At 41.8% G+C, this 57,582-nt stretch overlaps 1 non-coding gene and 4 pseudogenes across 1 annotated transcript; 3 read left to right on the plus strand and 2 right to left on the minus strand.

Moving 5' to 3' along the window:
- Window positions 1–743: 743 nt before the first annotated feature.
- LOC134484199 (presenilin-associated rhomboid-like protein, mitochondrial) lies at window positions 744–6,673 on the minus strand (annotated as a pseudogene).
- An 84-nt stretch (window positions 6,674–6,757) lies between these two features.
- Window positions 6,758–7,818, plus strand: Parl-ps6 (presenilin associated, rhomboid-like, pseudogene 6; annotated as a pseudogene).
- An 18,103-nt stretch (window positions 7,819–25,921) lies between these two features.
- On the plus strand, window positions 25,922–27,452 carry Parl-ps3 (presenilin associated, rhomboid-like, pseudogene 3; annotated as a pseudogene).
- On the minus strand, window positions 26,074–26,142 carry Trnaa-ugc1 (transfer RNA alanine (anticodon UGC) 1). Its single transcript has one exon. It is a non-coding gene; the product is annotated as a tRNA-Val (tRNA).
- Window positions 27,453–40,403: 12,951 nt separating the features above from the next.
- Window positions 40,404–53,593, plus strand: LOC120099159 (uncharacterized; annotated as a pseudogene).
- Window positions 53,594–57,582: the final 3,989 nt, after the last annotated feature.

A 57,582-nucleotide genomic window follows, 5' to 3' on the forward strand; every position in this document is an offset into this window, starting at 1 on the left:
AGGCAGATTGTTGGGTAGATCTGTATTTCAGGGAGGGTTGGAAATGGGTGCCAATGTAACGTTATAAGCACTTGTATATTACATAGGGTTCTTCCATTACTGAAACTTACCATATTTGCTAAATCTTGGTATGCAAAGAAGGTTCAGATAAATGCTAATTCTTTTGCAGTAGTTCTGTTGGCCTTCTTGCTCATATGGGAAGGCGCCCTGGAACACGGAAGCCCAGGAGCCACACAGCCCAGTTGAAGGGCATCCTGAGACACTACTGTTCTGGAGCAACATAGCTCTGAGAGGAAGCCTCTTCACCACAAGCATGGCAACTCTCAGGGCAGGGCATTCTGAGCGGAGCTAAGGTGTCCAGGAGTGTTGGGAGCGGCTAAAGATGGCGCTGACATCTAGTGGTCGTTTGTGGTATTACAACCATTATAGCCATGTCTTTGGCCTTCCTCTGGCATTTACAAGGCCAGGGTGATATTCATGCTAATAAGTTATTTCATACTCCACCAATCCCCAGAGGACAAGTTTACAGCCACTGTCTGTCTTGTATTTAAGGCGAGTGCCTTTGTTCCCCGGTCCCCCGTATCAAGAATGAGGTGTTCCTGCAATAAAGGCTGTTAGGAAGAGCCCAACGGTGTCGCGTATTCCTTGCTGGTCGATGTGGGTGCTTCACAGGAGCCTCAGCCATTTCCTTCATTGTTGCAGCTTCCAAGGGAGGATAATATCCCCGGCTAAGCATGAGGAGCTCAGTAGGCTCGTGCCAGGTTCTTCTCTTCACTCCTTCCCTTCCCTTCATTGCTTCCTGGCTTCGGAGGAAGAGTCACATTAAGCAGGGTTCAGGGTGAGGAGAATGGACTTCAGCAATGTCGGCCTATTCTCCTGGAAGGGAGCTCACAGCCTGGAACTGAGCAGATGCAGTGTTTACATATGGTTTCTTAGTGGCATACATCTTATAAGGTGGAGATTTCCAGGGTGATGATTGGTGAGATTTCAAGTCCTGACCTTGGGGAAGCTCAGCAATTGGTAGGTTTTCTTGTTCATGGATAGTTGAGTTCTCATGCTTGGGGACTGGTCGCTTTTATTTCAGATTTTTCACCAAAAATTAGCAAAATCTGGGATAGGTCCTGTTGAGAGGCTGCAGATAATTGTGACATTTACAGAGGCTCGAAAAGCTGTTATGATAGTTAGGGAGGCCGCCTGATGCTCCTCAAGCAGGAACCTGGCGCTTTCCTGTCTTGAGGGTTTACAACGTTTATAAAGTAAACAAAGTTTACAATTCGAGACCAGGACAGGGTAGCCTTTCCTGCTCCATGAGTAGAGTAAATAACCAACAGTTCCCCTTTACATAAAACGTTGGTTATAGTAGTACGCTGAGAAATTGAGCATAAATCTTATTTTTTTCTTTGCTTGTAAGTTCTTTGAAGTTTGAACACTGAATACACAAACACTTGAAATAGGATGAGTAGGAAAGGGAAGTGAAATTTGAATTTCATATGAATTTAATCTTAAATTTGAATGGCTGCCTGTAGCTATGCAGTGCCACAGGACTACATAGCATCTGGTCTACAGGTTTTTTTTTAATATCTTAATCACTTCACTTATCAATAAACTGAAGATCACATAAAAACAAAGTATAAACTGTAGTGAACAGAATGATTCTAGTTTTGCCGTGAAAGAATAATTGTAAAAACATTCACACACACACACACACACACACACACACACACTCAGAAGGCTATGTGCACATGCACACACAGGTGAACACACATAAAAACAAAGTATAAACTGTCCTGAACAGAATGATTCTAGTTTTTGCCGTGAAAGAATAATTGTAAAACAGTTCACACACACACACACACACACACACACACACACACACACACACACACACACACACACACACACGGTTGCTCTGCAGAGCCACAGGGGAGCATAATACAGCACAACGCAAATGATGGACAGAGAATGATGTTGTCTGACAGGGAGGGATAAGGGTAGCCCTACCATAGCCTTCTGGAGAGGGGTTGGAATGTTTCAAAAAGCAACTAAAAGCGACAGAACAAAATCCAAGCATGAATACTATATTCTATACAAATCACCCCTGTATATATACATTTTGACCTGCACATTTACACTAAGCAGAGGTGAAATGAGTTGTTGAGCACTAGCTTTGCGGTCATTCATAAAGGGAACTTTACTAGGACACCTGTGAAACTCACAAAGGCAGGAGAAGTCCATTCACTGGGGGATATTTGCTACTCTGTAAAACATCAGACTTGTCATGAATATTTAAGAATATAGATTTGCTTCCACCCCGTGGCTGTAATGGGAACTGCATCTGTGCGAGTCTGGCCAGATGGAGGGGGAGAACACAGGCTGGGAATCTGAGATTGGAACCCAATCCTGGTCTGAGCTGAATATAAAGAATAGACACGAGGGAGCGACAGAAGCTTGTATGAGTCTAAATATGAACGCACACATGCATGCACACACAGAGCTCCTAGGGGTAAGCCCACGTTTCCATGTAATTAATTTGCTCCATGGAAGTGACCACAATCTACACAGTCAGTGTGTATAGAAGATAAATACACGAACATCCTCTATCAAGTGTGTGTGTGTGTGTGTGTGTGTGTGTGTGTGTGCCACACATCCTGCCACAAATCCCTATATAAGTTGATTCACATTGATCCTTTACAGCACATCCATCCTTTATCTGTGTGATAAAGTCACTGTCTCACATAGGAAATACCGAACAGTAATGTGTCTGATATCCCAAGATGCTTCATCCCATGGCACCACAGCTCCACAGAAGGAAGGGAAGAGAGAAGGAACTGACTTACCTATCATGTCCCAATTGCTCTGGTAACATGCTGTCAGGACTGATTCCACGTGACTCTTGTTATGGTCTGGAGCTGGTGTGGATGGCGCGTCCACAGATTTCTCTCATGTCTACTCAATGATAACTTGATCAAGAAAGAAACAAAGAAACTCAAGATTTAAACTTTAATTAAAATGAAGGTACAACATGCCAAAATATATGGGACACAAGGAAAGTAGTGGAAAGAGGAAAATTCATGGCTCTGAGTGCCTCCAGAAAGAAACGGGAGAGTATACAATAGTGGTTTGACAGCACACCCAAAATCTCTAGAACAAAAAAAGCAAATACACCCAAGAGTAGTAGAGGGCAAGAAATAATCAAACTCAGGGCTGAAATCAACCATGTAGAAACAAAAAGAACAAGATAGAACAATCGTTAGCCAAACTAACCAGAGGGCACAGAAAGAGTATCCAAATTACCAAAATAAGAAATGAAAAGAAAGACTTAACAACTAAATCTGAGAAAAATTTTTAAAAAATCATCAGATCCTACTGCAAAAGCTTATACTCAACAAAACTAGAAAATCTGGAGGAAATGGACAATTATCTAGATAGATACCAGGTTCCAAAGTTAAATCCAGATTAGACAAACCACATAACCATTTCCATAACACCTCAAGAAATAGAAGAAGTTACTAAAAGTCTCCCAACCAAAGAGACCCCAGGACTAGATGGGTTTAGTGCAGAATTCTATCATAACTTCATAGAAGCAAATTTCCTGAACAAAACACCAATGGCTTATGCTCTAAGATCAAGAATCGACAAATGGGATCTCATAAAACTGCAAAGCATCTGTAAGGCAAAGGACACTGTGGTTAGGACAATATGGCAACCAACAGATTGGGAAAAGATCTTTACCAATCCTACATCCGATAGAGGGTTAATATGCATAACATATAAAGAATTGAAGAAGTTACACTCCAAAGAGCCAAATAACCATAATAAAAATGGGGTACAGAGCTAAACAAAGAATTCTCAGTTTACAAATATCAAATGACTGAGAAGCACCTAAAGAAATGTTTAAAATCCGTAGTCATCAGGGAAATGCAAATCAAAATAACCCTGAGATCCACCTCACTCCAATTAGAATCGCCAAGATCAAAAACTCAGGTAACAGCAGATGCTGGCAAGAATGTGGAGAAAAAGGAACACTCCTCCATTGTTGGTGGGATTGCAAACTGGTACAACCACTCTGGAAATCAGTCTGGAGGTTCCTCAGAAAATTGGACATTAAAGTACTTGAGGGCCCAGCTATAAATCTCTGGGGCATATACCCAAAAGATGCTCCAACATACAACAAAGACACATGCTCCACTATGTTCATAGCAGACGTATTTATAAAAGCCAGGAGCTGGAAAGAACCCAGATGCCCTTCAACAGAGGAATGGATACAGAAAATGTGTTACATCTACACAATGGAGTACTACTCAGCTATCAAAAACAATGACTTCATGAAATGCATAGGCAAATGATGGAACTAGACAGTATCATCCTGAGTGAGGTAATCCAATCACAGAAAAGCACACATGTTATGAAGTCACTGATAAGTGGATTTTAGCCCAAAACTCAAATTACCCAAAATACAATCCACAGACCACATGAAGCTCAAGAAGAAATATGACCAAAGTGCAGATGATTCACTCCTTCTTAAAAGGGGGAACAAAAATATTCATAGGAGGGGAGGTGGAGGCAAAGTTTATAGCAGAGATCGAAGAAATGGCCATTCACACCCGACCCCACATGTGGCCCATATATATGCAGTCACCAAAACTAGTTAAGATGGATGAACCAAAGACGTGCAGGCCGACAGGAACCGTAGAGAGATGTCTCTTGAGAGACACAACCAGAACATGTCAAATACAGAGGTGAATGCTAGCAGCAAACCATTGAACTGAGAAGAGAGATACCCGTGGGAGGAATTAGAGAAAGGATTGAAAGCGCTAAAGGGACTTGCAACCCCATAAGAACAACAATGCCAACAAACCAGAGCTACCAGGGACTAAACCACTACCCAAAGACTATACACAGACTGACCCAAGGCTCCAAATGCATATGTAGCAGAGAATAGACTTGTTGGGTCACCAGTGGAAGGGGAAGCCCTTGGTCCTGCGAAGGTTGGACCCCCAGTGCAGGGGAACATCGGAGGAGTGGTAAGCTGGCTGGAAGGGAGGGAAACACCTTTATGGGGAAGAGGAAGGGAAGGGGGACAAGGGAGGGCAGAGGGTGTTTAAGGACAGAACACCGGGCAAGGGGATAATTTGAAATGTAAATAAAGAAATATATCGTATAAAAAATTATCCAGCTCAGGAACATCACTGCTGGTTCCAAGACAATGATTACTTTTAAGGCATTGCCTGCCATGAAGGCAAAAACGCGGAGGAAGATGATAAGGAGCCTCCGGTCTGGAATCGTGGTGCAGATTGCAGCAAGAATTGCCATGACTGCTCCCAAGCACCAAGGAAAGGTTCTGATTTTAATGTAGCAACTTTACACACATAACTGACAAAATTGAAAATAACAACTGAACACATGAACATGGGTACAACTTGTTCTTGACCCAGAATGTTCTCGATGCTGGATGAGAAGCTGCACAAAACAGACATATTTGTGCCGTGAGGAATAAGGAGAAATTGTGGACAGAAACTTGGAGACCAAAGGACTTCTGAGGCTGGGTTGTGTGTACAGAATATGTGCATGGTCAGATGCAGGGAATGCAGGGTGTCCATAAGCAGAATGAGAGAGATGTGGTGATTAGGATGCCTGTCACCCGCTTCTGGCCACCACCTAGGCTATTACACCACTTGTGGATCTCCTTTCTGATGTCTACTTTCTTTTGTGGGCGTATGCTGTCCACCCATTAACTTTTATGTCATCAACATTACTCTGTACCCTGGATTTCAGTGATTCAAATAGCTAAATATAGCTGATTCAAATGCACAGCCTGTGACCTCTATAGTGGAATTAAAGCCTTCTGTCGAGTTGGTATAAGCTAGACCTAATGATAAAAAAAAAAAAAACTGTTTCCATCAGAGGCTGGATCAAGGTACTTCTCTTGTATGCTTCTTCACTTGACCCTGCGTTTGATCTTCAAGGTTCTTCCTTCCTCAGAACATTTGTAAATGTACAATGTTGCCTAAGATAAAATTTATACCCAGATTTGGGCAGGCGCAGAGCCTGGGTCTGAGAGAGTTCCTGGTAGGCTCCATAGAAGGGAGGCCCAGAAGACTAAAGGCAACCGTAGACTCGCTGTACCCAACCTCAGAATGCCATCTACCCAATCCCTGCTTCAATATTGCCTGATGTTCCTAATCCTTCAGAAGCACATTCTAATGAATTTAGCACAATGGTCTCAAGTGATGTAGGTCTGCCATGTTTTGCAGAGCACAAAATTTGTTGTGGTTCTTGATCTTGTTTTGTTTGCATTGGAAATCGATTCTTTTCCCATAGAAGTGATGACATAAAAATTGTCGATAATGATATACAAATATGTGATATAAATATCTTCAGGCACTATAAAAAGTAGCTTGAGTCTCTGTCACTTCATATAGGCTGGAAAGAGGTCTGGAGTGAGGCTTTGAGTTGTAGCTCAGTGGTAGAGCGCATACCTTGCAAGTATGTTGTCTCGGGTTCGATTCCCGGCCTCTCCAAGCTTTTTGTTTTTTTTCTCTTCAGGATCAGTTTCTAGACAGGATCTAGAAGACGTGTCGGTAAAGACCTCCGTAGTCTGGGGCGTATGGTCAAAGTGCTCATCTATAACCGTGACAACAATATTCCACTCTAACCTTGAAGACGTTCCCATGGAGACCTCTTAGTCTGGGGAGTACAGCGTGGTCATCGCTCTGGGATTATGTTTCCTCACAGCTTCTGCCTTCATGCTGCTGGCATGGGTATGCTTTCTCGGGTGAACGACGTCAAGGAAGAATGACTTCTGCTTTGAGAGAAATAAGGGAGGATACTGTGTAGGAGAAAAGTCTGTTTCAGGGACAGGATCAAGACACTTTCTTCTATATTGCCCCCCTTGACAGTTTTTTTTTTGTTTTGTTTTGTTTTGTTTTTTTTATCATTAGGTCTAGCTTATATCAACTCGACAGAAGGCTTTAATTCCACTATAGAGGTCACAGGCTGTGTATTTGAATCAGCTATATTTAGCAATTCGAATCACCGAAATCCAGGGTACAGAGTAATGTTGATGACATAAAAGTTAATGGGTGGACAGCATACGCCCACAAAAGAAAGTAGACATCAGAAAGGAGATCCACAAGTGGTGTAATAGTCTAGGTGGTGGCCAGAAGCGGGTGACAGGCATCCTAATCACCACATCTCTCTCATTCTGCTTATGGACACCCTGCATTCCCTGCATCTGACCATGCACATATTCTGTACACACAACCCAGCCTCAGAAGTCCTTTGGTCTCCAAGTTTCTGTCCACAATTTCTCCTTATTCCTCACAGCACAAATATGTCTGTTTTGTGCAGCTTCTCATCCAGCATCGCGAACATTCTGGGTCAAGAACAAGTTGTACCCATGTTCATGTGTTCAGTTGTTATTTTCAATTCTGTCAGTTATGTGTGTAAAGTTGCCACATTAAAATCAGGACCTTCCCTTGGTGCTTGGGATCAATCATGGCAATTCTTGCTGCAATCTGCACCATGATCCCAGTCTGGAGGCTCCTTATCATCTTCCTCCATGTTTTTGCCTTCATGGTAGGCAATGCCTTAAAAGAAATCATTGTCTTGGATACAGCAGAGAGCATTCAGGGATTTGATAAGTTTTTATTTTGGAGAAGCATCCTTGTGGAGTTCTCTTTGGAATAAGGTATATCATATATTTTCATGACCTCATTTGAAAGAACTAGACAGCCGCTAGTGAAAATCTGGCATAAAATAAGGACTAACGACCCCAAGAAGGGTCTAAGTGAAACAAAAGACTTGCGACAGCTCTGAGTGAAACAAAGGAGACCACTATGATCTGACCCTTGCTGCCTGACAGAGTCTCAGCATTGGCTGTCGCAGTGTTTTTAATGTCCTCAGTGTATGTCTAATTAGCACACTATGACAAAATTGTGACACAGATGAATAAAAGTCTACAAAATAATGTGCTAATGTATTAGCAATATTCTATCAATCTCAGAGCACCAAACGTTCCAGCCAATTTTCTGAACACACATCGATTCTCTTTAAATTGTGCCTTAACTTTCAGGACGGAAATATTGATTTCAAATTTTTGGCAGGGCAGTCATTTTCTTTCACAACTTTTCTGTACTGTATTTATCACTTCGTATATTCTGGGGGTTCCCTTAAATTTACACTTTATTCAATAGAACTTTACTTTTCTCAGGGAAATATCCTAATTCCATTTTTTATCTTTATTAACATGAATATTTCTTATTTACATTTCGATTGTTATTCCCTTTCTTGGATTCCGGGCCAACATCCCCATAACCCCTCCCCATCCCCTTCTATATTGGTGCTCCCCTCCCCATCCTTCCCCATTACCACCCTCCCCCCAACAATCACCAAGGGCTTCCCCTTCCACTGGTGCTCTTACTAGGTTATTCATTGCTACCTATGAGGTTGGAGCCCAGGGTCAGTCCATGTATAGTCTTTGGGTAGTGGCTTAGTCCCTGGAAGCTCTGGTTGGTTGGTATTGTTGTTCATATGGGGTCTGGAGCACCTTCAAGCTCTTCCAGTCCTTTCTCTGATCCTTCAACAGGGGTCCCATTCACAGTTCAGTGGTTTGCTGCTGGCATTCACCTATGTATTTGCTGTATTCTGTCTGTGTCTCTGGGGAGAGATCTACATCCGGCTCCTGTCGGCCTGCACTTCTTTGCTTCATCCATCTTGTCTAATTGGGTGGCTGTATATGTATGGGCCACATGTGGGGCGGGCTCTGAATGGGTATTCCTTCAATCTCTGTTTTAATCTTTCCCTCCCTATTCCCTGCCAAGGGTATTCTTGTTCCCTCTTTTAAAGAAGGAGTGAAGCATTCGCATTTTGATCATCTGCCTTGAGTTTCATGTGTTCTGTGCATCTAGGGTAATTCAAGCATTTGGGCTAATAGCCACTTATCAATGAGTGCATACCATGTGTGTTTTTCTGTGATTGGGTTACCTCACTCAGGATGATATTTTCCAGTTCCATCCATTTGCCTATGAATTTCATAAAGTCATTGCTTTTGATAGCTGAGTAATATTCCATTGTGTAGATGTACCACATTTTCTGTATCCATTCCTCTGTTGAAGGGCATCTGGGTTCTTTCCAGCTTCTGGCTATTATAAATAAGGCTGCGATGAACATAGTGGAGCACGTGTCTTTTTTTGTATGTTGGGGCATCTTTTGGGTATATGCCCAAGAGAGGTATAGCTGGGTCCTCAGGTAGTTCAATGTCCAATTTTCTGAGGAACATCCAGACTGATTTCTAGAATGGTTGTACCAGTCTGCAATCCCACCAACAATGGAGGAGTGTTCCTCTTTCTCCACATCCTCGCCAGCATCTGCTGTCACCTGAGTTTTTGATCTTAGCCATTCTCACTGTTGTGAGGTGAAATCTCAGGGTTGTTTTGAGTTGCATTTCCCTTATGACTAAAGATTTTGAACATTTCTTTAGGTGTTTCTTAGCCATTCGACATTCCTCAGCTGTGAAATCTTTGTTTAGCTCTGAACCCCATTTTTTAATAGGGTTATTTGTCTCCCTGCGGTCTAACTTCTTGAGTTCTTTGTATATTTTGGACATAAGCTCTCTATCTGTTGTAGCATTGGTAAAGATCTTTTCCCAATCTGTTGGTTGCCGTTTTGTCCTAACTACACTGTCCTTTGCCTTACAGAAGCTTTGCAGTTTTATGAGATCCCATTTGTCGATTCTTGATCTTAGAGCATAAGCCATTGGTGTTTTGTTCAGGAAATTTTTTCCAGTGAACATGTGGTCGAGTTGCTTCCCCAATATTTCTTCTATTACTTTGAGTATATTTGGTTTGATGTGGAGGTCCTTGATCCACCTGGACTTAAGCTTTGTACAGGGTGATAAGCATGGATTGATCTGCATTTTTCTACATGTTGACCTCCAGTTGAACCAGCACCATTTGCTGAAAATGCTATCTTTTTTCCATTGAATGGTTTTGGCTCCTTTGTGAAAAATCAAGTGACCATAGGTGTGTGGGTTCATTTCAAGGCCTTCAATTCTATTCCATTGGTCTATCTGTCTGTCTCTGTACCAATACCATGCAGTTTTTATCGCTATTGCTCTGTAACACTGCTTGAGTACAGGGATAGTGATTCTGCTGAATTCCTTTTATTGTTGAGGATAGTTTTAGCTATCCTGGGTTTTTTGTTATTCCAGATGAATTTGCAAATTGTTCTGTCTAACTCTTTGAAGAATTGGATTGGTATTTTGATGGGGATTGCATTGAATGTGTAGATCGCTTTTGGTAAAATGGCCATTTTTACTATATTAATCCTGCCAATCCATGAGCATGGGAGATCTTTCCATTTTCTGAGGTCTTCTTCAATTTCTTTCTTCAGAGGCTTGAAGTTCTTATTGTACAGATCTTTTACTTGCTTGGTTAAAGTCACACCAAGGTACTTTACATTATTTGGGTCTGTTATGAAGGGTGTCGTTTCCCTAATTTCTTTCTCGGCTTGTTTCTCTTTTGTGTAGAGGAAGGCTACTGATTTATTTGAGTTAATTTTATACCCATCCACTTTGCTGAAGTTGTTTATCAGCTTTAGTAGTTCTCTGGTGGAACTTTTGGGATCACTTAAATATACTATCATGTCATCTGCAAAAAGTGATATTTTGACTTCTTCTTTTCTGATCTGTATCCCCTTGACCTCCTTTTGTTGTCTGATTGCTCTGGCTAGAACTTCAAGAACTATATTGAATAAGTAGGGAGAGAGTGGGCAGCCTTGTCTAGTCCCTGATTTTAGTGGGATTGCTTCAAGTTTCTCTCCATTTAGTTTAATGTTAGCAACTGGTTTGCTGTATATGGCTTTTACTATGTTTAGGTATGGGCCTTGAATTCCTATTCTCTCCAGGACTTTTATCATGAAGGGGTGTTGAATTTTGTCAAATGCTTTCTCAGCATCTAATGAAATGATCATGTGGTTTTGTTCTTTCAGTTTGTTTATATAATGGATCACGTTGATGGTTTTCTGTATATTAAACCATCCCTGCATGCCTGGGATGAAGCCTACTTGATTATGGTGGATGATTCTTTTGATGTGCTCGTGGATTCGGTTTGCCAGAATTTTATTGAGTATTTTTGCATCGATATTCATAAGGGAAATGGTCTGAAGTTCTCTTTCTTTGTTGGGTCTTTGTGTGGTTTAGGTATAAGAGTAATTGTGGCTTCATAGAAGGAATTCGGTAGTGATCCATCTGTTTCAATTTTGTGGAATAGTTTGGATAATGTTGGTATGATGTCTTCTATGAAGTTTGGATAGAATTCTGCACTAAAACCGTCTGGACCTGGGCTCCTTTTGTTTGGGAGACCTTTAATGACTGCTTCTATTTCCTTAGGAGTTATGGGGTTGTTTAACTGGTTTATCTGTTCCTGATTTAACTTCGGTACCTGGTATCTGTCTAGGAAATTGTCCATTTCCTGTAGATTTTCAAGTTTTGTTGAATATAGGCTTTTATAGTAAGATCTGATGATTTTTTGAATTTCCTCTGAATCTGTAGTTATGTCTCCCTTTTCATTTCTGATTTTGTTAATTTGGACACACTCTCTGTGTCCTCTCGTTAGTCTGGCTAAGGGTTCATCTATCTTGTTGATTTTCTCAAAGAACCAACTTTTGGTTCTGTTGATTCTTTCTATGTTCCTTTTTGTTTCTACTTGGTTGATTTCAGCTCTGAGTTTGATTATTTCCTGCCTTCTACTCCTCCTGGGTGTATTTGCTTCTTTTTGTTCTAGAGCTTTTAGGTGTGCTGTCAAGCTGCTGACATATGCTCTTTCCTGTTTCTTTCTGCAGGCACTCAGCGCTATGAGTTTTCCTATTAGCACAGCTTTCATTGTGTCCCATAAGTTTGGGTATGTTGTACCTTCATTTTCATTAAATTCTAAGAAGTCTTTAATTTCTTTCTTTATTTCTTCCTTGACCAGGTTATCGCTGAGTAGAGCATTGTTCAACTTCCACGTATATGTCGGCGTTTTTCCCTTATTGTTATTGAAGACCAGCTTTAGGCCGTGGTGGTCTGATAGCAGGCATGGGATTATTCCTATCTTTCTGTACCGGTTGAGGCCTGTTTTTTGACCAATTATATGGTCAATTTTGGAGAAATTACCATGAGGAGCTGAGAAGAATGTATATCCTTTTGCTTTAGGATAGAATGTTCTATAAATATCTGTTAAGTCCATTTGGCTCATGACTTCTCTTAGTCTGTCTATGTCTCTGTTTAATTTCTGTTTCCATGATCTGTCCATTGATGAGAGTGGGGTGTTGAAATCTCCTACTATTATTGTGTGAGGTGCAGTGTGTGTTTTGAGCTTTAGTAACGTTTCTTTTACGTATGTAGTTGCCCTTGTATTTGGGGCATAGATATTTAGGATTGAGAGTTCATCTTGATGGATTTTTCCTTTGATGAATATGAAATGTCCTTCCTTATCTTTTTTGATGACTTTTAGTTGAAAATTGATTTTATTTGATATTAGAATGGCTACTCCAGCTTGCTTCTTCCGACCATTTATTTGGAAAGTTGTTTTCCACCTTTCACTCTGAGGTAGTGTCTGTCTTTGTCTCTGAGGTGTGTTTCCTGTAGGCAGCAGAATGCAGGGTCCTCATTGCGTGTCCAGTTTGTTAATCTATGTTTTTTTTTTGGGGAGTTGAGGCCATTGATGTTGAGAGATATTAAGGAATAGTGATCATTGCTTCCTGTTATATTCATATTTGGATATGAGGTTATGTTTGTGTGCTTTTCTTCTCTTTTTTTGGTTGCCAAGACGATTAGTTTCTTGCTTCTTTTAGGGTATAGCTTGCCTCCTTATGTTGGGCTTTACCCTTTATTATCCTTTGTAGTGCTGGATTTGTAGAAAGATATTGTGTAAATTTGGTTTAGTCATGGAATATCTTGGTTTCTCCATCTATGTTAATTCAGAGTTTTGCAGGATACAGTAACCTGAGCTGGCAGTTGTGTTCTCTTAGGGTCTGTGTGAACTCTGTCCAGGATCTTCTGACTTTCATAGTTTCTGGCAAAAAGTCTGGTGTGATTCTGATAGGTCTGCCTTTATATGTTACTTGACCTTTTTCCCTTACTGCTTTTAATATTCTTTCTTTATTTTGTGCATTTGATGTTTTGATTGTTATGTGATGGGAGGAGTTTCTTTTCTGGTCCAATCCATTTGGAGTTCTGTAGACTTCTTGTAGGCTTATGGGTATCTCTTTCTTTAGGTTAGGGAAGTTTTCTTCTATGATTTTGTTGAAGATATTTACTGGTCCTTTGAGCTGGGAGTCTTCACTCTCTTCTATACCTATTATCCTTAGTTTGATCTCCTCATTGAGTCCTGGATTTCCTGTATGTTTTGGACCAGTAGCTTTTTCTGCTTTACATTATCTTTGACAGTTGAGTCGATGATTTCTATGGAATCTTCTGCTCCAGAGATTCTCTCTTCTATCTCTTGTATTCTGTTGGTGAAGCTTGTATGTACGGCTCCTTGTATTTTCTTTTGGTTTTCTATATCCAGGGTTGTTTCCATGTGTTCTTTCTTGATTGCTTCTATTTCCATTTTCAATTCCTTCAACTGTTTGATTGTGTTTTCCTGGAATTCTTTCAGGGATTTTTGTGATTCCTCTCTGTAGTCTTCTACTTGTTTATTTATGTTTTCCTGTGTTTCTCTAAGGAAGTTCTTCACGTCTTTCTTGAAGTCCTCCAGCATCATGATCAAATATGATTTTGAAACTAGATCTTGCTTTTCTGGTGTGTTTGGATATTCAGTGTTTGCTTTGGTGGGAGAATTGGGCTCTGATGATGCCATGTAGTCTTGGTTTCTGTTGCTTGGATTCCTGCGTTTGCCTCTCGCTATCAGATTATCTCTAGTGTTACTTTGTTCTTCTATTTCTGACAGTGGCTAGACTGTCCTATAAGCCTGTGTGTCAGGGCTGCTGTAGACCTGTTTTCCTGTTTTCTTTCAGCCAGTTATGGGAACAGAGTGTTCTGCTTTCGGGTGGGTAGTTTTTCCTATCTACAGGTCTTCAGCTGTTCCTGTGGGCCTGTGTCCTGAACTCAATAGGCAGGTCGCTTGCAGTAGGAACGTTTGTCTTACCTGATGTCCTGAGGCTCAAGTTTGCTCGTGGGGTGTTTCTTATGAGCTCTCCGTGGGGGCAGCAACCAGGAAGATCTTCACTGCCCTTTCCAGGAGCTTTCGTGCACCAGGGGTCAAGATGGTGTTTGGTGTTTTCCTCTGGAGTCAGAGATGTGGGCAGAGTGCAGTCTTTTCTGGTTTCCCAGGTGTGTCTGCCTCTCTGAAGGTTTAGCTCTCCCTCCCACGGGATTTGGGTGCAGAGAACTCTTTATCTGGTCGTTCCCTTCAGGTTCAGGCGGTGTCTCAGATGCAGCGGACCTGCTGCTCCTGGGCCGTCCTCTATGGGAACCCAGAAGCTGTATACAGTTTCCTCTTGGGCCAGGGATGTGGGCAGGGGTGGGCAGTGTTGGTGGTCTCTTCCGCTCTGCAGTCTCAGGAGTGCCCACCTTTCCAGGCGGTGAGGTCTCTCTCCCACGGGGTTTGGGAGCAGAGAGCTGCTGCGGGCGGGGATCCACGGGTTTGGGATTCCCGCTAAATACCGGAAGTGTCGGTCCTAGCGGAATTTTGCCTCTGTGTGTCCTGAGTTCACCAGGCAGGTCTCTTGGAGCAGGAAGGTTTGTCTTACCTGTGGTCCCGAGGCTCAAGTTTGCTCGGGGGTTTTGATTACGAGCTCTCCATGGCAGCCGCAACCAGGAAGATCATTGAAAACTTTTGACATTTAGTTCCCACATGCATGATCTCTACTAAAAGTTTATTCCCAGATATATTAAATGTGTGTGTGTGTGTGTGTGTGTGTGTGTGTGTGTGTGTGTCTGTGTGTGTGATTCCTTACACTAAATATATCTGCAAGAACAATAAAAAGGGACAAATGCATGGAATTACACATTTTAAAAAAATGGCTGACTGATGCATTAAAAATTAATTTTGAATTTCCTTGTCCTTCACAAGGTCTAAATTAATGCAGCTCATTCAAACATCAGAATTAAATCACATATAAAATGTTCATCGTTAGCTATTAGAAGCATAAAATTAGAACAGAGTAAACATGTATATTGATGTTTATGTATAAAATGGTGCATACGCCATTGAGGGCCCCTTAGGGTTTGCTGTTGTGGTAAGTAATTTTTTAAAGAAAGAGAGTTCATAAACCCACACTATGGTCTGTAGGGGTGGGCCACATGGCATCTGTAAGGTATTTTAATCTTAATCAGCAGAACACCTCAATCAGACTAGCTGAGTTTGCAATATCAGCAGCAGCCGCCCTCTTGTGACTGTCTGCTGTGAACTCTGTTCACAGTCCCAGCATCTGCCCCCTGTGGTTATAGTGACAATTCCCAGTATCCCAGTAAAATCAAAACTCGATAAGCTTGTAATTTGTCAATCAGATTCACATGAGTAAATTCTCACCCCGCAAATCCTCCACACAAGAAATAGTTAACCAATTAACATCGATATACACTGCCCACCTATAGGACAAATGTCCTATAAAAGCCCATCATAACAACCTGTGGCCCTTTAAGGTCACACAGATCTAGGTTGTCCTTCTCTGCATCCATCTTGGTTCATCTTCTCCACTCTCCTCTCTGTCGCTCCTCTCTCCAAAACTCTGTGTCCGCCTTACTTTGTCACTGCCCAATCACAGGCCTTGCCTTATCTTGTGCTTTCCTTCACCTGCATGTAGACAACAATCCACATCTCACTCTTTCTGTCTAATTGAAAAGAGAACTTCCTCTCAAATATAAATTGAACACAGCTATCGCCATTCTGTAATTAAAAGTATAAGATACACTGAACACCCAGTCCATCATCCTTGTCAATTAAACAATGCATTCCCTTATCAATCTTAGCTTAAGAAAGCCTCTTCATGTCCCATAGTCTTTCTTCCATCTCTTCCATAAGACTCTTTGAGCTTCTCTTGTATTTATTAAAAGGGGTTATTTATGTCCCTCTTAAAGTCCTTTATCATCATGAGATATGATTTTAAATCAGACTCTTGCTTTTCTGGTGTGTTAGGTTATCCAGGGCTTGCTGTGGTGGGAGAACTGGGTTCTAACGATGCCATGTAGGCTTGATTTCTGTTACTTATGATCTTGTGCTCACCGCTCGCCATCTGGCTATCTCTGGTGTTATTCGGACTTGCTGTTTCTGACTGGAGCTTGTCTCTGATGTGAGCCTGTGAGCCTGTGATCTTAGATGTGTCAGCACTTGTGAGACACCAGCTCTCTCCGGGTGGGATTGAGTTGTGCATAGTTGTGACATAGGGTCAGCTCCTGGACACAGATGGAAACCAGAAAGATCCTGTCCCTGGCTGCCCTGTGGTTCCTGTGTCCCAGTCCTAAAAGAACATACATGGTATGTACTCACTGATAAGTGTACATTAGGAAAAAAGCTCAGAATACCTACGATATAACTTGCAGACCACATGAAGCTCAAGAAGACAGAAGACCAAAGTGTGGATGCTTCAGTCGTACGTAGAAAGGGGAACAAAATATTGATGGGAGGGACACTGTGGGAGGGACTTGGGAAGAAAGCAGGAGGGGCGAGGAAAAAAGGGGAGGGATCAGGTTAGAAAGGAGACTGGATAGATATATAGAGGGTTAGGAAATTGAACAGAAGTGTGGAGAAATGGAGGACAGGGGATCTGGGGACAGCCACCATAAAGTCTCACATGGCAGGAGAGCAAGAGACTCCCAGGACCCAAAGGGGATGAAATTAGCTGAAATACTAAACAAAGGGGAGAGAGAACCTGTAGAGACCATTTCCATAGGTTAGGCAAGGTTCCTGGTTGAGGGATGGGACCACACACCCTTCTCAAAAATTTTAACCCAGAATTGCTCCTGTCTAAAGGAAATACAGGTACAAAGAGTGGAGCAGAGACTGAAGGAAAGGCCATTCCAGAGACTGCTCCACCTAAGAATCCATTCCCTATGCAGACAGCAAATCCAGACGCTATTGCTAATGCCAAAAAATGCTTTCTGACAAGATCCTGATATAGCTCTTTCTAAGAAGATCTGTCAGAGCCTTACTGATACAGATGAGGATGCTTGCAGCCAGCCATCAGACTGAGCGCAGGGTCTCGAATGGAGGAGTTAGAGAAAGGACTGAAGGAGATGAAGGGGTTTTCAATGGTCCAAGAAGAACAAAAATGTCAACCACCCAGAACCCCAAAGCTCCAGGGACTAATCTGCCAAACAGAGCACACATGGAATGACCCATGGCTCCAGCCACATATGTAAAATAGCATGGCCTTATCTGGCATCAGTGAGAGGAGAGGCTGTTGGCCCTGAGGAGGCTTGATGCCCCAGCATAGTGGAATTCCAGGACAGTAAGAGGGAGTGGTTGCAGAGCACCCTCATAGAAGGAAGAATGAGGTCATAAGATAGGGGGTTTCCAGAGGTGAAACCTGTAAGGGAAATAATATTTGAAATGTAAACAAATAAAGTAACCAATAAAAATTTAAAAAGTATTGGGTAAAATCTGTATTCCAGTTAGCCTGGAATACACGTTATATACAGTATACTACAGCAGCAGAAAGAAGAGATACCCTGCCTCTAAAGAACGTTGGAGGAGAGAACGTAATATCATCCTCTGACCTACACACTTGTACTAGAGCACTTGCATGCATGTACTCATGCTAGCACACACTCACACAAGCACACACTCACTCAGGCACACACGCCCATGTGTGCACAAAAAATCAGTACAGCTATTACTGCACATCTGTACATTTAAATAAGTGTCTGTATGTTGGGGCGTGTGTGCTTGCACGTGTGTGGGAAGAGTCTGTGAGATGAAGAGAGATGAGGCAAGGGCACAGCCTCCATTTGACTGAATGTAGACAGGCTTCGCCATCCCTGTACCTCGTGTGCTTCCACTGTCTCTTCCTTGTGCACGCCTTCTTATTACTCTGTCTCCTACGGTAACATGAGAGAAATCTGTGGACTCGCCATCCACACCAGCTCCAGACCATAACAAGAGTCACGTGGAATCAGTCCTGACAGCATGTTACCAGAGCAATTGGGACATGATAGGTAAGTCAGTTCCTTCTCTCTTCCCTTCCTTCTGTGGAGCTGTGGTGCCATGGGATGAAGCATCTTGGGATATCAGACACATTACTGTTCCGTATTTCCTATGTGAGACAGTGACTTTATCACACAGATAAAGGATGGATGTGCTGTTAAGGATCAATGTGAATCAACTTATATAGGGATGTGTGGCAGGATGTGTGGCACACACAAACACACACACACACACACACTTGATAGAGGATGTTTGTGTATATATCTTCTATACACACTGACTGTGTAGATTGTGGTCACTTCCATGGAGCAAATTAATTACATGGAAATGTGGGCTTACCCCTAGGAGCTCTGTGTGTGCATGCATGTGTGCGTTCATATTTAGACTCATACAAGCTTCTGTCGCTCCCTCGTGTCTATTCTTTATATTCAGCTCAGACCAGGATTGGGTTCCAATCTCAGATTCCCAGCCTGTGTTCTCCCCCTCCATCTGGCCAGACTCGCACAGATGCAGTTCCCATTACAGCCACGGGGTGGAAGCAAATCTATATTCTTAAATATTCATGACAAGTCTGATGTTTTACAGAGTAGCAAATATCCCCCAGTGAATGGCTTCTCCTGCCTTTGTGAGTTTCACAGGTGTCCTAGTAAAGTTCCCTTTATGAATGACCGCAAAGCTAGTGCTCAACAACTCATTTCACCTCTGCTTAGTGTAAATGTGCAGGTCAAAATGTATATATACAGGGGTGATTTGTATAGAATATAGTATTCATGCTTGGATTTTGTTCTGTCGCTTTTAGTTGCTTTTTGAAACATTCCAACCCCTCTCCAGAAGGCTATGGTAGGGCTACCCTTATCCCTCCCTGTCAGACAACATCATTCTCTGTCCATCATTTGCATTGTGCTGTATTATGCTCCCCTGTGGCTCTGCAGAGCAACCGTGTGTGTGTGTGTGTGTGTGTGTGTGTGTGTGTGTGTGTGTGTGTGTGTGAACTGTTTTACAATTATTCTTTCACGGCAAAACTAGAATCATTCTGTTCAGGACAGTTTATACTTTGTTTTTATGTGTGTTCACCTGTGTGTGCATGTGCACATAGCCTTCTGAGTGTGTGTGTGTGTGCTTGTGATTGTGTGTGAGTGTGTGTGTGTGAGTACGTGTGTTTGTGTGTGTAATGCATCTGCATATTAATGGGGGGGAGAGAAAATGTGTGGGCACACATGTGCCAAAGTGCACAAATGAATTTTTGTAAATGTTTATTTGCACTGTGTGAGCCTGTGCATGTTTTCATGTGTGTGTGCGTGAGTGTGTGTGTGTGTGTGTGTGTGTGTTTGTGTGTGTTCATTGCATGTAGATGTTGACATTCAGGTGAAGGCCACAAGTATTCATTAGGAGACTTAATCTATTACTTTCTGATTTACTCATTTGAGCAAACATCTCTCACAAACCTGAAAAATGACTGGAAGACAAATGGTCCCACCCAGTCACCATCTCCAAGACATGTGCCTATAATTTCATGTGTCTCTATAGCCAGCATTTTGATTTGAAATACATTGTGGAACGGATAATCCTAGAGTACAGGAACTGTTTAGGAAACTAGTTAGGTGCAGGCTTTCATGATCGTGAGCAAAGTGATGCTCATGTCAGGAACGTATATTTGGTATAGTATATGCCTCAGACACTGTCAATAGGGCAACACAATGGCCATTTGCTAAAGACCATCCAGGTGTTATCACGGTGCCCATTTAAAACAATGGATTCATTTAGTTATCAAGTATTTATATGATAAAAGGGAGTTCCATATATCTCAGTAGAGGCAGAAGCCAGGATCTACATGTGTGCATCTATGTGATACCTATATTTATATATGTTTTTATAGGTGATATATATATATATATATGAAATGTGTTCATCATATGCATTGCATTGAAAGCTGAAATCACACTTCTATATATTATTTTGAGATAGGGTCTTACTCTGTAGCCCTAAGTGCTCTAGAACTCATTATGCAGACTGACCTCAAACTTGCAACAGTTCAGTCTCTCTCTCCCAAGTCCTGGGATTGTGAGTTTCCTCAATCACACTTATCTTGAAATCACACTGGTAGGCAATGCCCTACTTCACTATTGTACCAAGTATGTGATTCTCAATTTCACGATTATTATTTAACATGATTTCGGAACTTTAGTATGTGTGCATTTGTATGCATTATTTTATGTGCACTCCGCATTTCTACCACCTCATATCTCAGTATTAGGAAATAAGACTGTTCCTAGTCAAGACACTACGTTTACTAAGAATGTAATACTGGAGACAGCAACACGGCCCAGGCAGCAGTCAAACTTATGTCAAAGGCCTGGGTGTAATAACTAAAACCACAAGAGGGAAGTAGAGCTCTGACTCCCTCAAGTTGTCGCCTTTTCTCTGACCTCTAGCCATGTGCTCTGGCATATGTACACACTGTCCACACTAAAATAAATAGATAGATAGATAAATATATAGATAGATAACAAAATGAATAAATAAATGAATAGATGGATCAATCAATCAATCAGTAAATGCAGTAACTACTCTAAGAGTTAATATTTGGGTGGGAATGAAAGTTGGCGGTAGAGACACCACTTGGCAGACATTTGGAAGGTCTGGGGTCTGATATCCCCCACACAAAAAGAAGTCAATTAAAAAGCAACTGCAAATGATGAGTGTTGCACTATATACTACTTCAAAACAAATGGCCAACAAAGTAGATTTCCTGTGTCTGGGGGAAATTTCTCAGTGTCAGAGCGTAGGTTTTGCATGGGTTAGACCCTAGTTCATTCTCAAGACCCAAAAATTAGTACAGTGATATTCACAGCCCAGTAGAAGATTTTCTGTAACTATGGGTATGAATTATGAACTTAGAAACACAGGGAGAGATCTGAACCCAAATGCCAATATATATGGATCATATTATAATGTATGTGGGGTACCTGGTACGATGGTGCCTGGCACTGCATCTGATGGCCTACAATGTATCCCCAGGACCCACATGACCTAAGCAGAGGAACACTCCTGAAAGTTGCCCTCTGGCATTGACATGTTAAGCAAACATATACATATATGTAAAGAATATAAATAGACATAACTTATTAGAAACAAGACAATCTTATTACCTATTGAAATAGAATATAAAACTAATCCTTTACAAGACATATACCTTATTTAAAGGCATACAAATAATATCTTGAACACTTAAATACAAGCACGTGTACCTAAGTATAAGTAGAAATCAGGGGGGAGTTATGTTAATGTTATAGGGAAAACTAAAATCAAAGTGCAATAAAAGTGTTTGAGCAAACAGTAATGCAGGTCTAAATTCACTAGGAAAATGTTAGCCATTCATGCCTACGTTCGAGTCATGCAACAGAGCATCAAATACAAGAAAGATAAGAAAAAGATATGAGAAGTGATTAAAGATGGTGGATGCAATTAACATGCTTCTCTGAATGCAAAATCAAGTGTGGGGAAATAATTAATTCAACAATGAAAAGACCTGCATAATGTAACCTCAAGGGCAATCCCATAGGAAGTCGTAGAGAACTCCATTGTGATACAAGGTAACAATTTCAATATGGACATGGAACATGAGTGATGACTGACTGACTCCATGTGAGGCTAGTAGATCTTGGACACCAATGAGAATACAAATTAAGATTGTGGAGAATGTGAACATTGACGAAAACAGGCAGTTTATAGTCTGAGGCTGGAGTATTCCTACTATTGTTTTGAGACAAAGTCTCCTGTGCGGTTCTGACAGGCCTGGTTGAAGTCCTAGAGATGCAAGTGTTTCTGCCTCCCATCCGCTGAGGTCTTAATGGCCTGTGCCGCCATGCCTGGCATAATTGAGCTATTTGTGCTCACATGCACTGTATTAATACTTCTTCTGTTGCAGTGATAAAATGGTGCAGTGGACACAAACTAACAGGGAAGCAATTGTCTTGCACTCTGTTTGGTAGGAATAGACATTTTAAAGTAGGGAGGACAAGGAAGGAGGCCGGTGTGTGAGCAAGAGCAGGAACACGACTGAGCACATTTGCATCCACACTCAAGAAGCACAGAGAACACCAGTGCATTGAGGCTATAAATGCCAACGCTCACCCAAGTGATGTACTTGCTCCAGCTCGGTACTCCCTGCTAAAAGTTCCTCCCCTCCAACAGAGCACCACCAAGCCACTATGGTTATGATTTCCATGACTTCAGCATTAAGATAGATGCACTCTGTTTTCCCATGCAAATCCTACAACTTCTTAGAAGAAATTGGAAAGCAAATTAGCACGCTGATTAACCATTTTTATAGAAATAAAAAGGGCCCAAATTATATCATGAAGGAAATGTAGAAACAATGCTACTTGATGTGAAAACAGATTATGAACCTACAGTAGTGAGAGAGTGTGCTACATTGTCAAGATAAACAAGGACCTAGGCATGCTGGGATAAGCCCCAAATCCCAGCATTGGGAATCAGATGGAGGAGAGTCAGGACTTCAATGTCTTCGTTGGTTATATAGTGAGGTCCTGCAAGTGTGGAGTACACCACACCCACCATCTCAAAGAAGCAAAAGACACAAATATCAAAGGAACACACAGAGTCCAGACACATTCTCACAAATACATGGGCGGCTGATTTCTTTAATGGTAGCCCCTAGCCTTGAGCCTCAAGTTCACCTCCCCTTATCTTTCCATGTCTCAGCAGTCCAGGAGACCCTGACCTGCCTTTTCTCTGCCTGCCAGGCAGACTTTATCCCTCTTTTGTTCCCTCTGCTTCAGAGAGGTGGCAAATGGCTCCAGACACTGTATAGACCAGACTGCTACACATGTACGCTCGTCTCGTCGCAGTGTCCTAGGTTTGGGGGTTAAGACCTCTGCCGTGGTGCCTGGTTCCTCGGACAGCAGATGCTCAGGAAACATAATGGAAAGTACAATCAGCACATCTGAGAGTAGGACTTACTGGAGTGTCATCGTGGTTTGGCTGGTAAAGCATTTGTTGCTCTGGAGAAAGGAGAGAATCATCTCCCAAGGATTGTTCTCTGATATCCACATATGGCTGGTTCGCTAATGTCCTTAGTGTCTTATGTTACTGTAACTGATAACTCTAGCTCTTTCTCTAAGACTTAAATTACACTTATTGATGAATGTATGTGGCCAGTAAAGAACAAAGTTTCCCATTATGTTTCCCCGGAACTTTCTCAAACAAAGCCCCTTGAAATGGTAGAAGGAATCGCTGCTCACCTTCTGAGAATTGGTTTTGAAAATGAAGTGTTCCTGACGTGCTCTAGTTTTAAATGTTTGTTTCCTGCCTAATGGCTCCATTAGGAAAGTTGTGGAAACTTAAACAGAACTGTAGGAGAAAGTAGTTCCCTTCAAATTCTTCTGAGGGACTATATTATCCTACAGGGCTCTGAGATTCCTGTAGGCATGTGAGAACGCCTCTCCTCTGACAGACGTTCCCGCTCATATATTATACTGTAGTTGTGTGTGTGTGTGTGTGTGTGTGTGTGTGTGTGTGTGCGCGTGTGTGTGTGTGTACATACATATATACATACATAGATACTCGGGTCAAGGATAGTTGCATCTGTCTTCCCTCCCTCAGAGAAATTCAAGTGCTCACCTCTAGGAACACATAAGCTTGGCTACAGAGAATGCTCCCATCACTACATCACCTAAGTAGACATTTTAACGGAGTCCACAAGGACGTTGGTTTCCATGGCAACCACAACGCTCCAGTTCTCTGTTCAGTAACTAGGAACCTTCCACCCAATCCTCCCTTCTTTTCTCTCCAAGCAGAACTCATTGACCCTTGCTATCTGTCACCTGAGAAAGCCACCCACTAGGGAAACTGCCACCAGCTTGAAAGCAGAGATTCACTCAAGCTCAGAACAAAACAATCCTGGAGGCACATCCACACTGTACTCACCAGACTATTAAAACCTCAGGGAAATAACTGGGTTATTGATGACCATTGTCCTTATGGTCCTAGATGAACGCTTTAACCAGTAATTACCTATGCATATATGCTCTCCCAGCAAAAAATTAAAGCCTGGATATCTTGTGAAGAAACAAAACCAGAACACAAAAAGGACCCCGAGATGCTGGGAATCGAACCCAGGACCGCTTACACGCAAGGCAGTTGCTCTACCGCTGAGCTACATCGTCAAGGGTACCAGTCCTTCCATCACAGTCCATATAAACCTAGGGAGACTCAAGCAACATGGCTACAGCTACAGGGAGCTGGAACACTTTCACAACATGCCGGCATCTGCATCTCTTCACTGCCTGCAATTAATAATTTCAAATCAAGTGCTGCTATGGGATTTCTTTTATGAAAAAAGAAAATATACTCAACAAAAACAAAGTAATAGTATTAAGAAAAAGAAGTCTTTTTTTAAAAAAACAAATTAGAAAAACGTTTATAGAAAAATGACAACAGGTACAAAAAGGTTAGGCCAATGCAAGGAACGCTCTCCAGCTTCAGACCTGCTCACTTCAAACTTACCAATTACCTTAAAAATCCACCCCCTCACTCTATCCCCCACTGACATGAAGAAATGAGTTTTGGGCCTTTCCCTGTTTCTGGTTACTCCCCATAGTTATATAATGGCTTAGTCATGGTTTTGTGAAGTCTTTATTTTTCTGGACTCAGGGTATACTGGCTCGCCTAAGGGTCTCTTGCCTTCCTTTGCTCTGAGTGCCTCCCTCTGTGTGATCCTTTGTGGTCCATACTGGGTGTAAGTCACAGGACCTTGTATATTCTACACAAATGTTCTAAAACTGAGCTACATTTCCACCCTCCCTGTGTAACTTTAACACCAGAGTGAACAGGATTCTCCCTCCCGGTCACCGACATACTTTATGACTCTTTTATGTACCTTATCTATGTCTCATTTTATACATAAAAAGGTAATGTTCATTCCCTCGAGTGTGAAATGGTTCCTCAGTGAGAATGTATGTGTTCTACACACAGCCCTTTATCGGTGTATAAACTTGTATGCAAGCATTTTATTTGACCTAACACTAGGTGTTAGAGTTCGTAACTTTTAACATCTACACCTGATCGGATAAGTAGAGATATTAATATGAGTATTCTATCAACACAAATATTTATGTAATGTTTTGATATCTAGGCTTGCTTCAAATTTAACTCAGATTTACAGTACAGCTGAACAGTACCTGTGTTTTATTTTCTGTATAAATTAAAACTCAAACTTTTAAAAATAAAAGAAATCATAATTCTTCAAAACATGGCAGACCCACAATGAATTGTCAGTATCATGTCAAATTAATAATAATGAGTGACTGCAGGGTATGTCCGGTCTGGCATAGGTTGGGAAGATGGCATTGAGAGTTTGGGTAGAGTGAGGCTGCGGCTGTGGTCATGAATGGGTGCCTCCAGTGGGCTTCGGTTACTGACATGTCTGAGACTCAGTCTCTGGGGCTCCCTGACAAGGGTTGAAGTTATTTCTTCAGCAAGCAAATGTGAGTTTGGAAAAGCACCGAGGAAGAATGAACCTTGAAGATCAAACACAGGGTCAAGGGGGGAAACATAGAAGAAAGTGTCTTGATCCTGTCCCTGAAACAGACTTTTCTCCTACACAGTATCCTCCCTTATTTCTCTCAAAGCAGAAGTCATTCTTCCTTGACGTCGTTCACCCGAGAAAGCATACCCACTAGGAAACTGCCAGCAGCATGAAGGCAGAAGCTGTGAGGAAACATAATCCCAGAGCGATGACCACGCTGTACTCCCCAGACTAAGAGGTCTCCATGGGAACGTCTTCAAGGTTAGAGTGGAATATTGTTGTCACGGTTATAGATGAGCACTTTGACCATACGGCCCAGACTACGGAGGTCTTTACCGACACGTCTTCTAGATCCTGTCTAGAAACTGATCCTGAAGAGAAAAAAAACAAAAAGCTTGGAGAGGCCGGGAATCGAACCCGGGACAACATACGTGTAAGGTATGCGCTCTACCACTGAGCTACAACTCAAAGCCTCACTCCAGACCTCTTTCCAGCCTATATGAAGTGACAGAGACTCAAGCTACTTTTTATGGTGCCTGAAGATATTTATATCACATATTTGCATATCATTATCGACAATTTTTATGTCATCACTTCTATGGGAAAAGAATCGATTTCCAATGCAAACAAAACAAGATCAAGAACCACAACAAATTTTGTGCTCTGCAAAACATGGCAGACCTACATCACTTGAGACTATTGTGCTAAATTCATTAGAATGTGCTTCTGAAGGATTAGGAACATCAGGCAATATTGAAGCAGGGATTGGGTAGATGGCATTCTGAGGTTGGGTACAGCGAGTCTACGGTTGCCTTTAGTCTTCTGGGCCTCCCTTCTATGGAGCCTACCAGGAACTCTCTCAGACCCAGGCTCTGCGCCTGACCAAATCCGGGTATAAATTTTATCTTAGGCAACATTGTACATTTACAAATGTTCTGAGGAAGAAAGAACCTTGAAGATCAAACACAGGGTCAAGTGAAGAAGCATACAAGAGAAGTATCTTGATCCAGCCTCTGATGGAAACAGTTTTTTTTTAATCTTATGTCTAGCTTATATCAACTCGACAGAAGGCTTTAATTCCACTATAGAGGTCACAGGCTGTGCATGTGAATCAGCTATATTTAGCTATTTGAATCACTGAAATCCAGGGTACAGATTAATGTTGATGACATAAAAGTTAATGGTTGGACAGCATATGCCCACAACAGAAAGTAGACATCAGAAAGAAGATTCACAAGTGGTGTAATAGTCTAGGTGTTGGCCAGAAGCGGGTGACAGGCATCCTAATCACCACATCTCTCTTATTCTGCTTATGGACACCCTGCATTCCCTGCATCTGACCATGCACATATTCTGTACACACAACCCAGCCTCAGAAGTCCTTTGGTCTCCAATATTTCTGTCCACAATTTCTCCTTATTCCTCACGGCAAAAATATGTCTGTTTTGTGCAGCTTCTCATCCAGCATAGAGAACATTTTGGGTCAATAATAGGTTGTACCAATTTTCATGTCTTCATGTATCATTTTGAATTTTGTCAGTTATGTGTGTAAAGTTGCCACATTAAAATAAGGACCTTCCCTTGGTGCTTCAGGATCAATCATGGCAATTCTGGCTGCAATCTGCACCACGATTCCAGACTGGAGGACCCTTGTCATCTTCCTCCGCGTTTTTGCTTTAATAGCAGGCAATGCCTTAAAAGTAATCATTTTCTTGGAACCAGCAGTGATGTTTCAGGGCTGGATAATTTTTTATAGGTTATATTTCTTTATTTAAATTTCAAATTTTCCCCTTGCGGGGTTTTCTGTCCTTAAGTTTTTTTTTTTTTTTTGGTTCTTTTTTTCGGAGCTGAGGACCGAACCCAGGGCCTTGCGCTTCCTAGGTAAGCGCTCTACCACTGAGCTAAATCCCCAGCCCCCGGGGTTTTCTGTCCTTAACCACCCTATACCCTCCCTCGTCCCCCTTCCTCTCCCCTTCCCCATAAGGGTGTTTCCCTCCCTTCCAGACAGCTTACGACTCCTCCGATGTTCCCCTGCACTGGGGGTCCAACCTTCGCAGGACCAAGAGCTTCCCCTTCCACTGGTGACCCAACAAGTCTATTCTGTGCTACATATGCATTTGGAGCCTTGGGTCAGTCTGTGTATAGTCTTTGGGTAGTGGTTTAGTCCCTGGTAGCTCTGGTTGGTTGGCATTGTTGTTCTTATGGGGTTGCAAGCCCCTTTAGCGCTTTCAATCCTTTCTCTAATTCCTCCCACGGGTATCTCTCTTCTCAGTTCAATGGTTTGCTGCTAGCATTCACCTCTGTATTTGACATGTTCTGGTTGTGTCTCTCAAGAGACATCTCTCTCCGGTTCCTGTCGGCCTGCACTTCTTTGCTTCATCCATCTTAACTAGTTTTGGTGGCTGTATATATATGGGCCACATGTGGGGTCGGGTGTGAATGGCCATTCCTTCAATCTCTGCTATAAACTTTGCCTCCACCTCCCCTCCTATGAATATTTTTGTTCCCCCTTTTAAGAAGGAGTCAATCATCCGCACTTTGGTCATCCTTCTTTCTGATTTTCATGTGGTGTGTGGATTGTATTTTGGGTAATTTGAGCTTTTGGGCTAAAATCCACGTATCAGCGACTTCATACCATGTGTGCTTTTCTGTGATTGGATTACCTCAATCAGGATGATACTTTCTTTTTTTTTTTTTTTTTTTTTTGGAGCTGGGGACCGAACCCAGGGCCTTGCGCTTCCTAGGTAAGCGCTCTACCACTGAGCTAAATCCCCAGCCCCAGGATGATACTTTCTACTTCTATCATTTGCCTATATATTTCATGAAGTCACTGTTTTTGATAGCTGAGTAGTACTCCATTGTGTAGATGTAACACATTTTCTGTATTCATTCCTCTGTTGAAGGGCATCTGGGTTCTTTCCAGCTTCTGGCTATTATAAATAAGTCTGCTATGAACATAATGGAGCATGTGTTTTTGTTGTATGTTGGAGAATCTTTTTGGTATGTGCCCCAGAGAGTTATAGCTGGGCCCTCAAGTACTTTCATGTCCAATTTTCTGAGGAACCTCCAGACTGATTTCCAGAGTGGTTGAACCAGTTTGCAATCCCACCAACAATGGAGGAATGTTCCTTTTTCTCCACATTCTTGCCAGCATCTGCTGTTACCTGAGTTTTTGATCTTAGCTATTCTGACTGATGTGAGGTGGATCTCAGGGTTATTTTGATTTGCAATTCCCTGATGACTAAGGATTTTAAACATTTCTTTAGGTGCTTCTCAGCCATTTGATATTCGTAAACTGAGAATTCTTTGTTTAGCTCTCTACCCCACTTTTTTTTTTAATCCCAATATTTTTTTTTATTAACTTGGGTATTTCTTATATACATTTCGAATGTTATTCCCTTTCCCGGTTTCCGGGCAAACATTCCCCTCCCCCCTCCCCTTCCTTATGGGTGTTCCCCTCCCAACCCTCCCCCCATTGCTGCCCTCCCCCCATAGACTAGTTCACTGGGGGTTCAGTCTTAGCAGGACCCAGGGCTTCCCCTTCCACTGGTGCTCTTACTAGGATATTCATTGCTACATATGGGGTCAGAGTCCAGGGTCAGTCCATGTACAGTCTTTAGGTAGTGGCTTAGTCCCTGGAAGCTCTGGTTGCTTGGCATTGTTGTACTTTTGGGGTCTCGAGCCCCTTCAAGCTCTTCCAGTTCTTTCTCTGATTCCTTCAACAGGGGACCTATTCTCAGTTCAGTGTCTACCCCACTTTTTTAACATGAAAATTATTTCTTTATTTTTTGTCTGCTATATATATATTTTATTAACTTGAGTATTTCTTTTTTCTTCTTCTTCTTTTTTCTTTTTTTCAGGGCTGGGGACCGAACCCAGGGCCTTGTGCTTGCTAGGCAAGCGCTGTACCACTGAACTAAATCCCTAACTCCAACTTGAGTATTTCTCATATACATTTCGAGTGTTATTCCCTTTCCCGATTTCCGGGCAAACATCCCCCTAATCCCTCCCCCCCTTCCTTATGGGTGTTCCCCTCCCCAACCTCCCCCCACTGCCACCTCACCCCAACAGTCTAGTTCACTGGGGGTTCAGTCTTAGCAGGACCCAGGGCTTCCCGTTCCACTGGTGCTCTTACTAGGATATTCATTGCTACCTATGAGGTCAGGGTCCTGGGTCATTCCATGTATAGTCTTTAGGCAGTGGCTTAGTCCCTGGAAGCTCTGGTTGCTTGGCATTGTTTGTACATATGGGGTCACGAGCCCCTTCAAGCTCTTCCAGTCCCCCCCGACTCCTTCAATGGGGGTCCTATTCTCAGTTCAGTGGTTTGGTGCTGGCATTCGCCTCTGTATTTGCTGTATTCTGGTTGTTTCTCTCAGGAGCGATCTACATCCGGCTTCTGTCGGCCTGCACTTCTTTGCTTCTATCTTGTCTTATTGGATGGCTGTATATGTGTAGGCCACATGTGGAGCAGGCTCTGAATGGGTGTTCCTTCTGTGTCTGTTTTAATCTTTGCCTGTCTATTCCCTGCCAAGGGTATTCTTGTTCCCCCTTTTAAAGAAGGAGTGAAGCATTCACATTTTGATCATCCGTCTTGAGTTTCATTTGTTCTAGGCATCTAGGGTAATTCAAGCAGTTGGGCTAATAGCCACTTATCAATGAGTGCATACCATGTATGTCTTTCTGTGATTGGGTTAGCTCACTCAGGATGATATTTTCCAGTTCCAACCATTTGCCTATGAATTTCATAAAGTCATTGTTTTTGATAGCTGAGTAATATTCCATTGTGTAGATGTACCATATTTTCTGTATCCATTCCTCTGTTGAAGGGCATCTGGGTTCTTTCCAGCTTCTGGCTATTATAAATAAGGCTGCGATGAACATAGTGGAGCACGTGTCTTTTTTATATGTTGGGGCATCTTTTGGGTATATGCCCAAGAGAGGTATAGCGGGATCCTCAGGCAGTTCAATGTCCAATGTTCTGAGGAACCTCCAGACTGATTTCCAGAATGGTTTTTACCAGTCTGCAATCCCACCAACAATGGAGGAGTGTTCCTCTTTCTCCGCACCCTCGCCAGCATCTGCTGTCACCTGAGTTTTTGGTCTTAGCCATTCTCACTGGTGTGAGGTGAAATCTCAGGGTTGTATTGATTTGCATTTCCCTTATGACTAAAGATGTTGAACATTTCTTTAGGTGTTTCTCATCCATTCGGCATTCCTCAGCTGTGAATTCTCTGTTTAGCTCTGAACCCCATTTTTTTATTATTAACTTGAGTATTTCTTATATACATTTCGTCCGCGGAGAGGATACAGAACTGCAGTGTCTAGGGTAAGCTCTGAGAGATATGTTTGGTCTTGACCTCTTTCACTTCTCTCCCCCATTAGAAGATGCGGTGGAGGCTTTTGTTATCGTTTTATCAGCCTTCATTCTTTCTCTTTTGGTTTTTGATTTTGCGGCTGCTGCTAGGCACCATCAGAGGTCGTGCCTAGAAGATGAGAAATGCCACCCAACAGTAATAGCAGGACAGCGAGTGCTAGGGGAGTTACAAGACAGCATGTCAAAAACAGAGCGGGATAAAAGATTAAAGAGTTCAAAGAGAAAAGAAAAGGTACAAGTAAGAAAACAGACCCTCCCAAAGACTTTAGATCTGAGGGAGCGAGAGATAGGGGAAAGAACAACCCGGGAGAGAAACAGAGAAAGGAGAAGAAAGCTCTGAAAAGGAGAAGCCTTTATCCGGTAAAGGAGTTAGAGGCTTTAGAGCTTGGTAGTTCAGAAACAGACGAGCTTAGCTTCTCTGAGGAAGAGGATTTAGAAGATGAGACAGCTTGCTATGAAGAAGAAAGATATGGGCCTAGGTGGAGAGCCACTGTGAAGAGACCGAAAGTTATGGATCCTTTGTGGTCAAGGCTGATAATTTTGTTTAAACTTCACAGAGTCATACTGATCAGATTTGTTAGAGGTAGACCGCCTGAAAAACTTATTCAGGAGAATCAAACAAAAAGATTCACTTCCATACCATTTGTGAATGTCAGTCATGCTGCTTAGATACCCCATAATATATCTCAGTATCTTACAGGAATTTGGCTTCAACACGTTGATGGACTAGTCCAGGAACTGAGACAATCCATCGTCCATATCAACTCCACTCGAGTGTATGGTCACCGTGGAAGTGGTGGGAAAGGGGAAATCCTACCTCTCTGCTGACTCCTATTCGAATGTGGGTCCCTTTAGTGGAACACCATCTAGTTTTTCCCCTTTGTCTATTGTCTGTCCTTGGTGCACCAAGCTGTCCATGTCTGTCAGTTTATGTCTGTGGTTTTTGTTTCTTGTTGCTTAAATGTTTTATGTTTCATGTTCAAAAGAGAAAATGGTAAAAACTTTATCTGCCAGTCGTTCACACCTTGATTTGGTTTTAACTCGTTTCAAAAAAGGAACAAATGAATAAAAAACAGTTTCAGTCAGTCCTTGGAGCACTGTACCTGTAGCCAGGTGTCTAGGTCAGCTGGAGAAGCTGCCCAGGGGTGAGCGTCTACATGAGCTGATTATTAGACTCAACAGGTGACAAGGTGCTTCTCTTAAAATCATAGCTAAAAAGGTAAAAATGGTGCTTGGTCCAAATATTAAAGATATGTGTAGCCACTTCAATTTTGTTTCTCATTGGTTTTAAATGTGTAAATATGCTCTACATGCCTTGGTTATGGACTATTGGCTTTTAAGTTATTGGATATGATTAAAAAGGTATAATATTGGTAATAGAAAGTTGACATAAAGCTGGTAATTTGGATGAAGTCATTCTAGATAACATGTGACATGGGCCAACCTAGGGAAACAGGTCTAAATTGAGATAATATTTTTATGGAATTCTTATTCTAGAAACCAGGCTTCTAAAAGAATTTAGGACAATTTCTCTTTGTTGAGGTATTGGAGACCGCACCATCATGCGTTCATATGTAGGAATTGGCAGCCAAACTTTGTAGCATGAAGGATAGACTTGTTGTTTTGGAGACTAGATTTTGGAGACTAGGTTGTTGGAGGTTGAGTTTTGCTTTCCAAAGTTGTGGTTTGCCCTGAAGTTACTGTATTTTGATGCTAATTCCACTGCCCCAAGAACAACTGCCTAGTCACATACTCAGAACTCAGCTGACTTTCCAAAGTTGTGGTTGTGCTCTGGTGGTACAAGGAGAACTTAAGGATTGTGATTAAAGATTGCCAGTGTTACATTGACTAACTCAAACTTATTTGTAATTGAGAAAAAATCAAACAGGTAGAGATTGTTACAGGATTTACGAAGGATTGATGAGGTTTTAGAACTTGTGAGAGCATTACAGCCAGTTTGCTTACTCCAACTGCCATTTCAAGATAGATTTAGAGGATTGTTTTTATGCAATTTATTTACATCCTGGCGATTGTGAGTTTTCATTTTGTGAGCTTGCTTATAATTTTAGAGAGTCCATGAAGTGATATCATTAAAATTTTTTTACAAAAGAATGGCTAACAGCCTTATATTATGTAATTTTGTTGCTTCTTCAATGTAAGAAGTTAGAACTTAAATCTTTCAGTGTATATGGAAATTTTTACTACAAACCTTTGCTCTCAAAATGAGCTTTAATATTTGGGGAGTAGCTGTTACACTACTCCAGAAAAGAATATTTAAAACTAATTTTAAGCTTCTAAGGATATGTTAGTTGGCTAAGTACCTCACCTTACCAGAGGTCTTAACTTTGTTATCCTCATTGGAGATAAAGCTTCAGTTGTGTTAATACAGAATTGTAGGCTAGAGTCATGAAAGTATTTTAAAAAGAAACCTGGTAAAACATATCTTATTCCAAACAACAGTTAAATTGGTTATTACAAAATACTGATATTTGGTCTATCACTTATACAAATTTTTCAGGCAAAGTTGATAATTTTACTCTTTACATGCTGTTGTATTTACTGTAAATTTGTACATACAACCCATAGGAAATGAGCTTAGTGTATTTTTTGGTGGTTCATCTAATTAAAAGGCTACATGTATGATTGGATCACTTGTTTATTCTCTTGAGTTTGTGCTGCTGCAGCACAGATTATTAAATTCCATGCTTTAGTCACTGTTTTTAAATCAAGCTTTCAATTTACATACTGATAGCCAATGTATAGCTTGTGGTTTACAATTGGTGTCAATTACTTAATGCTTTACTAGAGGCAAGTTTTCTACATGAAATCAGTGAGTGATGATTTCAGTGTGAATTGCCTGACAACTCACTGTCCTTTCAGTGCTCTGGCTCAGACAACTAAACAAAACCATAGGCCAGCTCTTTGAAAATGGTAATGGAGTTGATATGAAAAGAGGAAGACTCCATTTGCTTACTTTCAATTCCCAGCCTCACCCTGCTACCTCAGGGATTTCTAGTACAACTGAATCTGGACAATATTTACAGGATTTGGCATTTCTAATTAATGCTTATGTTTAGGTAAATAAAGTTTGTGAGGAGCTAGAGAGATGGCTTAGTGGTTAAGAACACTAAATACTGTTACTTTATAGGACATTAAGAACTCAAACTGGATTGCCTAGACTCCTTAACAAGGGAGGACAATGATACCAGACAGATTATAGGCTTTACATAGGAACAATTAGTCAAAAAAATCTCATTCTTTCTAATATTTTGATAATTAAAAAGGGGGAGTTATCCCTGTATGCTAAATAATGCTCCTTTTATTTCAATTTTAAAATTTGGATGCCAAGGAACTCTGAGTGTTTATGGCACCCTACAACTAGACATACTTCTGCCTAGGTGAAATAGAAAGATTCACATATTGGCATGATCCTGTTCAGATATTTAATGGGGAAGAGGGAATCTTTGTGTTTTTTTCTACAGGATGCTACAAGAGTATGCCAGCTGCCAGAGGTGGCTGGTGAGACTTGCTGATCCTGGTTGCATGAAGATTCAGCTCTCGTGGTTCGGGTCCCTAGAGTCATTCCTCTGCCCTGAGAGGAAGATGGAAGATCCCCCCTCATCTTTTGTCATCACAGAGATTTTGGCGTTGCTACAGTCAGTGTTACCGCTGCGTGTGTCCCGTCCCACTGTGGCCTACGCTTAGACCCTCTGTGCACTGCTGCTTTCCAGAGAAGACTGGACTCCAGCTGTTACTCCTGTCCCCCTCATTCCCCTGGCGACTCTTGCTGCCTTGATTGGTGTTGTTAGTTTGCAGTCTGTAGCTTCACAGGAATGCCACTTGTGTGAAGCTGCTGTGGACTGGGGAACTCTGCCCTGGTTGTGCAGATCTCAGACATGGTTCCCTTGCCTGCTGGTTGTTCCAGAGAAGAATGGCTGATCCTAAACTGTCCTGGGAAAGAACTCGTTATCTTCACTGCTATTGTAGCAGCCATTACCGCTGCAGCCATTGTGTCTGCAGTGTCTGGAGTTACCCTACCCCCATTCTATTGTTAGGCAAGCACAGTGGGTGAACTTTCTGGAGTAGTTGCTACCAATTGGGAATTCTAAATTTTGTTATAGGAGCGGCTTGACTACGGCCCTTGGTGGTAGCAGCTGAGGAGAACCAGATGAGGTGCCCACTACTTATCGGGAGTGGCTCTGTTTGGTGCAGCCCTATGCTGTGGATTAGTGTTCATGCTATGGTTGGTTTGCAAACTCAGATCTCAACAGAAACATGACAATGTCGTTGTCACTCAGGCACTTGTGGCCATTGAACAAGGGGCCTCCCCTAGAATTGGTTAATTAGTCGGCATCTGAGTTCTCTGCTCTTGCACCCCATGGAATTGTGGATCCATTACTCTGGGATGAGAGAGACTCAATGATTCTTGGATCAGCCCTTCTACATCGCTGAGGTTTCCTCATTGGACGCGATAGGGTGATCATGATTTCCCCACTAACTCATTTTCTGGCTGGCCTCTTTTGTAGAGTTCGCCCTAGGTCGTTTAGCAGTTACTGTCACACAGCACTGCGGTATCCAGAGACGGGCAACTTTCCTCATGCACAGACCAATCTAAGACACGGGGCCCAGTGGCGATAGGGTTGCCCTACGACGGATAAGGCTGTGACATGGAGGAACGACCTAAGACAGGAGCCACAGCGGACGGACGTAACTGCAGGGACCTAGACCAGCCTCATACTAGTAAAACAATAAGGGGGAGATGTGGAGAGCCGCAATAACATTCGCCTCCACAAGATGGCGCTGGCTTCCACTGCGCCCCACGTGGAAAGCCGGGATAGCATTTGCCATTACAAGATGATGCTGGCTTCCTCCTCGCCAGTCTGACTTCCTTTCAGGAAGTTAACTGTGTGCGCATGTGCAAGAGTGTCTTCTTGCCAGGTCTTTGCCCACTCTGGGGCGAGCCTATGAGATCATGGGTAAGCGACCAATCAGGTGTGGATGCGCCGCACTAGGGTGTATATAAGCTGCGCCATGGTGGCGCCCCGAGTCCCGCTCTTTAAGATATAATAAACGTTTTGCTGCAGAAGGATTCGTGTGTCTGAGCATGCGTTCTTGCTGGTGGGACGATAGCGCAGGAAAATAGATAGATGACTAAATGAATAAATAAATGAATGGATGGATTAATCAATCAATCAGTAAATGCAGTAACTACTCTAAGAGTTAATATTTGGATGGGAATGAAAGTTGGCGGTAGAGACACAACTTGGCAGACATTTGGAAGGTGTGGGGTCTGATATACCCCACACAAACAGAAGTCAATTAAAAAACCAACTGCAAAAGATGAGTACTGCACTATATACTACTTCAAAACAAACGGCCAATAAAGTAGATTTCCTGTGTCTGGGGGAAATTTCTCAGTGTCAGAGCATAGGATTTGCAAGAGTTAGACCCTAGTTCATTCTCAAGACTCAAAAATTAGTACAGTGATATTCACAGCCCAGTAGAAGATTTTCTGCAACTATGGGCATGAAATACGAACTTACAAACACAGGGACAGAACTGAACCCAAGTGACCATATATATGGATCATATTAAAATGTATGTGTGGTAACTCGTACAATGGTGCCTGGCACTGCACTCATGGCCTACAATGGATCCCCAGGACCCACATGACCTAAGCAGAGGAACACTCCTGCAAGTTGTCCTCTGGCATTGACATGTTAAGCAAACATATACATATATGTAAATAATATAAATAGATATACCTTATTAGAAACAAGACAATCTTATTACCTATTGAAATAGAATATAAAACTAATCCTTTACAAGACATATACCTTATTTAAAGACATACAAATAATATCATGAACACTTAAATACAAGCACGTATGCCTAAGTTTAAGTAAAAATCAGGGGGGAGTTATGACATTATATAATGAAGGAAATGTAGAAACAATGGTACTTGATGTGAAAACACATTGTGTACCTACAGAAGTGAGAGAGTGTGCTATATTGTCAAGATAAACAAGTACCTAAGCATGCTGGGATAAGCACCAAATCCCAGCATTGGGAATCAGATGGAGGAGAGTCAGGACTTCAATATCTTCGTTGGTTATATAGTGAGGTCCTGCAAGTGTGGAGTACACGACACCAACCATCTCAAAGAAGCAAAAGACACAAATATCAAAGGAACACACCGAGTCCAGACACATTCTCACAAATACATGGGCGGCTGATTTCTTTAATGGTAGCCCCTAGCCTTGAGCCTCAAGTGCACCTCCCCTTATCTTTCCATGTCTCAGCAGTCCAGGAGACCCTGACATGCCTTGTCTCTGCCTGCCAGGCAGACTTTATCCCTCTTTTGTTCCCTCTGCTTCAGAGAGGTGGCAAATGGCTCCAGACACTGTATAGACCAGACTGCTACACATGTAGGCTCGTCTCGTCGCAGTGTCCTAGGTTTGGGGGTTAAGACCTCTGCTGTGGTGCCTGTTTCCTCGGACAGCAGATGCTCAGGAAACATAATGGAAAGTACAATCAGCACATCTGAGAGTAGGACTTACTGGAGTGTCATCGTGGTTTGGCTGGTAAAGGATTTGTTGCTCTGGAGAAAGGAGAGAATCATCTCCCAAGGATTGTTCTCTGATATCCACACATGGCTGGTTTGCTAATGTCCTTAGTGTCCTATGTTACTGTAACTGATAACTCTAGCTCTTTCTCTAAGACTTAAATTACACTTATTGATGAATGTATGTGGCCAGTAAAGAACAAAGTTTCCCATTATGTTTCCCCGGAACTTTCTCAAACAAAGCCCCTTGAAATGGTAGAAGGAATCGCTGCTCACCTTCTGAGAATTGGTTTTGAAAATGAAGTGTTCCTGACGTGCTCTAGTTTTAAATGTTTGTTTCCTGCCTAATGGCTCCATTAGGAAAGTTGTGGAAACTTAAACAGAACTGTAGGAGAAAGTAGTTCCCTTCAAATTCTTCTGAGGGACTATATTATCCTACAGGGCTCTGAGATTCCTGTAGGCATGTGAGAACGCCTCTCCTCTGACAGACGTTCCCGCTCATATGTTATACTGTAGTTGTGTGTGTGTGTGTGTGTGTGTGTGTTTGTGTGTGTGTGTACATACATATATACATACATAGATACTCGGGTCAGGAATAGTTGCATCTGTCTTCCCTCCGTCAGAGAAATTCAAGTGCTCACCTCTAGGAACACATAAGCTTGGCTACAGAGAATGCTCCTATCACTACATCACCTAAGTAGACATTTTAACGGAGTCCACAAAGACGTTGGTTTCCATGGCAACCACAACGCTCCAGTTCTCTGTTCAGTAACTAGGAACCTTCCGCCCAATCCTCCCTTCTTTTCTCTCCAAGCAGAACTCATTGACCCTTGCTATCTGTCACCTGAGAAAGCCACCCACTAGGGAAACTGCCACCAGCTTGAAAGCAGAGCTTCACTCAAGCTCAGAACAAAACAATCCTGGAGGCACATCCACGCTGTACTCACCAGACTATTAAAACCTCAGGGAAATAACTGGATTATTGATGACCATTGTCCTTATGGTCCTAGATGAACGCTTTAACCAGTAATTACCTATGCATATAGGCTCTCCCAGCAAAAAATTAAAGCCTGGATATCTTGTGAAGAAACAAAACCAGAACACAAAAAGGACCCCCGAGATGCTGGGAGTCGAACCCAGGTCCACTAGAACGCAAGGCAGTCGCTCTACCACTGAGCTACATCATCAAGGGTAACAGTCCTTCCATCACAGTCCATATAAACCTAGGAGACTGAAGCAACATGGCTACAGCTACAGGGAGTTGCAACACTTTTACAACATGCCGGGATCTGCATCTCTTCACTGCCTGCAATTAATAATTTCAAATCAAGTGCTGCTATGGGATTTCTTTTATGAAAAAAGAAAATATACTCAACAAAAACAAAGTAATAGTATTAAGAACAAGAAGTCTTGTTTCTTAAAACAAATTAGAAAAACGTTTATAGAAAAATGAAAACAGGTACAAAAAGGTTAGGCCAATGCAAGGAACGCTCTCCAGCTTCAGACCTGCTCACTTCAAACTTACCAATTACTATAAAAATCCACCCCCTCACTCTATCCCCCACTGACACGAAGAAATGAGTTTTGGGCTTTTCCCTGTTTCTGGTTATTCCCCATAGTTATATAATGGCTTAGTACTGGCTTTGTGAAGTCTTTATTTTTCTGGACTCAGGGTATACTGGCTCGCTTAAGGATCTCTTGCCTACTTTTGCTCTGACTGCCTCCCTCTGTGTGATCCTTTGTGGTCCATACTGCGTGTCAGTCACAGGACCTTGTATGTTCTACACAAATATTCTAAAACTGAGCTACATTTCCAGCTTCCCTGTGTAACTTTTACACCAGAGAGAACACGATTCCCCCTCCTGGTCACCGACATACGTATGACTCTTTTATGTACCTTATCTATGTCTCAATTTACACATAAAAAGGCAATGTTCATTCCCTCGACGTGAAATGGTTCCTCATTGAGAATGTATGTGTTCTACACACAACCCTTTATCGGTGTATAAACTTGTATGCAAGCACTTTATTTGACCTAATACTAGGTGTTAGAGTTGGTAACTTTTAAAATCTACACCTGATCGGATAAGTAGAGATATTAATATGATTATGCCTTTCAACACAAATATTTAAGTAATGTTTTGATATCTAGGCAAGCTTCAAATTTAACTCAGATTTACAGTACAGCTGAACAGTACCTGTGTTTTATTTTCTGTATAAAATAAAACTCAACCTTTTAAAAATAAAAGAAATCATAATTCTTCAAAACATGGCAGACCCACAATGAATTGTCAGTATCATGTCAAATTAATAATAATGAGTGACTGCAGGGTATGTCAATCGGGCATAAGTTGGGAAGATGGCATTGAGAGTTTGGGTAGAGTGAGGCTAGGAATGTGGTCATGAATGGGTGCCTCCAGTGGGCTTCGGTTACTGACATGTCTGAGACTCAGACTCTGTGGCTCCCTGACACGGGTTGAAGTTATTTCTTCAGCAAGCAAATGTGAGTTTGGAAAAGCACCGAGGAAGGATGAACCTTGAAGATCAAACACAGGGACAAGGGGGGAAACATAGAAGAAAGTGTCCTGATCCTGTCCCTGAAACAGACTTTTCTCCTACACAGTATCCTCCCTTATTTCTCTCAAAGCAGAAGTCATTCTTCCTTGACGTCGTTCACCCGATAAGCATACCCACTAGGAAACTGCCAGCAGCATGAAGGCAGAAGCTGTGAGGAAACATAATCCCAGAGCGATGACCACGCTGTACTCCCCAGATTAAGAGGTCTCCATGGGAACGTCTTCAAGGTTAGAGTGGAATATTGTTGTCACGGTTATAGATGAGCACTTTGACCATATGCCCCAGACTACGGAGGTCTTTACCGACACGTCTTCTAGATCCTGTCTAGAAATTGATCGTGAAGAGAAAAAAAAAACAAAAGGCTTGGAGAGGCCGGGAATAGAACCTGAGACAACATACGTGTAAGGTATGCGCTCTACCACTGAGCTACAACTCAAAGCCTCACTCCAGACCTCTTTCCAGCCTATATGAACTGACAGAGACTCAAGCTACTTTTTATAGTGCCTGAAGATATTTATATCACATATTTGCATATCATTATCGACAATTTTTATGTCATCACTTCTATGGGAAAAGAATCGATTTCCAATGCAAACAAAACAAGATCAAGAACCACAACAAATTTTGTGCTCTGCAAAACATGGCAGACCTACATCACTTGTGACTATTGTGCTAAATTCATTAGATTGTGCTTCTGAAGGATTAGGAACATCAGGCAATATTGAAGCAGGGATTGGGTAGATGGCATTCTGAGGTTGGGTACAGCGAGTCTACGGTTGCCTTTAGTCTTCTGGGCCTCCCTTCTATGGAGCCTACCAGGAACTCTCTCAGACCCAGGCTCTGCGCCTGCCCAAATCCGGGTATAAATTTTATCTTAGGCAACATTGTACATTTACAAATGTTCTGAGGAAGGAAGAACCTTGAAGATCAAACGCAGGGTCAAGTGAAGAAGCATACCAGAGAAGTACCTTGATCCAGCCTCTGAAGGAAACAGGAAACAGTTTTTTTTTTATCATTAGGTCTAGCTTATATCAACTCGACAGAAGGCTTTAATTCCACTCTAGAGGTCACAGGCTGTGCATTTGAATCAGCTATATTTAGCTATTTGAATCACTGAAATCCAGGGTACAGAGTAATGTTGATGACATAAAAGTTAATGGGTGGACAGCATACGCCCACAAAAGAAAGTAGACATCAGAAAGGAGATCCACAAGTGGTGTAATAGCCTAGGTGGTGGCCAGAAGCGGGTGACAGGCATCCTAATCACCACATCTCTCTCATTCTGCTTATGGACACCCTGCATTCCCTGCATCTGACCATGCACATATTATGTACACACAACCCAGCCTCAGAAGTCCTTTGGTCTCCAAGTTTCTGTCCACAATTTCTCCTTATTCCTCACGGCACAAATATGTCTGTTTTGTGCAGCTTCTCATCCAGCATCGAGAACATTCTGGGTCAAGAACAAGTTGTACCCATGTTCATGTCTTCCGTTGTTATTTTCAATTTTGTCAGTTATGTGTGTAAAGTTGCCACATTAAAATCAGGACCTTTCCTTGGTGCTTGGGAGCAGTCATGGCAATTCTTGCTGCAATCTGCACCACGATTCCAGACCGGAGGCTCCTTATCATCTTCCTCGGCGATTTTGCCTTCATGGCAGGCAATGCCTTAAAAGTAATCATTGTCTTGGAACCAGCAGTGATGTTCCTGAGCTGGATAATTTTTTATACGATATATTTCTTTATTTACATTTCAAATTATCCCCTTGCCCGGTGTTCTGTCCTTAAACACCCTCTGCCCTCCCTTGTCACCCTTCCCCTTCCTCTTCCCCATAAGGGTGTTTCCCTCCCTTCCAGCCAGCTTACCACTCCTCCGATGTTCCCCTGCACTGGGGGTCCAACCTTCGCAGGACCAAGGGCTTCCCCTTCCACTGGTGACCCAACAAGTCTATTCTGTGCTACATATGCATTTGGAGCCTTGGGTCAGTCTGTGTATAGTCTTTGGGTAGTGGTTTAGTCCCTGGTAGCTCTGGTTTGTTGGCATTGTTGTTCTTATGGGGTTGCAAGCCCCTTTAGCTCTTTCAATCCTTTCTCTGCTTCCTCCCACGGGTATCTCTCTTCTCAGTTCAATGGTTTGCTGCTAGCATTCACCTCTGTATTTGACATGTTCTGGTTGTGTCTCTCAAGAGACATCTCTCTCCGGTTCCTGTCGGCCTGCACTTCTTTGGTTCATCCATCTTAACTAGTTTTGGTGACTGTATGTATATGGGCCACATGTGGGGCAGGGTTTGAATGGCCATTTCTTCGATCTCTGCTATAAACTTTACCTCCACCTCCCCTCCTATGAATATTTTTGTTCCCCCTTTTAAGAAGAAGTGAATCATCTGCACTTTGGTCATATTTCTTCTTGAGCTTCATGTGGTGTGTGGATTGTATTTTGGGTAATTTGAGTTTTGGGCTAAAATCCACTTATCAGTGACTTCATAACATGTGTGTTTTTCTGTGATTGGATTACCTCACTCAGGATGATACTGTCTAGTTCCATCATTTGCCTATGCATTTCATGAAGTCATTGTTTTTGATAGCTGAGTAGTACTCCATTGTGTAGATGTAACACATTTTCTGTATCCATTCCTCTGTTGAAGGACATCTGGGTTCTTTCCAGCTTCTGGCTTTTATAAATACGTCTGCTATGAACATAGTGGTGCATGTGTCTTTGTTGTATGTTGGAGCATCTTTTGGGTATATGCCCCGGAGATTTATATCTGGGCCCTCCAGTACTTTAATGTCCAATTTTCTGAGGAACCTCCAGACTGATTTCCAGAGTGGTTGTACCAGTTTGCAATCCCACCAACAATGGAGGAGTGTTCCTTTTTCTCCACATTCTTGCCAGCATCTGCTGTCACCTGAGTTTTTGATCTTAGCCATTCTAATTGGAGTGAGGTGGATCTCAGGGTTATTTTGATTTGCATTTCCCTGATGACTAACGATTTTAAACATTTCTTTAGGTGCTTCTCAGCCATTTGACATTTGTAAACTGAGAATTCTTTGTTTAGCTCTGTACCCCATTTTTATTATGGTTATTTGGCTCTTTGGAGTGTAACTTCTTCAATTCTTTATATGTTATGCATATTAACCCTCTATCGGATGTAGGATTGGTAAAGATCTTTTCCCAATCTGTTGGTTGCCATTTTGTCCTAACCACAGTGTCCTTTGCCTTACAGAAGCTTTGCAGTTTTATGAGATCCCATTTGTCGATTCTTGATCTTAGAGCATATGCCATTGGTGTTTTGTTCAGGAAATTTGCTTCTATGAAGTTATGATAGAATTCTGCACTAAACCCATCTACTCCTGGGGTCTCTTTGGTTGGGAGACTTTTAGTAACTTCTTCTATTTCTTGAGGTGTTATGGAAATGGTTATGTGGTTTGTCTAATCTGGATTTAACTTTGGAACCTGGTATCTATCTAGATAATCGTCCATTTCCTCCAGATTTTCTAGTTTTGTTGAGTATAAGCTTTTGCAGTAGGATCTGATGATTTTTTTAAAATTTTTCTCAGATTTAGTTGTTACGTCTTTCTTTTCATTTCTTATTTTGGTAATTTGGATACTCTCTCTGTTCCCTCTGGTTAGTTTGGCTAACGATTATTCTATCTTGTTCTTTTTGTTTCTACATGGTTGATTTCATCCCTGAGTTTGATTATTTCTTGCCCTCCTCTACTCTTGGGTGTATTTGCTTTTTTTTGTTCTAGAGAGTTTGGGTGTGCTGTCAAACCACTAGTGTATACTCTCCCGTTTCTTTCTGGAGGCACTCAGAGCCATGAATTTTCCTCTTTCCACTACTTTCCTTGTGTCCCATATATTTTGGCATGTTGTACCTTCATTTTAATTAAAGTTTAAATCTTGAGTTTCTTTGTTTCTTTCTTGATCAAGTTATCATTGAGTAGACATGAGAGAAATCTGTGGAGGCGCCATCCACACCAGCTCCAGACCATAACAAGAGTCACGTGGAATCAGTCCTGACAGCATGTTACCAGAGCGATTGGGACATGATAGGTAAGTCAGTTCCTTCTCTCTTCCCTTCCTTCTGTGGAGCTGTGGTGCCATGGGATGAAGCATCTTGGGATATCAGACACATTACTGTTCGGTATTTCCTATGTGAGACAGTGACTTTATCACACAGATAAAGGATGGATATGCTGTAAAGGATCAATGTGAATCAACTTATATAGGGATGTGTGGCAGGATGTGTGGCACACACACACACACACACACACACACACACTTGATAGAGGATGTTCGTGTATATATCTTCTATACACACTGACTGTGTAGATTGTGGTCACTTCCATGGAGCAAATTAATTGCATGGAAACGTGGGCTTACCCCTAGGAGCTCTGTGTGTGCATGCATGTGTGCGTTCATATTTAGACTCATACAAGCTTCTGTCGTTCCCTCATGTGTATTCTTTATATTCAGCTCAGACCAGGATTGGGTTCCAATCTCAGATTCCCAGCCTGTGTTCTCCCCCTCCATCTGGCCAGACACGCACAGATGCAGTTCCCATTACAGCCACGGGGTGGAAGGAAATCTATATTCTTAAATATTCATGACAAGTCTGATGTTTTACAGAGTAGCAAATATCCCCCAGTGAATGGACTTCTCCTGCCTTTGTGAGTTTAACAGGTGTCCTAGTAAAGTTCCCTTTTTGAATGACCGCAAAGCTAGTGCTCAACAACTCATTTCACCTCTGCTTAGTGTAAATGTGCAGGTCAAAATGTATATACAGGGGTGATTTGTATAGAATATAGTATTCATGCTTGGATTTTGTTCTGTCACTTTTATTTGCTTTTTGAAACATTCCAACTCCTCTCCAGAAGGCTATGGTAGGGCTACCCTTATCCCTCCCTGTCAGACAACATCATTCTCTGTCCATCATTTGCATTGTGCTGTATTATGCTCCCCTGTGGCTCTGCAGAGCAACCGTGTGTGTATGTGTGTGTGTGTGTGTGTGTGTGTGTGTGTGTGTGTGTGTGTGTGAACTGTTTTACAATTATTCTTTCACGGCAAAACTAGAATCATTCTGTTCAGGAGAGTTTATACTTTGTTTTTATGTGTGTTCATCTGTGTGTGCATGTGCACATAGCCTTCTGAGAGTGTGTGTGTGTCTGCTTGTGATTGTGTGTGAGTGTGTGTGTGTGAGTACGTGTGTTTGTGTGTGTAATGTACCTGCATATTAATGGGGGGGAGAGAGAAAATGTGTGGGCACACATGTGCCAAAGTGCACAAATGAATTTTTGTAAATGTTTATTTGCACTGTGTGAGCCTGTGCATGTTTTCATGTGTGTGTGCGTGAGTGTGTGTGTGTGTATGTGTGTGTATTTGTGTGTGTTCATTGCATGTAGATGTTGACATTCAGGTGAAGGCCACAAGTATTCATTAGGAGACTTAATCTATTACTTTCTGATTTACTCATTTGAGGAAACATCTCTCACAAACCTGAAAAATGACTGGAAGACAAATGGTCCCACCCAGTCACCATCTCCAAGACATCTGCTTATAATTACATGTGTCTCTATAGCCAGCATTTTGATTTGAAATACGTTGTGGAACGGATAGTCCTAGAGTACAGGAATTGTTTAGGAAACTAGTTAGGTGCAGGCTTTCATGATCGTGAGCAAAGTGATGCTCATGTCAGGAACGTATATTTGGTATAGTATATGCGTCAGACACTGTCAATAGGGCCACACAATGGCCATTTTCTCAAGACCGTCCAGGTGTTATCAGTGTGCCCATTTAAACAATGGATTCATTTAGTTATCAAGTAATTATATGATAAAAGGGAGTTCCATATATCTCAGTAGAGGCAGAAGCCAGGATCTACATGTGTGCATCTATGTGATACCTATATTTATATATGTTTTTATAGGTGATATATATATATATATATATATGAAATGTGTTCATCATATGCATTGCATTGAAAGCTGAAATCACACTTCTATATATTATTTTGAGATAGGGTCTTACTCTGTAGCCCTAAGTGCTCTAGAACTCATTATGCAGACTGACCTAAAACTTGCAACAGTTCAGTCTCTCTCTCCCAAGTCCTGGGATTGTGAGTTTCCTCAATCACACTTATCTTGAAATCACACTTGTAGGCAATGCCCTACTTCACTATTGTACCAAGTATGTGATTCTCAATTTCACGATTATTATTTAACACGATTTCGGAACTTTAGTATGTGTGCATTTGTATGCATTATTTTATGTGCAGTCCTCATTTTTACCACCTCATATCTCTGTATTAGGAACTAAGACTTTTTCTAGTAAAGACACTATGTTTACTAAGAAGGTAATACTTGAGACAGCAACACGGACCAGGCAGCAGTCATCCTTATGTCAAAGGCCTGGGTGTAATAACTAAAACCACAAGAGGGAAGTAGAGCTCTGACTCCCTCAAGTTGTCGTCTTTGTCCTCTGACCTCTAGCAATGTGCTCTGGCATATGCACACTCTGCCCATCTATAAATAGATAGATGACTAAATGAATAAATAAATGAATAGATGGATCAATCAATCAATCAGTAAATGCAGTACCTGCTCTAAGAGTTAATATTTGGATGGGAATGAAAGTTGGCGGTAGAGACACCACTTGGCAGACATTTGGAAGGTCTGGGGTCTGATATCCCCCACACAAAAAGAAGTCAATTAAAAAGCAACTGCAAATGATGAGTGTTGCACTATATACTACTTCAAAACAAATGGCCAATAAAGTAGATTTCCTGTGTCTGGGGGAAATTTCTCAGTGTCAGAGCGTAGGTTTTGCATGGGTTAGACCCTAGTTCATTCTCAAGACCCAAAAATTAGTACAGTGATATTCACAGCCCAGTAGAAGATTTTCTGTAACTATGGGTATGAATTATGAACTTACAAACACAGGGAGAGATCTGAACCCAAATGCCAATATATATGGATCATATTATAATGTATGTGGGGTACCTGGTACGATGGTGCCTGGCACTGCATCTGATGGCCTACAATGTATCCCCAGGACCCACATGATCTAAGCAGAGGAACACTCCTGAAAGTTGCCCTCTGGCATTGACATGTTAAGCAAACGTATACATATATGTAAAGAATATAAATAGATATAACTTATAAGAAACAAGACAACCTTATTACCTATTGAAATAGAATATAAAACTAATCCTTTACAAGACATATACCTTATTTAAAGGCATACAAATAATATCTTGAACACTTAAATACAAGCACGTGTACCTAAGTATAAGTAGAAATCAGGGGAGAGTTGTGACATTAATGTTATAGGGAAAACTAAAATCAAAGTGCAATAAAAGTGTTTGAGCAAACAGTAATGCAGGTCTAAATTCACTAGGAAATGTTAGCCATTCATGCCTACATTCGAATCGTGCAACAGAGCATCGACTGAAGCTAAAATACAAGAAAGATAAGAAAAAGATATGAGAAGTGATTAAAGATGGTGGGTGAAATTAACATGCTTCTCTGAATGCAAAAGCAAGTATGGGGAAATAATTAATTCAACAATGAAAAGACCTGCATAATGTAACCTCAAGGGCAATCCCATAAGAAGACATAGAGAACTCCATTGTGATACAAGGTAACAATTTCAATATGGACATGGAACATGAGTGATGACTGACTGACTCCATGTGAGGCTAGTAGATCTTGGACACCAATGAGAATACAAATTAAGATTGTGGAGAATGTGAACATTGACGAAAACAGGCAGTTTATAGTCTGAGGCTAGAGTATTCCTACTATTGTTTTGAGACAAAGTCTCCTGTGCGGTTCTGACAGGCCTGGTTGAAGTCCTAGAGATGCAAGTGTTTCTGCCTCCCATCCGCTGAGGTCTTAATGGCCTGTGCCGCCATGCCTGGCATAATTGAGCTATTTGTGCTCACATGCACTGTATTAATACTTCTTCTGTTGCAGTGATAAAATGGTGCAGTGGACACAAACTAACAGGGAAGCAATTGTCTTGGACTCTGTTTGGTAGGAATAGACATTTTAAAGTAGGGAGGACAAGGAAGGAGGCCGGTGTGTGAGCAAGAGCAGGAACACGACTGAGCACATTTGCATCCACACTCAAGAAGCACAGAGAACACCAGTGCATTGAGGCTATAAATGCCAACACTCACCCAAGTGATGTACTTGCTCCAGCTAGGTACTCCCTGCTAAAAGTTCCTCTCCTCCAACAGAGCACCACCAAGCCACTATGGTTATGATTTCCATGACTTCAGCATTAAGATATAGATGCACTCTGTTTTTCCATGCAAATCCTACAACTTCTTAGAAGAAATTGGAAAGCAAATTAGCACGCTGATTAACCATTTTTATAGAAATAAAAAGGGCCCAAATTATATCATGAAGGAAATGTAGAAACAATGCTACTTGATGTGAAAACAGATTATGAACCTACAGTAGTGAGAGAGTGTGCTACATTGTCAAGATAAACAAGTACCTAGGCATGCTGGGATAAGCCCCAAATCCCAGCATTGGGAATCAGATGGAGGAGAGTCAGGACTTCAATGTCTTCGTTGGTTATATAGTGAGGTCCTGCAAGTGTGGAGTACACGACACCCACCATCTCAAAGAAGCAAAAGACACAAATATCAAAGGAACACACCGAGTCCAGACACATTCTCACAAATACATGGGCGGCTGATTTCTTTAATGGTAGCCCCTAGCCTTGAGCCTCAAGTGCACCTCCCCTTATCTTTCCATGTCTCAGCAGTCCAGGAGACCCTGACCTGCCTTTTCTCTGCCTGCCAGGCAGACTTTATCCCTCTTTTGTTCCCTCTGCTTCAGAGAGGTGGCAAATGGCTCCAGACACTGTATAGACCAGACTGCTACACATGTACGCTCGTCTCGTCGCAGTGTCCTAGGTTTGGGGGTTAAGACCTCTGCTGTGGTGCCTGGTTCCTGGGACAGCAGATGCTCAGGAAACATAATGGAAAGTACAATCAGCACATCTGAGAGTAGGACTTACTGGAGTGTCATCGTGGTTTGGCTGGTAAAGCATTTGTTTCACTGGAGAAAGGAGAGAATCATCTCCCAGGGATTGTTCTCTGATATCCACACATGGCTGGTTTGCTAATGTCCTTAGTGTCCTATGTTACTGTAACTGATAACTCTAGCTCTTTCTCTAAGACTTAAATTACACTTATTGATGAATGTATGTGGCCAGTAAAGAACAAAGTTTCCCATTATGTTTCCCCGGAACATTCTCAAACAAAGCCCCTTGAAATGGTAGAAGGAATCGCTGCTCACCTTCTGAGAATTGGTTTTGAAAATGAAGTGTTCCTGACGTGCTCTAGTTTTAAATGTTTGTTTCCTGCCTAATGGCTCCATTAGGAAAGTTGTGGAAACTTAAACAGAACTGTAGGAGAAAGTATTTCCCTTCAGATTCTTCTGAGGGACTATATTATCCTACAGGGCTCTGAGATTCCTGTAGGCATGTGAGAACGCCTCTCCTCTGACAGGCGTTCCCGCTCATATGTTATACTGTAGTTGTGTGTGTGTGTGTGTGTGTGTGTGTGTGTGTGTGTGTGTGTGTGTGTGTGTACATACATATATACATATATGGATACTCGGGTCAGGAATACCTGCATGTGTTTTCCCAACTTTAGGGAAATTTAAGTGCTCACCTCTGGAAACCCATAAGCTCGGCTACAGAGAATGCTCCCATCACTACATCACCTAAGTAGACATTTTAACGGAGTCCACAAAGACGTTGGTTTCCATGGCAACCACAACGCTCCAGTTCTCTGTTCAGTAACTAGGAACCTTCCGCCCAATCCTCCCTTCTTTTCTCTCCAAGCAGAACTCATTGACCCTTGCTATCTGTCACCTGAGAAAGCCACCCACTAGGGAAACTTCCACCAGCTTGAAAGCAGAGCTTCACTCAAGCTCAGAACAAAACAATCCTGGAGGCACATCCACGCTGTACTCACCAGACTATTAAAACCTCAGGGAAATAACTGGATTATTGATGACCATTGTCCTTATGGTCCTAGATGAACGCTTTAACCAGTAATTACCTATGCATATAGGCTCTCCCAGCAAAAAATTAAAGCCTGGATATCTTGTGAAGAAACAAAACCAGAACACAAAAAGGACCCCCGTGATGCTGGGAGTCGAACCCAGGTCCACTAGAACGCAAGGCAGTCGCTCTACCGCTGAGCTACATCATCAAGGGTAACAGACCTTCCATCACAATCCATATAAACCTAGGGAGACTGAAGCAACATGGCTACAGCTACAGGGAGCTGCAACACTTTCACAACATGCCGGCATCTGCATCTCTTCACTGCCTGCAATTAATAATTTCAAATCAAGTGCTGCTATGGGATTTCTTTTATGAAAAAAGAAAATATACTCAACAAAAACAAAGTAATAGTATTAAGAACAAGAATCTTTTTTAAAAACAAATTAGAAAAACGTTTATTGAAAAATGACAACAGGTACAAAAAGGTTAGGCCAATGCAAGGAACGCTCTCCGGCTTCAAACCTGCTCACTTCAAACTTACCAATTACCTTAAAAATCCACCCCCTCACTCTATCCCCCACTGACACGAAGAAATGAGTTTTGGGCCTTTCCCTGTGTCTGGTTACTCCTCATAGTTTTATAATGGCTTAGTCATGGTTTTGTGAAGTCTTTATTTTTCTGGACTCAGGGTATACTGGCTCGCCTAAGGGTCTCTTGCCTTCTTTCCTCTGACTGCCTCCCTATGTGTGGTCCTTTGTGGTCCATACTGGGTGTAAGTCACAGGACCTTGTATGTTCTACAGAAATGTTCTAAAACTGAGCTACATTTCCAGCCTCCCTGTGTAACTTTAACACCAGAGAGAACAGGATTCCCCCTCCCGGTCACCGACATACTTTATGACTCTTTTATGTACCTTATCTATGTCTCATTTTATACATAAAAAGGTAATGTTCATTCCCTTGAGTGTGAAATGGTTCCTCAGTGAGAATGTATGTGTTCTACACACAGCCCTTATCGGTGTATAAACTTGTATGCAAGCATTTATTTGACCTAACACTAAGTGTTAGAGTTCGTAACTTTTAACATCTACACCTGATCGGTTAAGTAGAGATATTAATATGAGTATTCCTATCAACACAAATATTTATTTAATGTTTTGATATCTAGGCAAGCTTCAAATTTAACTCAGGTTTACAGTACAGCTGAACAGTACCTGTGTTTTATTTTCTGTATAAAATAAAACTCAAACTTTTAAAAATAAAAGAAATCATAAGTTCTTCAAAACATGGCAGACCCACAATGAATTGTCAGTATCATGTCAAATTAATAATAATGAGTGACTGCAGGGTATGTCCGATCTGGCATAGGTTGGGAAGATGGCATTGAGAGTTTGCGTAGAGTGAGGCTGCGGCTGTGGTCATGAATGGGTGCCTCCAGTGGGCTTCGATTACTGACATGTCTGAGACTCAGTCTCTGGGGCTCCCTGACAAGGGTTGAAGTTATTTCTTCAGCAAGCAAATGTGAGTTTGGAAAAGAACCGAGGAAGGATGAACCTTGAAGATCAAACACAGGGTCAAGGGGGGAAACATAGAAGAAAGTGTCTTGATCCTGTCCCTGAAACAGACTTTTCTCCTACACAGTATCCTCCCTTATTTCTCTCAAAGCAGAAGTCATTCTTCCTTGACATCGTTCACCCAAGAAAGCATACCCACTAGGAAACTGCCAGCAGCATGAAGGCAGAAGCTGTGAGGAAACATAATCCCAGAGCGATGACCACGCTGTACTCCCCAGACTAAGAGGTCTCCATGGGAACGTCTTCAAGGTTAGAGTGGAATATTGTTGTCACGGTTATAGATGAGCACTTTGACCATACGCCCCAGACTACGGAGGTCTTTACCGACACATCTTCTAGATCCTGTCTAGAAACTGATCCTGAAGAGAAAAAAACAAAAAGCTTGGCGAGGCCGGGAATCGAACCCGGAACAACATACATGCAAAGTATGCGCTCTACCAGTGAGCTACAACTCAAAGCCCCCTGGAGACCCTCTTTCCAGCCTATATGAATTCACAACGACACAAGCTACTTTTATACTGCCTGAAGATATTTATATCACACATTGGTATATCATGATCGGCAATTTTTATGTCATCACCTGTATGAGAAAAGAATCAATTTCCAATTCAAACAAAACAAGAACAAGAACCACAACAAATTTTGTGCTCTGCAAAACATGGCAGACCTACGTCACTTGAAAATATTGTGCTAAATTCATTAAAATGTGCTTCTGAAGGATTAGGAACATCAGGCAATATTGAAGCAGGGGTTGGGTAGATGGCATTCTGAGGTTGGGTACAGCGAGTCTACGGTTGCCTTTAGTCTTCTGGGCCTCCCTTCTATGGGGCCTACCAGGAGCTCTCTCAGACCCAGGCTCTGCAGCTGCCCAAATCCGGGTATAAATTTTATCTTAGGCAACATTGTAGATTTAGAAATGTTCTGAGGGAGGAAGAACCTTGAAGATCAAATGCTGGTTCAAGTAAAGAAGCATACAAGAGATGTAACTTGATCCAGCCTCTGATGGAAACAGTTTTTTTTAATCCTTATGTCTACCTTATATCAACTCGACAGAAGGCTTTAATACCACTATAGATGTCACAGGCTGTGTATTTGAATCAGCTATATTTAGCAATTCGAATCACCGAAGTTCACAGTACAGAGTAATGCTGATGACATAAAAGTTAATGGTTGGACAGCATACGCCCACAAAAGAAAGTAGACATCAGAAAGGAGATCCACAAGTGGTGTAATAGCCTAGGTGGTGGTCAGAAGCGGGTGACAGGCATCCTAATCACTACATCTCTCTCATTCTGCTTATGAACACCCTGCATTCCCTGCATCTGACCATGCACATATTCTGTACACACAACCTAGCCTCAGAAGTCTTTGGTCTCCAAGTTTCTGTCCACAATTTCTCCTTATTCCTCACGGCACAAATATGTCTGTTTTGTGCAGCTTCTCATCCAGCATCGAGAACATTCTGGGTCAAGAACAAGTTGTACCCATGTTCATGTCTTCCGTTGTTATTTTCAATTTTGTCAGTTATGTGTGTAAAGTTGCTACATTAAAATAAGGACCTTCCCTTGGTGCTTCGGGAGCAGTCATGGCAATTCTTGCTGCGTTCTGCACCACGATTCCAGACCGGAGGCTCCTTATCATCTTCCTCCGCGTTTTTGCCTTCATGGCAGGCAATGCCTTAAAAGTAATCATTGTCTTGGAACCAGCAGTGATATTCCTGAAGCGGATAATTTTTTATAGGTTATATTTCTTTATTTACATTTCAAGTTTTTCCCCTTGCCCGGTTTTCTGTCCTTAAGCACCCAACCCCTCCCTCCTCCACCTCCCCCTCCCTTTTCCCCATAAGGGTGTTTCTGTCCCATCCAGCCAGCTTACCACTCCTCCGACGTTCCTCCGCACTGGGAGTCCAACCTTCGCAGGACCAAGGGCTTCCCCTTCCTCTGGTGACCCAACAAGTCTATTCTCTGCTACATATGCATTTGGATTCTTGGGTCAGTCTGTGTATAGACTTTGGGTAGTGGTTTAGTCCCTGGTAGCTCTGGTTGGTTTGCGTTGTTGTTCTTATGGGGTTGCACGACCCTTTAGCTCTTTCAATCCTTTCTCTAATTCCTCCCATGGGGATCCCTCTTCTCAGTTCAATGGTTTTCTGCTAGCATTCACCTCTGTATTTGACATGTTCTGGTTGTGTCTCTCAAGAGACATCTCTCTCCAGTTCCTGTCGGCCTGCACTTCTTTGGTTCATCCATCTTAACTAGTTTTGGTGGCTGTATATATATGGGCCACATGTGCGGCAGGGTGTGAATGGCCATTCCTTCAATCTCTGCTATAAACTTTGCCTCCACCTCCCCTCCCATGAATATTTTTGTTCCCCCTTTTAAGAAGGAGTGAATCATCTGCACTTTGCTCATACTTTTTCTTGAGCTTCATGTGGTGTGTGGATTGTATTTTGGGTAATTTGAGTTTTGGGCTAAAATCCACTTATCAGCGACTTCATACCATGTGTGCTTTTCTGTGATTGGATTACCTCACTCAGGATGATACTGTCTAGTTCCATCATTTGCCTATGCATTTCATGAAGTCATTGTTTTTGATAGCTGAGTAGTACTCCATTGTGTAGATGTAACACATTTTCTGTATCCATTCCACTGTTGAAGGGCATCTGGGTTCTTTCCAGCTTCTGGCTTTTATAAATGAGGCTGCTATGAACATAGTGGAGCATGTGTCTTTGTTGTATGTTGAGGCATCTTTTGGGTATATGCCCAGGAGAGGTATAGCTGGGTCCTCAGGTACTTTAATGTCCAATCTTCTGAGGAACCTCCAGACTGATTTCCAGAGTGGTTGTACCAGTTTGCAATCCCACCAACAATGGAGGAATGTTCCTTTTTCTCCACATTCTTGCCAGCATCTGCTGTTAACTGAGTTTTTGATCTTAGCTATTCTGACTGATTCGAGGTGGATCTCAGGGTTATTTTGATTTGCATTTCCCTGATGACTAAGGAGTTTGAGCATTTCTTTAGGTGCTTCTCAGCCATTCGATAGTTCTCACCTGAGAATTCTTTGTTTAGCCCTGTACCCCATTTTTAAATATGGTTAATTGGCTCTTTAGAGTGTAATGTCTTCAGTTCTTTGTATGTTTTGCATATTAGCCCTCTATCGGATGTACGTTTGGTAAAGATCTTTTCACAATCTTTTGGTTGCCATTTTGTCCTACTGTCCTTCTGTAAGCCTTTGCCTTACAGAAGCTTTGCAGTTTTATGAGATCCCTTTTGTCCACTTGTGATCTTAGAACATAAGCCATTGGTGTTTTGTTCAGGAAATTTGCTTCTATGAAGATCTGATAGAATTCTGCACTGAACCCATCTGGTCCTGGGGTCTCTTTGGTTGGGAGACTTTTAGTAACTTCTTCTATTTCTTTAAGTGTTATGGAAATGTTTATGTGGTTTATCTAATCTGGATTTAACTTTGGAACCTGGTATCTGTCTAGAGAATTGTCCATTTCCTCCAGATTTTCTAGTTTTGTCGAGTATAAGCTTTTGCAGTAGCATCTGATGATTTTTTTAAATTTTCTCAGATTTAGTTTTAAGTCTTTCTTTTAATTTCTTATTTTGGTAATTTGGATACTCTCTCTGTGCCCTCTGGTTAGTTGTGCTAACGATTGTTCTATCTTTTTCTTTTTGTTTCTAGTTGGTTGATTTCAGCCCTGAGTTTGATTATTTCTTGCCCTCTACTACTCTTGGGTGTATTTGCTTTTTTTTTGTTCTAGAGCTTTTAGGTGTGCTGTAAAACCGCTAGTGTATACTCTCCCGTTTCTTTCTGGAGGCACTCAGAGCCATGAACTTTCCTCTTACCACTACTTTCATTGTGTCCCATATATTTTGGCATGTTGTACCTTCATTTTAATTAAAGTTTAAAACTTGAATTGCTTTTTTTCTTTCTCAATCAAGTTATCATTGAGTAGAGGGTTGCTCAACTTCAATATGTATGTGGTCTTTCTGTCCTTTTTTGTTATTGAAGACCAGCCTTAGTTGTGTTGGTCTGAAAACATTCATGGAATACTTTCAATCTTATTCTTTTTGTTGTGGCCTGTATTGTGACTGATTCTATGGTCACTTTTGGAGGAGGTTTCTTGAGGTGCTGACAAAAAGGGTTATTCTTATGTTTTAGGATGGAATGTTCTATAGAATTTCTTTTCTGGTCCATCTTTGCAGGTCTATAGGTTTCATATATGTTTATGCACATCTCTTGCTTTAGGCTATGGAAGTTTTTGGCTATAAATTTGTTGAAGATATTTCCTGGCCTGTTAAGTTGGGAATCTTCACTCTCTTCTATACCTATTATCCTTAGGTTTGATCTTTTCATTGTATCCTGGATTTCCTGAATGTCTTGGGCTAGGAACTTTTTCCATTTTACATTTTCTTTGATGATTGTGTCAATGTTTTTTATGGTATCTTCTGCCCCTGAGATTCTCTCTTTTATCTCTTTTATTCTGTTGGTGATACTTGTGTCTATGACTCTGAATCTCTTCCCTAGGTTTTCTATCTCCAGTGTTGTCTCACTTTGTGCTTTCTTTATTGTTTCTATTTCAATTTTTAAATCTTGCGTGGTTTTCCTCCAGTCCTTCACCTGCTTGGTTGTGTTTTCCTGTAATTCTTTAAGGGATTTTTGTGTTTTCACTTTAAGGGCTTTTACTTGTTTACTTGTGTTGTTCTGTATTTCTTTAAGGAGTTATTTATGTTCTTCTTAATGTCCTCCATCATCATCATAATATGTGATTTTAAATACAAATCTTGCTTTTGCTGTGTGTTGGAATATCCAGTATTTGCTGTGGTGGGAGAACTGGGTTCTGATGATGCTAAGTAGTCTTGGTTTCTGTAGCTTAGTTAAATCACTTATTGCTATGATATTTTTAGTGCTATAATTGTGTTGCTGCTTCTTCAGTGATGATCTGATGTTTGGTACATTGCTTATTTATTCTCCATACAGATTTGTATCAGTATCACTCAGAATACCCATGTTTCCCTACAGTGTTCTCCTCTCAAATTGCCATTCTACATTTTGATGCTAAGTCCATACAGGTATTGGCCAGGTTTGACCCCTTCCTCTGGAGAATTCCATCATTCTGAACAATGCATTCTGGGTCTGTGTATGGAAAGCAACTAATGACGCCCACCTCAAAGGACCACATTGAGGGCTTGAAGAGGCAGAATCCAAAAGATTGTGCTGTGTGTGTCTAGAATGGCAAACTCCCCTTGCCCATCTCATGTTGTCATTGTGATGTCTCTGGCATGGATGTAATGGCATGAGTACACACAGGACTAAGGGCCTCTCCTCCCATTGCTGCCAGAGAAAGCAATCCTGTGCTCCACATAAGGTTGGAGCCATGGGTCTTCTTTGCACCTCTTTATTATTCTCTTTTCTGATGACTACTTCCCTTTTGTGGCCAGAATTTCTCCAAACAGTTAGCTTTTATATCATCAACATAACTCTGTATCCTGGACTGCAGTGATTCAAACTGCCAAATAGCAGCTGATGCAAATACAGAGCCTGTGAAGTCGTTAGTGAAAAAAATGCCTTCAGTAGAGTTGTTAATAGGTAAGAGGAAGGGTAAAATTCTGTTTCCTTCAGAGGCAGGATCGAGACACTTCTCTTCCATGTTTCTCCCCTTGACCCTGTGTTTGATCTTCAAGGTTCATCCTTCCTCGGTGCTTTTCCAAATCCACATTTACTTGCTCAAGAAATAACTTCAAACCTTGTCAGAGAGCCCCGGAGTCCGAGTCTCAGACATGT

Source organism: Rattus norvegicus, chromosome X (genome assembly GCF_036323735.1).
Source record: "Rattus norvegicus strain BN/NHsdMcwi chromosome X, GRCr8, whole genome shotgun sequence".
Lineage (NCBI taxonomy): Eukaryota > Metazoa > Chordata > Mammalia > Rodentia > Muridae > Rattus > Rattus norvegicus.